The sequence below is a fragment of the Zingiber officinale genome, chromosome 2B (genome assembly GCF_018446385.1).
Source record: "Zingiber officinale cultivar Zhangliang chromosome 2B, Zo_v1.1, whole genome shotgun sequence".
NCBI classification, from domain to species: Eukaryota; Viridiplantae; Streptophyta; class Magnoliopsida; order Zingiberales; family Zingiberaceae; genus Zingiber; species Zingiber officinale.
The window spans coordinates 151,417,967-151,490,055 of record NC_055989.1 but is presented as its reverse complement, the minus strand read 5'-3'; the positions used below and the strand labels follow the sequence as shown (position 1 = coordinate 151,490,055).

The following is a 72,089-nucleotide window of genomic DNA, read 5'->3' as shown; positions in this document are numbered from 1 at the left end:
TTATCAATAATAATTCATTCCACTAGAGAACTATTATTGAACTACCGCACCAATCCCAAATTACATTTTTGGGCTCCTTCTTATTATGAGTTTGTTTGTCTCCCTATGTTTAAGATGTCGAATGTCCACTAATTAAGTGAGTTACTGACAACTCATTTAATCAATATCTTAATCCAAGAATAGTACCACTCAACCTTATCGTCATGTCGGACTAAGTCCACTTGCAGGGTTTAACATGACAATCCTTATGAGCTCATCTTAGGGACATTATCAACCTAGATTACTAGGACACAGTTTCCTTCTATAATCAACAACACACACTATAAGTGATATCATTTCCCAACTTATCGGGCTTATTGATTCATCGAACTAAATCTCACCCATTGATAAATTAAAGAAATAAATATCAAATATATGTGCTTATTATTATATTAGGATTAAGAGCACACACTTCCATAATAACCAAGGTATTTGTTCCTTTATAAAGTCAGTATAAAAGAAACAACCTCAAATGGTCCTACTCAATACACTCTAAGTGTACTAGTGTAATTATATAGTCAAGATAAACTAATTCCTAATTACACTATGACCTTCCAATGGTTTGTTCCTTTCCATTTTGGTCATGAGCTACTGTTTATAATTTATAAGGTATTGATAACATCATCTTCTGTATGTGGCTCCACATACTATGTTATCCACAATATAAATTAATTGAACAACTACAACTAAATATAGACAATTTAACCAAATGTGATTCTTTATTCAAAATAAATGTTTACAAAAGCTTAGGCTTTTAGTATACACTCCAACACTCGGCGTGTGAAGGACCCTGAGGGGGCGCGCCGCCTGAACTCCTTAAACTTTTTAGCTCCTCGTCCACCATGGCCAGACGATTGGAGGCAGCGATCTCCTCCACCCATCTGTAACATAAGCAAGATTGTTAATATCCAATCGGAAAGAATGCGGAAAGGACTTGAGAAAACACGCTTACCCCAGTGGCCTGCTGCATATGGCTATTGGCCAGATTGCTGAGTGGAATCATCGCGACACGTGCCCGAGCGTCGGCCCACATCTCCTCTAGTGGCCCCTTCATGGTGATCATGTGCTCGGGCGCGGTTGGCCGATCGGACTCGGGCATCAACTCTTCGGTGGGAAGATGCAGGGAGACCCTGATGGTACGGTGCCGATCGGGAGTCATCTGTACGGAAGCTGAGGAAGGATTGGAGGCCGGCGCAGAAAACTGGGACAAAATGGTCGAACGTTGGACTTGGCGGGGAGACGGCGGAAGGGCACTGACGGGTATGGCCTCGAGGGGGTCCGCGGACGCGTCCAGTTGGGAGGGGGTCCGATCGGATGAGACCGCCTCAACCGCTGGGGCTTTGCCACGAGAATCGGCGGTGGTCCGTTCGGATGGTTGGACCGCGGAAGTGGCCGATCGGAGTGGTGTCTCCGTCCGGCGCCTCTTTTGTCGAAGAGGGCGCTCTTCCTCCTGACCAGAACCTTCCTCCCGGACGGAAGGCCCTTGGCCAGAAGTTGCGCCAACCGCTGGCTCCGGGAGAGAAGCCCGAGCGGCCGACTCCTCGTGGGTCCCGCTCTCCCCTTCGTGTGAGCCGACCGACTCAATGCCAGGCGCCTCCATCTCCTTGGCAGCTGCGGCCTCGAGCGCCGCCGCTTTCCTCTTCAAAATTCCGGCCATCACGGACTCCATGACAATATCCACTGCAAAGGAAAAAGGAGAAAATCAGTTAGCAATCAAGGCGAATGCATAAGTAAAATTCTTACCGAAGCCGCTCGGGAGGGGAGTCCGGATCGAACTCAGGCTAAATATGTACATCACCCCTTCGGGTAAGAACTTGTTGATGTCGAACTTCAGACCGGCTAGCATGTTGGCAGCGTGAAGATAGTCCGGTCGGGTCTTGAACCTCTTTAGCTCAGGGGAGATTGGCGGTCTGACCTGCCACTGGGTCTGGAAAGAGGCCCGTTCGGGGAGACGGAGATAGAAGTAATACTCTTTCCAATGTTTATTGGAAGAGGGCAGTTTATTAAAGAAGACTAAACCAGGCTGAGCCTGGAACATGTAAGTACCCAGCTCGGACTGTTTAGGATAATAAAAATAATAGAAGACCTCCGGTCGGAGGGGAATGTTGTGGATTTTGAACAAGACAACAACGCTGCAAAGAAGGCGGAAAGTGTTAGGGACTAAGCTTCCGAGCGGAATGACGAAAAAATTACAAACTTCTACGATGAAGGGATGGATGGGAAAGCGCAGACCGGCTATGAACTGGTCGCGAAAAACATAAAAAGCTCCGCGTGGCGGTTTGTGTGGCCGAGCGGAGGGTGAGGGTAAGATAAGTTCAAAATCAAAGGGGATGTCAAAATTGTCCATCAGAATATCGACGTCGTGCCGATCGAAACGAGACTCCATGGTGGTATACCACGGGCCGAGGGCTGGGTCTTGCTGAGAAGAACTAGCCATTGTCCGAACGGACGAAACCACAAAAGGCGAAGAAAGGCAGATGATAGAAAGAAGAAGATGACAAACGAAACAGTGCCCAGAGGACCAAAACTCGGGAAAGAAACGCAAAGAAAACACAAGAACCAAAGATAGAAAAGAAGAAGAACCTTACAGAGAAGAATGAAGATTGACGAGGAACACGGGATCGCCGGAAGAAGCAGCAACAAGATCACCGGAGCAGGAACAGCAAAGAAAGCTTCTGGGCTCGCGAAAGCAAAATGCGGCAAGGAGGGGGAGAAGGCGAAGGCTTTATAGGGTTGAGCCCGAGCGGCCTCCACCGTCGGATGCAGGTCACGGGAACCGAAGCACGCATCGGGCCGTCCATTTTAAAACTGCCTCGGTCTCGTCGTCCGCAACGTCGCCGCCGTACGATGACGGCAGCAATGCCACGTGGCATTCGGCCACTGGAGTGCATTTAATGGGCGCCTTCACGAGGCATAGAGCGCGTGCCCGGCCTTAATGTCGAAGATTGGCACAAATTTCGAAGAGATCCGAGGAATGTTGGCGTTGACTGAGGTCATAGCTACCCCCGTGGCGGTCGAGCGGAGGATATATTCACAGAGACGCCGCTCGGCGTGACTGGCGGTCCAGTCAGTCGGACTAATCGCCTCCTTCGACTAGACTTGAAGGGAAGGCAAGTGATCCGGCAGTAAGGACGGGGGACCCCCTCTGGAGGGGAGTCAACGCCACATGGCGGTCAAAAGTCAAAAGGGTCAGCATGAGGTCCGGCCGATCAGAGAAGGGTTGGGTCGACCGGCCGAACGGGTCCGGGCGGAATCAAAGACAACCCGACGGGGAGTCGGGTTTTCGACGCTCATGGTGAACAAAGTCGTCGGGCCGAGCGGGTAGCCCGCTCGGCCGAGGCGTAAAACATCAATACCGTGAAGGGACGTTCTCAGTCGAGCACGCGATGGGATGAAGTCTTCCCGGTCGGACCGACATCTACGCCCGGTTGGACCGATGTCTGCCGAGCGGATGGACGCTCGGCTCGGGGAAAGAAGAGACAAGGGGACATTGGGGAACATCTTCTGACAACGGGTATGTTCGACGACCAAGCCATACACAGAATCGTACGACGGAAGATTCTGCTGTCCCATCAGAGAGGTGCTCAGACTATAGCAGTATGGTGTCAGGCATGCTCCTCTGGCAAGCTCATACTAAGGTATGGTACATGACACGTGTATACCTCGGTAGGTGTGCACAAGCCTCCCCACAGCTCTATATAAGAGCCCTCAGACTTCGCCGGAGGTACACGATCTCTGATCTTTGGAGCCACTTCATCATTTTCCTCTTGCCTGACTTGAGCGTCGGAGGTTCGTCGCCAGGAACCTCTTCCCGGCCCGACTTCCTTGCAAGTTCGCCGGAGATCCATACAGCCGGTCAGAGATCCACGTCATCAGTCGGAGATTCGTGTAGCCAGTCGAAGACAGCGGAGAGCGTCACGTCCCCAGCGTCCGTCGACTTAGCGTTCGGACAGGATCAGTATCATTTTAACATATGTTAGGTGTGACTCTTTTGCACAGGATTGGTATCTTGCGAACATACCTACTGCAAATAAAATATCGGGATGACTTGCAGTTAGGTAGAGTAGGCTACCTATTATACTTCTATAGTACTTTGGGTCTACTGGTTTTCCATCTGGGTCAGAATCAATGTTGCTATTTGTTTCCATTGGAGTATTTATAATTTTTGAGTTTTCCATGCCAATTTTTTTAATTAATTTTTTAGCATATTTGGTTTGGTAAATGTAGATTTCATCTTTGGTTTGTTTAATTTGTAAACCTAGAAAAAAATTGAGTTCCCCCACCAAACTCATCTCAAATTCATTTTTCCATTAAACTAACAAATTCTTTTAAAAGTTTAGTGTTGGTTGAGCCAAAAATTATGTCGTCAACATAGATTTGGGCAACAAAAATGTCTTTTTCTATGGTTTTGACAAATAGAGTCTGGTTTATTTGACCTTGGTTAAAGCCTTTGGATATTAGGTAATTAGATAACTGTTCATACCATGCCCTAGGTGCTTGTTTTAGTCCATATAAGGCCTTTATTAGTCTAAATACATGGTTTGGATGATCTAAATCCTCAAAACCTGGGGGTTGACCTACATATACCTTTTCTTTAATAAATCCATTCAAAAAGGCTGACTTGACATCCATTTGGTATAATCTAAATCCTTTATGTGCTGCATAAGCCAGCAGCATTCTAATGGATTCGAGTCTAGCTACTGGTGCATAGGTTTCGTCATAATCTAAACCTTCAACCTGACTGATGAAACCTTTGGCTACTAGTCTGGCCTTGTTTCTAACTATTTCACCCTGATAATCCAATTTGTTCCTAAATACCCATTTGGTGTCAATTATGGACTTATCTATGGGTTTAGGTACAAGTTCCCAGACTTGGTTTCTATCGAATTGTGCTAGCTCTTCCTGTATAGCAATGATCCAGTCTGGGTCAGGTAGGGTTTCTTCTATAGTCTTAGGCTCAATCTTAGAAATAAGGGCAATCTGACTCAGGTTTCTATAAGAGGATCTAGTTCTAACTCCTAGGTTTGGGCCACCCAAAATTTGGTTAGGTGGGTGAGAAATACCTATTCTGGTTGGTCTTATATGTTGGAGCAATCCCAATGGTCCGTGCGACCATGTGTTTTGGTGTTTGGGCAAAGGGTTTAAGTTAGGTTCACCCTTGTATTTGATATGTGTATGTGAGTGTGCAGGTATGCAGGATACACATGTGATTCAGGTTGATGGCTTCGGGGTCCAGTGAAGGATGGAGCATCCGAGGGACCGTGGACAAGGCAGCGAGGACAAGGGCTGAGGGAAGCGACTTCGAGGCATACATGAAGGATGGCATTGGGGACGAGCCGCGGGCTTGAATGCATCCGAGGGATGAGAGCCAAAGGAAGTAAGCTTGAAGGCAAGAGGTCAAGGATGCAAAGAAGCGTCAAGTGAGTCATAAGGGTGAGGGTACGAGTGCACGAGAGATTGTACTCGGAGTAAAATCCTAGTTTTAAGGTTTTACTGTAGCAGTACTGTAGCGTTATTGTAGCAGTAATGTAGCAGTCGACTGCATGTTTTAGCAGTCGACTAGGTGCGAACAGAATGGTTCTGTTTGTTCGATCAGTGCGGATCAGTCGACTGCATGTTTTAGCAGTCGACTGCACCAGTCGACTGCAAGTTTTAGCAGTCGACTGGTATCGAGCCGTTGGGATGTAACGGTCGAATTTCCACAGAGGGCAGTCGACTGCATGTTTTTTCAGTCCACTGGTAGGCGGGGTTTTCAACCTGCGGCCTATATAACCAAAGCTTGGAAGCTTGGTTATCCCTGATGAAATTAGTGGTGGTAACCCCTAATTAGTAGTCTACTAGTCTCAAGAGTCTTGGTTGGTGTTGTGGTGAGGTTTCTCCACCCACAAGGAGCTACTTGAGATAGCCGAAGTTTGTCGGGGGCTAATCCACCGACGGATTGGGATCGTCCACCTCAAGGACACGCCGTGGAGTAGGAGCCCTAATCTCCGAACCACGTTAAACGAATGTGTTAGCGATTTGCTTATTTTTCTTTCCTTTAGTGTTTAGCTTTCATATTTGTAGTTAGTTTGTATTTTCGCTGCGCATATTAACGAGTGTAGGAAGCAATCGATTTGGGGGTGCCGTCTATCCAACCCCCCTTCAAGCCGGCCACCGATCCCCTACATTATATTTGTGTTAGGAGTTAGTTCCTTTGGTTTACTAGTATTCAGTTGAATTTCATCGTCTTCTATAATTCTTGGGTTAATATCTGGATTTTTATCTATATCTGGTAGATTATTTTCTTCATCAAATATTATATTAGTTGTTTCTTCAATTTTTAGTGTATTTTGGTTATAGACTCTATAGGTCCTACTGGTTGTAGAGCATCCTAAAAAGATTCCTTGGTTTGATTTGAGTGTAAATTTTCCTAAGAAGTCTTTAGTATTTAAAATATGAACTTTACATCCAAATACTTTTAAGTAGTTTAAGTTGGGAATTTTATTATAATATATTTCATAAGGGGTTTTATTATAAAGTTTGTTAATTAGAATTTGATTTTGAATATAGTTTGCCGTATTTATTGCTCCATCCCAAAATTGATGATTTAGATTATATTCGTTTAGCACGGTTCTAGCGGCTTTTTGTAAGGTTTTATTTTTCCGTTCTACTAGCCCGTTCTGTTGGGGGGTTCTAGGGTATGAAAATTCGTGTTTGTATCTGTTGATTTTACAAAATTGGATAAACCTATGATTTTCAAATCCCCCCCCCATGATCACTTCTTATTCTTTTAATTTTAGTATCTTTTTCATTTTCTGTTAATTTACAAAAATTACTAAAGACTTCAAAGGTTTCGTCTTTTGTTTTTAGAAATTTTACCCAGGTGAACCTGGAGTAGTCATCAATTATAACTAAGCAATACTGGTTCTTGCTTAGTGACTTGGCTCCATGTGAATCAAATAGGTCTAGGTGAAGGAGCTCAAGTAAAGAGTTAGTTCTGTCTAGATTGGTTGACTTGTGGGTTGACTTGGTTTGTTTTCCTTGTTGATAGGGATGGAAAATTGTATTTTCTAGGTTTCTTAATTTGGGCAATCCTCTAACTAAGCCATTTTGACTCATTTTCGAAATGAGTTTAATATAAGTGTGACCCAGTCTTCTGTGCCACAAGTTGGTTTCCTCTTGTTGTGTCAAGAGACACTTTATTGAGGGTAGGTCAATTGTATAGATGTTATTTTTTCTAAGTCCCTTAAGCCTGATTTCGGGGTTGTTGCTGTTTTTAATTAAGCACCCAGATTTATCAAAGGTAACTAAGTAACCACTATCACACAATTGACTAATACTTAATAGATTAAAATTAAAATTTTCAACTAATAGAACTTTTCGAATGACAAAACTGGAGTTAAGTTCGATATTACCTCTTCCGATTACCTTAAGTTTATCGTCATTGCCGAACGCAACTGACCCTAGGTTCTTCAGTTTGAGCTTAGTGAACTTCAACCTATCTCCAGTCATATGTCTGGAGCATCCACTATCTATCATCCATTGATCCAGTTCCTACACATAAAGTAGTTGATTTCGATTCTTTTAATGGATTAAAAGATAGTTTAATTGAGCTCTCTATATTTTCAATTCACCCGTACTAGGTTTTCAATAGTTATTAGGTTAGTTAATTTGAAAAATATTTTAAGTTGATAATTTTAGAAAAAATAATTTAAGTTAATTAATTAAAAATAATAATTTTAAATTAATTCAATTTTTTTTTGAAAAATATTTTAAGTTAATTAAATTTTAGAAAAATAATTTAAGTTAATTAATTTTTAGAAAAATAATTTAAGTTAATTAATTTTAGAAAAATAATTTAAGGTAATTAATTTTAGAAAAATAATTTAAGTTAATTAATTTTTAGAAAAATAATTTAAGTTAATTAATTTTTAGAAAAAATAATTTAAGTTAATTAATTTTAGAAAAATCATTTAAGTTAATTTTTTTTTGAAAAATAATTTAAGTTAATTAATTTTAGAAAAATAATTTAAGTTAATTAATTTTTAGAAAAATAATTTAAGTTAATTAATTTTAAATTTGAATTAATTTTAATTACGAATTTAATTTTGAATTTTAATTTTAATTACAAATTTAATTTTGAATTTGAATTTTAATTAATGTTAATTTCTATTCCTTAGTCATCTCACCCGATCTAAATTTTCAATCAGGGAATCCTATAATTTTTGTGAGATGAATTAGATTCAATTTTAGGATTTTGTTTAACTTTGTGTTAGATTCAGGTTTAGCTTTGGGTTCAACAAGTAGGCATTTTTCGGATAAACTTCTGGGCTATGGTGAGTCACAAGGACCTCATTAAAGTAACCATGCCTTCGAGGTTTTCCAAATAGTCCTACCCATTGAACTTAGTACAAAACCTTTGTCTAACTGGTTAGGATCCATAAAGGGTAGCTTCGGTCAGTTCCACTTAGCCAAATGCACCAGCTCGAAGTCATATCTTCCTAAACATGCGATGACTAAGTTTCCCCAACGTACTATCATCCAATACTTCACCAGTACCATAGGTCAAGTTAAACCTAGCCCATTTTAATCTATTCTTAATTACCCTGCCGGGTGGTCTACTTTTGGTTACCCTTATCGGGTAGATTAAGTTCGGAGGTGCTAGCTATTATGGAGCCTTCCTTTGGATTTTAATTTGATTTTGATTTAATTTAATTTGAATTTAACTTGATTTTAATTTAATTTGAATTTTAAGTTTATTTAATTTAATTTAATTTTAATTTAATTTGAATTTGAATTTGAATTTAATTAATTTAGTTTTATTTTTATCGTTTTTCTTCTATCTCCCCCTGGATCATAGCCTCGATATGGTCTATCGAGGTAGTGTATTTGATCCTTAGGGACCCAATATTGACCAAGTCCAACTTGATTAACCAGGTTGGACTTGGGTACCCATGCTTGGACTCTTTTTCTATTTGTTCTTTGTATAAGTGATAAATATGACTTATATTTCTTTTTCGATTTGAATCCTAGTCCAGTTCTATTGTAGATTGACCTTTGTGTTTCAAGAATTAGGTCAAGGTTCTTGGAACCCAAAGAGAATCGTTCTAATGTTTTCTCCAGATCCTTGACCTGAGTTTTCAGGCTGGAATTCTCTTCCTCAAGTTTTTGGGCTTGAGTCGAGTTTCCAGTCTGACTTGGTTCAGTCAAAGATTCGGAGTTAGTCACTTCTTTAAGGACAGCTACTTCCTTTAGAAGTGACTTAATTCTAAGATTAGACTTAGCTAATTTTCGTAACAAGTAATTGACTAGATTGTTTAGTCGAGGGATACTTACAGAGGGATTGGGCCCTTCGGAAACGGATACGGATCCGTGGCTTCTTTCCGATTCTGCTTCCGACTCGCTCTCGCTCTCGGACACATCGATCTAGTCTCGAGCCATCAGGGCAAGAAGGCTCGTCTGTTCGAGCTCGTCGTCGGTATCCTCTTCTGAAGATTCTTCAAAGGTTGCTTTTAGCACCTTCTTCTTCCTCTGCTTCTTTACATCCTTCTAATTGGGGCAGTTGGCCTTAATGTGCCCCTTCTAGTTGCACCCATAACAGATCACCTCAAACTTGACCTTTGAGCTGGGTTGAACCTCCTTTGATTGTACGGCTTTCTTTAGGTCTCTCTTGTTGAATCTCTTCTTCTTCTTATAGAGCTTCTTCACAAGATTCATGAGTTTGGAGGTTAATTCGTCGTCTTCATCGTCTGAGTCGGGTTCGACTTTTGATTCAAGTTCAGTTCTTCGTCGTGATCTTGGTTCGCGTGTTCGATTGGTACCTACAACCAAAGCAATACCTTTCTCGATTGGCTGTGTATTAGTTTGTTCATGCAATTCAAATTCTGAGAACAATTCATCTAGTCTAATGGAAGTTAAATCCTTGGAGACTTTGTAGGCATCTACCATCGATGCCCACAATGTGCTCCTCGGAAAAGCATTAAGTGCGTACCTTATAATGTCCCTGTTCTCAACCTTTTGCCCGATAGCGTGGAGGGAGTTGAGGATGTCTTGAATCCGTGCATGGAGTTGACTTGCTGTCTCTCCTTCCTGCATTTTTAGATTATATAATTTATTGAACAAAAGATCTTGTTGGTGCAACATCCCTCAGGTCAAGGTTGACCTGGTTGACCAAGCTGAGTCTTGGTTTGAGTTTAGATGTTTGACAATAAGATATTGATTGAAGAAGAGTCAAGTAGGTCAAGGGAGTGACCGGATACTTGACTGGGAAGTCCTAGTGAGTGAAGCTAGGCAGATGGAAAGTCCTAGTGAGTGAAGCTAGGCAGATGGAAAGTCCTAGTGAGTGAAGCTAGGCAGATGGAAAACCCTAGTGAGTGAAACTAGGTGAAAGTCCTGGTGAGTGAAGCCAAGCAAGGGAAAATTCAGATGGATCAAGGATGATCGGACATCTGGTGTTGGGAAGTCCAAGTAGGTCAAAGGATTGATTGGATACTTGGCATGAGGAAATCCAGATGAGTCAAGGTTGACCAGACATCTGGTGGAAGTCCAAGTAGGTCAAGGGAGTGACCGGATACTTGGCACGACTAGAAAAGTCCAAGTGGGTCAAAGGGATTGACCAGACACTTGGTGGGAAGTCCTAGCAGGTCAAAGGAGTGACCAGATGCTAGGCATGATGTACCAACGGGTCAAGGTTGACCGGGTGTTGGTTTGGTAGGCTTGGGACTTGGTTTTGGGCAAAACCAATCTTGGATCGATCGGTGGATCGATCCAAGCCTTTCCTAGCGACAGAGCCTCGGATCGATCCGTGGATCGATTCAGATGTCCCAATCGATCGGATCGATTGGGACGCTGCTGTCGCGATAAGCGCCGGATCGATCCATGGATCGATCCGGCGCTTCTCGCGTGCAGCACTCGATCGATCCGTGAATCGATCCAAAGCCTCCCGATCGATTGGGAACATTCGAATCGATCGGGATCCGACCGTCGCGTCGATAAGAGCGCAGGCGATTCCTTCGCTGCCGCACCGATTCACTCCGGATCTTTCGCCAACTTCTCCACAGCTCTAAGATCAGATCGCCGATTCTTGAAGGATCTTGGAAGCTTTCCAAGTCAAGAGGCGGATCAAAGGCAAGAAGAGAAGCTAGGGTTAGGGTTTTCTGTACTCATTGTAAGCTTTGCGCTTGTATTTTGTTTCCCTTTCCTTTCTTCTTGTACTGAGAGTCTTGTAGGGCTTCTCCGCCCTCGGTAGTTACCGAAAAGGAGTGTTTTTATAGTGGAGGGTGCGTGCGTGGTGTGGATCCTTGGATTAGTCACCTCTTGTGAGGTGGATACCAAGTAAACCAACATTGTTAGCGTTGTGTGTTTGTTTCTGTTATTTTCCGCTGCATATCCTTGAAGAAACAAGCCACGCCGAGCGACGAGCACGCGACGAGCTATTCACCCCCCCCTCTAGCTACTTTTGGTCCTAACAAGTGGTATCAGAGCGAGGTTGCTCTTCACCGGAATCATCGCCGGAAGGGTCAAGCAAAACAAGAAGAGCTAGAGGGTGAAGAAGTTGAAGCAAAATTGTCAAAGTCAAAGAAATTCAAGAAGCTCAACTTCAAGATGCAATTCCAAGATGGGCTTGGATTTGACACAAGGGTGGCTCCACCATACACATCGGCAAGCTTCGATTCTTGGAGATCAAGAATCGAAAATTTCCTTATGATGGAGATAGAGCAATGGTTTGCTCTAATGGAAGGCTTCGAGGCTCCAAGAAATTCCAAGGGCAAGCTTCTCAAGAAGAGCAAATGGAGCTCGGAGCAAATCCAAAGGTGCGAGGCCAATGACAAAGTGACCAAGCTTTTGGTCAATTTATTGCCAAGCACCATCCTTTGTAAAATTGGAGAATTTGAAGATGCAAAGGAATTATGGAGCAAATTAGCCAAGCTTCATGAAGAGATCCCCTCCACTGTACAAGAGCAAGAAGAATCTAGAGAGGGTGACTCTTTGGAGCAAGACCAAGAGGAGGACTCCGAGGTTGAGAGATGCTCAACCTCCGAAGAAGAGGAAATCCAAGAAGCTTCATCCTCAAGGGAATGCATCGAAGGGAACAAGGAGGGAGCATACTCCTTGTTTCATGTTCAAGATGATGAAGCCTCCACCTCTAGGATTGAGGGGGAGCAATCTTTGGTGACGCCGGATCAAGAAGAAGGAGAAGCTTCTACATCCAGGTCAAGTGAAGAAGAAGAAAATGGTGCCACCTCCGAAATTCAAGAAATAGCAAATGGAGGAGCAAGTGCCATCCCTACACAAGAAGGTATAAATGTTTCTGATTCGGTTGTAAGAATGGGGGACCCCCATCTGGTGGAGTCGACGCCACGTGGAAGTCAAAGTGGCAGGTGTCCGGCCGGAGAAGGGTGGGTCCGACCGGCCTGCCGGTGTCGTATCGGTGCTCAAAGGCGCCCTGACGGGAGTCAGGGTTTCGACGCTCAGTAGACAGATTGCAAGGCCGAGCGGACGTCACGCTCGGCCAAAGACATTAGGAAACATACTGCTACCGGTCTCCACAGAACACGCTACCAAGAGTCTCCAAGTAAATTATCGTATGCGGCCGGCTGGACGTTGATGAGGCCGGCCGACCGGACGACAGATCAGGAGCAGGGGAAAAGGACAAGAGACGTCTCTCTGACAATGGTCATGTTCAGGCCATACTCCAAATCTTATGACCAGGGGTTCCGATGTCCCATCGAGGACATACTGGTGCTGTAGCAGTATGGGTCAGGTAAGCTCGCTGACAAGCCCATACCGGGATATGGGTTGAGGACACGTGTGTGCCTCGATCAGTGTACTCACGCTCCTTCCTAGCTCTATATAAGAGCCCTCATACCTTCACCGAAAAGGTGGTTTTTCAGGTATTCTACGATTCTCGGATCCACTTTCTTGCTGTGAGCTTTGCCTGACTTGAGCGTCGGAGGGTCGCCGCCGGGAACCTCCCCGGCCCGACTTTTGTGCAGGATCGCCGGAGCTTCGTTCGACTAGCCGGGAGTTCACTCCAACGATTAGGAGCGTGCCACGTGCCCAGTGTCCCTTGGTTCAGCGATTCGGACAGGATCAAATTGGCGCCGTCTGTGGGAACGCTCCTGCATCCGAACGGAAACAATGGACGAGGCTGGACGACAACACACGGTGACACTTTCTACGGAGGAACTCGACGCTCTGGTCGAAATTAGGGCCGCCAAGCTTATGGAACAAAAACAGAAAGCAGTAGCCGAGTGGCCGGAGCAGCAAGCAACGTCTGCATCTGGTGGCCGAGCGGAAGCACCGCAAGCCACCGTTGCATTTCCACGGGCTCTATTCCGCACTCCTGCAACCGTACCAGCTCATAGGGATAGGGGATCCTCTTCGGATGAAACGCCTAGACGAGACGAGAGAAAAGGGAAAGCCCCCCGAGCGGACTCATCTCCCGAGCGGACCAATCGCCAATTCTCGGAGGCTATTCTACGAGACCCTCTACCCAAGCACTACGTGCCTCCGACGATAGGCGAGTACAATGGAACAACGGACCCGGATGACCATCTGGGTAAGTTTGACAACACAGCCACGCTCCATCAATACACCGATGGAGTGAAATGCCGCGTCTTTCTTACCACTCTCTCGGGATCTGCTCAACGGTGGTTCCGGAGGTTGCCGGACGGATCCATCACGAGCTTCAAGGAATTCCGAACGGCCTTCCTCCACCACTTCGCCAGTAGTCGGCGGTATCAAAAGACAAGTGTCAGCTTGTTCGCCATCAAGCAAGAGCCGAGAGAATCGCTTCGAGCTTACATTCAGCGATTCAACCAAGTGGCGATGGACATCCCAACGGCCACTTCGGAGACGATGATGAACGCCTTCACACAAGGCCTTGCGGATGGGGACTTCTTCCGGTCGCTCATCCGAAAGCCGCCCCGAGATTATGATCACATGCTACATCGAGCCAACGAATATATAAATGTGGAAGAAGCGCAAGCCGCTCGGAAAAAGGAAGCTCCATCCGAGCGAGCATCTACTCATGCCGAGCGGAAACAGCACACCGCTTAACAGCCCCCTAGAGGACCGAGGGCTGATGCCATCCGATCCCCCCATGCCAGATCTCACGTACAAGAGGTGGCTGCCGCTCGGCCCAAGCCAAAGAAGAGGTGGACCCCTATGTTCTGCACCCTCCATCAGACGGATACGCACAACACGAGGGATTGCCGAAGCCTTCCCTTTGTATCCAATCCTGTTCCCAGGAAAGCCGAACGACGATCTCCTCCCATCGACAGGAGACATAGGACCCATGAAACGGACCGGACCCGCACCGAGGGACGACATCAGCAGACACCCGAGCGGCATCGATCTCCAAGGCAGGAGAATCGCCGGGCGTCCAGAGAACGGTCACGACCGTCCGCTCGGGAAGAGGAAAACCGGAACAATACTTCCCGGGGCGAAATATTGCGGCGGACCGACCGAGGAGACTCAATCGAGCCGAAGGCGGCGTCCGACACCGCAGATCCACGCGGTCAGAGCCAAGAGAGGGCAAGTGGACCGGAAATCACTTTCGGCCCGAGACTTAGAAGGAGTAGAAGTGCCCCACTGCTCATTAAAGCGGTAATAGCAAATTACACCATCCATCGCATATTGACACATGGAGCTCGGTCAACATCATATTCAAGAAGGCGTTCGATCGCCGCAAATTGATCGAGCCGAGCTCCCATGACGACCCCGCCCACGGGTTTACGGTAACGGTTCTGACAGATCCGGCCACCTCGCAGGAGAAGAGCCGCCAGAGGACCAGACAATAAACTTGTGGTGGTCGACTCCCCTCATCCTACAACGTCATTTTGGGACGGCCGGCGCTCGGCGAATTCCGAGCGGTTGTCTCAACCTTCCACCAGAAGATAAAGTTCCCCGTGGCGGACAAAGTAGGAGAAGTGCGTGGAGATCAGCTAGCAGCTCGGCGGTGTTATATAGAGATGATCCGAGCAGAAGCTTGCTCCGCTCGGAAGGCGCCCCGAATTGAGGTACACGCCATAACCGAGAAACCTCCTGCTTTAATTTATGATGAAAAGGAGGAAGTTCAAATCCATCCGACCCGATCGGAAGCCACGACTTTTATCGCCTCTGATCTGGAGGAAGAACAGAAGGAGAAGCTGATCCAATGCCTCCAACGAAATCATGATGTCTTCGTCTGGTCGACACATGAGTTACCCGGAATTTCGCCAAGCCTGGCGCAGCATGAGTTGCATGTCCAACCGGACGCTCGGCCAGTAAAACAGAGGAAAAGAGATTTCAGTGTCGAACAAAATGTCATCATCCGGGCGGAGGTAGAAAAACTTCTGAAGGCCGGCCACATACGCGAGGTGCAGTTCCCGAGCTGGCTGGCCAACGTAGTATTGGTCTCCAAGCCGGGCGGCAAGTGGAGGGTCTGCATCGACTTTCGAGACCTAAACAAAGCATGCCCCAAGGATTTCTATCCTCTGCCCCGGATAGATCAGCTGGTGGACTCTACAGCCGGCTGCGAATTAATTTGCATGCTTGACGCCTACCAAGGATATCATCAAGTGCCGCTCGCCCGGGAAGATCAAGAAAAAGTAACGGCCGACGGCACATATTGCTACAATGTGATGCCATTCGGATTGAAGAATGCCGGGGCCACATATCAACGCTTGATGAACAAGGTGTTTAAGGAGCAGATCGGGCGGAATCTGAAAGTTTATGTGGACGACATTCTTATCAAATCCGTCCGAGCGGCCGATCTTTTCAAGGACATGGAAGAAACCTTCCGAACACTGCGCAAATATGGAGTCAAGTTAAATCCCCAGAAGTGTTTATTTGGGACGAAAGGAGGACGTTTTCTGGGTACATAGTGACCGAGCGGGGAATCGAAGCAAATCCCAGCAAGGTGAAGGCTCTACAAGACATGCCGCCTCCAAGAAATACAAGGGAAGTGCAGCGTCTGACCGGTCGGATAACTGCACTGTCCAGATTTATCTCTAAAACCGCCGACCGGAGCCTACCATTCTTCAAGATACTGCGCAAGGCTACTAAGTTCCAGTGGGATGAAGAATGCGACCGAGCGTTCGAAGAATTGAAGACATATCTTAATTCTCTACCTGTACTTGCCAAGCCGGTCGGGGGTGAGTCACTCTATATTTATCTGTCTTCAACTGAGCATGCTGTAGGCTCAGCACTTGTGAGGTCGAGCGGTGAAGAGCAGCCGGTGTATTTCCTGAGCCACATTTTAAAAGACGCTGAATCTCGTTATACCGGCCTCGAAAAGCTAGCTTTCGCTCTGGTTCTCGCCGCTCGGCGACTTCGTCCATACTTCCTGGCGCACACAATCGTGGTCAAAACCAATAGCCCGCTCGGACGTGTGCTATTAAATCCAGAGGCATCAGGACGGCTCATCAAATGGACGACGGAGCTGAGTGAATTTGATATCCAATATCAGACCCGCTCGGCGATCAAAGCACAATCCTTGGCCGATTTTGTGACTGAGGTGCAAAGGTCGGAGCCAGAAGCCATGTGGAGGATATTTGTGGACGGATCGTCCACTCGGCTCGGGAGCGGTATTGGTGTGATACTGCTATCTCCGCAAGAAGAAAAGATGCACCTATCCGTCAGGCTGGATTACAAAGCTACTAACAATGAAGCAGAGTATGAGGCCCTCGTAGCCGGATTGCAGGCAGCACGGCATGTGGGAGCCGGTCGGGTAACACTCTACTCTGATTCACAGTTGGCCGCTCAGCAACTTTCCGGCACCTTTGAAATCAACTGTGTTCGGCTCAAGCTCTACGCTGAGGCCTTTGCAAAACTCAAAGCTACTTTCCGAGAGGTGCTTATTCAGAAGATTCCCCGAACAGAGAACCAGGCGGCCGATGAGTTAGCCAAACTCGCGAGCTCAATAACGCCGGTCGCCATGCAGCAACCAATTGAAAAAACGCTGCTGGTGACACATGTCGACCGGATGCAAGGCCTCACGTTTCCAAGTGATTGGAGGACACCTGTTATAGAATTCCACACCATCCGATGAATATGCAGCCCGGCTCCTCCGAAGAAGAGCCGGTCGGTTTACACTCATCGGAGATCAGCTTTACAAGAAAGCTTTCTCGCGCCCGTTGCTGAAATGTGTAAGCTCGGAGGACTCAGCTTACATCCTCCAGGAAGTACATCAGGGATCATGCGGGGGTCATCCGGGCGGGCGCTCATTGGCCAAGAAGATCCTCTTGGCCGGATACTTTTGGCCAACTTTACAAACAGATGCCGCTCGGACAGTATCTACCTGCCTTTCATGCCAGAAGTATCACAACTTCTCCCACCGACCGGCTGAAGAAATGAAGGCGTTAAGCGTCTCATGCCCGTTCGACCAATGGGGAATGGATATTGTAGGTCCATTTCCGATGGCAACCGGGCAGAGGAAATTCTTATTAGTGGCGGTAGACTACTTCTCCAAGTGGGTGGAGGCCGAGCCGCTGGCAAAGATCACCGAACAAATGGTTAAAAAATTCATCTGGCAACACATCATCTGTCGGTTCGGCATCCCGCGGCGACTTGTGTCCGACAACGGGCGGCAATTCACAGGGAAGTTGCTTGAAGATTGGTGCAATAGCTATGGGATTGAGCAACACTTCACATCCGTGGCTTATCCCCAGAGCAACGGTCAAGCCGAGGTGACCAACCGGGAAATTCTCCGCATTCTGCGCACTCGGCTCGACAATCTCGGAGGAAGCTGGCCAGATGAGGTACCGGGCGTCTTGTGGGCCATCCGAACGGCTCCAAAGGAAGGAACAGGCGTCACCCCTTTCCACCTGGTATATGGTGGCGAAGCGGTCATTCCTGTTGAAGTCGGGGTCGAATCTGCTCGGATTCAAAGCTATGATGAGGATAACGCCGAGCGGAGAAACATGGAGCTGGATTTGGTCGACGAAGAGCGTGCCAAGGCATCCGTTCGGCTGATGGCATACCGTCAGCGGATGAAGCAAAACTACAACCGGCGCGTCATTCCCAGATCATTCCAGGTCGGGGACCTTGTCTGGAAGAAAGTCAAGCCGGTCGGCGACGTCGGCAAGCTTGAAGCCCCATGGGCAGGTCCCTTCAAAATCATTGAAAAGCTCCGCTCGGGCGCGTATTACTTGGAGGAAGAGGACGGTCGGCAGCTAGACAGACCGTGGAGCGCGAACCACCTCCAGCCTTACCGGGCGGGGTGAAAGGTGTATCACTGTAAATCACCCTGTGTACTTCATTTTTCGACTGAATGTTTGAAATGCAGAAATGAAAAGTCAAAGGAGCAAATACAAGGCATTATCATCGTAAATCGAAGGCCCCGTACCGTTCGGACGGAGGTAAATTATCTGAGCCAAAATGTTCGACGAAGCGGACCCTTAGCCGTCCGGCCAGAAGTACGTGCTCCACGCTGGGTAAGAGGTGCGCTAAATATAAATTTAGGTATTTTTTGGTCGCCTATATGCTTGCGATGCAGGAAGCACAAAGATAAAAATACATTGAGCATTCTCCGCTGAACGGTTCACCGTTCGGCCAGGGCATATTTATTGTCCGATCCAGTGGTTCGACATCGAAGACCCCGAGCTGTTCGGCCGGGCTGCATACTATTATGGCAGGATGGGAAACCTAAACCCTGCGCCGGTCAGGATGATAGAGGGAGGTTATTCCCAGATAACGAAGGCCTGAGCCGCTCGGCCAGGTACATTTTAGCCGAGACTACCTCGAGGAGAATTATATACGAGAGCCGCGCCGACCGGCTATAAATATCCGCGCCGACGAGCTCCGTCGTTAAAGATCAAGAGCCGCGCCGACCGGCTATAAAAACCGAGCCGTCGAGCTCCGACGATAAATATCAAGAGACGAGCCGGCGTCTATAAATAATCCGAGCGGATGAACCGACGAGCACCGTCGTTAAAAATCGAGAGCCGCGCCGACCGGCTATAAATATCCGCGCCGACGAGCTCCGTCGTTAAAGATCAAGAGCCGCGCCGACCGGCTATAAAAACCGAGCCGTCGAGCTCCGACGATAAATATCAAGAGACGAGCCGGCGTCTATAAATAATCCGAGCGGATGAACCGACGAGCTCCGTCGTTAAAAATCGAGAGCCGCGCCGACCGGCTATAAATATCCGCGCCGACGAGCTCCGTCGTTAAAGATCAAGAGCCGCGCCGACCGGCTATAAAAACCGAGCCGTCGAGCTCCGACGATAAATATCAAGAGACGAGCCGGCGTCTATAAATAATCCGAGCGGATGAACCGACGAGCACCGTCGTTAAAAATCGAGAGCCGCGCCGACCGGCTATAAATATCCGCGCCGACGAGCTCCGTCGTTAAAGATCAAGAGCCGCCGATCATAAACGAGCCGTCGAGCTCCGACGATAAATATCAAGAGACGAGCGCCTATAAATAATCCGAAGGATGAACCGACGAGCACCGTCGTTAAAAATCGAGAGCCGCGCCGACCGGCTATAAATATCCGCGCCGACGAGCTCCGTCGTTAAAAATCAAGAGCCGCGCCGACCGGCTATAAAAACTGAGCCGTCGAGCTCCGACGATAAATATCAAGAGACGAGCCGGCGTCTATAAATAATCCGAGCGGATGAACCGACGAGCTCCGTCGTTAAAGATCAAGAGCCGCGCCGACCGGCTATAAATATCCACGCCGACGAGCTCCGTCGTTAAAGATCAAGAGCCGCGTCGACCGGCTATAAATACGCCGACTAATGTCCGAGAAGTTCGCCATCAATATTGCCCGAACAACTCTATGTTCCGCTCGGTTCAATGCCCAAAAGTGCTGGTCGACTTACGGCAAGAGATCCTTGCTAGCAAAACGTAACGTTACGCATCCGGAATATTTGCCCGAGCGGAAGAGCATGGCAACACAATAACAAAATGACATTGCAAAAAGGTTGAGTACACGAAAGGAAATCATTGCATTAAAAATAAAAACTTAGGCCGGGCAGCCTAAGTACAAAAGGGAGCCGAGTGGCCCAATTACATAAATTACTCGATATAATCGTAAAGGGTCTTGGGGATGTCATCTAAGAGCGCCACCTGATCGCTGGCTGGAATATTGGTGGACTCCGGAAGAAGGCCCTTCGACTTCAGATAGGTCATAGTGGCGGCCATGGCCAAGTCAAAGGCTGAGTACATCCGCTCGCAAATTTTCTCCGAAAATTCGGGCGATCGGATGTAGCCCTGCTGCAGAGCAGCGACTCGGCTCGGCTCGGCATCCTGATATTCTTTGAAAGCCGCCTGAGAGCCTGTGAGGGCTTCGTTCAGATTCTTAAGTTTTTCAGCGTCGATCAGACGGGCCGCCTTCTCCTCACCGAGCTGCTCCATCAGCTCCTTTATTTTCTGCTCTAGGCCCCGAGCCTCAACGTTCTTTTTCTCCAGATCGGAGATGGCCGTGTTTTTCCGATTGGTGGCCAAGGTTATCTTTGTTTCGAGCGACTTGACCTGTCGCTCGTACTCGGCCAGATGGTGAGCCTGGTCGGCTGTTTTCTTCCGCTCGGACGCCAGCAAGGATTGAGCATTCTTCAACTCCTTCTGCTGCTCGGCATACGAAGGGCCATGCGAGCCGGACGGACCACCTGCCGCCTTCAGTTGCCTTATCTCCTCTTCTGCCATAGCCAGGCGGTTGGCGACGGCTATCTCTTCCACCCACCGCTGATGCCAAGGCAAATTGTTAAAGGCCGAACGGAAAAATGCAAGTGAAACTTCAGAGATACACACTTACCCCCGTGGATGCCTGCATGTGGCTATTCGCCAAGTTCCCGAGGGGGATCAGTGCCATGCGTGCCCGAGCGTCGGCCCACATCTCGGCCAGAGGCCCTTTTAGGGTGATGGTGTGCTCTGGCACGGTCGGCCGGTCGGCTTCTAGAAGCAATTCTTCAGTCGGGAGATGAAGGGTGACCCGAACTGTGCGGCCGTGACCAGGGACCGTCCTACCGGGATCAGAAGCCGGCGCGGAATATTGAGAATGGATGGTCGAACGCTGGACTGATCGACGAGCGGGGGGACGGGTGCTGATTGGAACAGCTTCAGTGGGGGCTTCCGGCTCGTCCCAATCAGAGGGAGTCCGGTCGGATGAAATGGCTTCCGCCACTGGCGCTTTTCCCCGAGTGGTTGCAGTGGCCCGCTCGGATGGTTGTATCGCTGATGTAGCCGAGCGAAGGGGAGTCGCCGCTCGGCGCCTCTTTTGCGGAGGCTGCTCTTCCTCCCGAGCGGAACCTTCCTCGGGGGCGATTTGTTCTCCAGTGGGGGTGGCTCCGCTGGCCCCGATTGGCTGAGAAGCTCGAGTGGCCGACTCAGCATGAGTCCCGCTCTCTCCCTCGTGGGATCCGACCGGCTGGATCCCCAGAGCCTCCATCTCCTTTGCTGCCGCGGCTTCGAGCGTCGCCGCCTTTTTCTTCAGGATACCAGCCATCACCGATTCCATGACGATGTTGGCTGCAAAGGAAAAATGAAAAAATCAGTTAGCAATCAAAGTGAGTGGACGAGTAAAATTCTTACCGAAGCCGGTCGGAAGAGGAGTTCGCATGGGGCTCAAGCCGAAAATATACATCACTCCCTCATGAAGAAGTTTATTGATGTCAAGCCGCAGACCGGCCAGCATATTTGCCGCCTGGAGGTATTCCGGTCGGGTCTTGAATTTCTTCAGCTCGGGAGTGGGAGGTAGGCTGACCTGCCATTGGGTCGGAAAGTTTGCCCGATCGGGCATGCGGATGTAAAAAAAGTAATCCTTCCAATGTTTATTGGAAGTAGGAAGTTTGTTGAAGAAGACCAAGCCGGGTCGAGCTTGGAACATGAAAGTGCCCGGCTCAGCTTGCTTTGGATAGTAGAAATAAAAGAAGACCTCCGGCCGGAGGGGGATGTTGTGAATCTTGAACAAAACAACAACCCCACAGAGAAGACGGAAGGTATTGGGTACTAAACTACCGAGCGGCACACCGAAGTAATTACAGACCTCTATGATAAAAGGATGTAGAGGAAAGCGCAGACCGGCGGTAAATTGGTCGCGAAAAACACAGAAGGCTTCACGCGGCAGCCTGTGCGGCCGAGCGGAAGGACCGGCTAAACGAATTTCAAAATCCTCTGGGATTTCAAAATTGTCTGTCAGAGTATCAAAATCTCGCTGGACGAATCGCGACTGCATGGTGGTGTACCATGGGCCGAGCGACTGGTCTTCGGGATGGGAAGAGCTAGCCATGGGCCGCTCGGAAGGAATCAAAAGGTAAAAAAGCAGGAGAAAAACAACAGCAAACGAAAGGAGGGTTCAAGGATCGAAACTGGGAAAAAAAAAAAAGGCGGAGGAAACACCGGACAGAAGGAAGAAAAGATATAGAACCTTACTGCGGGGAAAGGGATCGAGAAAGAGGTGCCGGAGAGCGTTGAGGAGAAGAAACAGGATCGCCGGAGCTCCAAGGCGCTGGGGCAGTGGTCGAAATCGTGGAGGCAAAAGAGGAGGAGAAGGAAACGAAGCATTTATAGGGTGAAGGCCGGGCGGCCTCCACCGTGCGATCCAGGTCACAGGAATCGAAGCGTCCATCGGGCCGTCCATTTCGAATCGCTTCGATCACATCAAAACACCCTACCACCGCCTTCGTATGATGACGACATTGCGCCACGTGGCATCCGACCATTCGGAGCATTTAATAAAAGCATGCTCAACCTTAATGGCGAAGATTGGCGCAGAACCCGGGGAGATCCGGCGAATGCCATTGTTGATTCACTCAAGGCCATCTTTGCGGTAAGCCGATCGAAGGATACTTTCACGAAGGAGCCAGTCGGCTAGACTCACAGTCCAGTCAGTCGGACAAGTCGCCTCCTTCGACTAGACTTGAAGGGGAGGCAAGTGATCCGGTTGTAAGAATGGGGGACCCCCATCTGGTGGAGTCGACGCCACGTGGAAGTCAAAGTGGCAGGTGTCTGGCCGGAGAAGGGTGGGTCCGACCGGCCTGCCGGTGTCGTATCGGTGGTCAAAGGCGCCCTGAGGGGAGTCAGGGTTTCGACGCTCAGTAGACAGATTGCAAGGCCGAGCGGACGTCACGCTCGGCCAAAGACATTAGGAAACATACTGCTACCGGTCTCCACAGAACACGCTACCAAGAGTCTCCAAGTAAATTATCGTATGCGGCCGGCTGGACGTTGATGAGGCCGGCCGACCGGACGACAGATCAGGAGCAGGGGAAAAGGACAAGAGACGTCTCTCTGACAATGGTCATGTTCAGGCCATACTCCAAATCTTATGACCAGGGGTTCCGATGTCCCATCGAGGACATACTGGTGCTGTAGCAGTATGGGTCAGGTAAGCTCGCTGACAAGCCCATACCGGGATATGGGCTGAGGACACGTGTGTGCCTCGATCAGTGTACTCACGCTCCTTCCTAGCTCTATATAAGAGCCCTCATACCTTCACCGAAAAGGTGGTTTTTCAGGTATTCTACGATTCTCGGATCCACTTTCTTGCTGTGAGCTTTGCCTGACTTGAGCGTCGGAGGGTCGCCGCCGGGAACCTCCCCGGCCCGACTTTTGTGCAGGATCGCCGGAGCTTCGTTCGACTAGCCGGGAGTTCACTCCAACGATTAGGAGCGTGCCACGTGCCCAGTGTCCCTTGGTTCAGCGATTCGGACAGGATCAGTTTCAATTAAAAATAAAAATCATATAATATGTTTTGAGTGTAGGGAAAGTGGGCACTACAAGAGCAAGTGTCCCAACTTGGCCAAGAAGAAGGGTCAAGTGACGCAAAAGGGCAAGGAGAAGCCCGAGGAGACCATTCCCGGAACAAAGAAGAGTAAGGAGCATATCATATGCTTCTCTTGCAATCAAAAGGGGCATTACCGGAGTCAATGCCTCAAGGGGAAGAAGATGGTCAAGGCTCAAGGAGGCATTAGTCAAGGGGGAGCCTCCAAGGTAAAGAAGAAGGTAAAATTTATTGAGCCTACTCCTTTACATTATGGTAAAAAGCATGATAGTTCTAATTTTTATCATTTTAATGCGATTTACCATAAGAATAGGAAGCATGAGGGCTTTAAGGAAAAGCATGTGGCCCTACATGCCAAAACTACTACACCTAAGGCTAGGAATGTAGGTAAAAGTCTAGGCAAGAACTCTAAGGATTTTAGCTACAAGCCTAGAAACAAAAATGCTCATGGACTTAATGGAAAACCAAAAACTAAGGACTTAGTGATGGAAAATCAAGTCTTGAGGTCAAGACTTGACAAACTAGAAAAAACCCTAAAAAGGATGGAAAATATCCTTAAAGGGCAAAATGAGCAAAATCTAGGTTTAGGACAACAAGGGTCATCCAAGGGCCATAGAGGTTTGGGATACAAACCAAAAGCTAAGAAGGATGTGCCTCTTACCATAGAGTTTCATATAGTTATGGAACAAACCCTAGGTCTAGTGGTCAAGCCAAAATACTAGGAAGTCATCCCTAAGAGTATTTTTGCAATAAATGTGACTAAGGCTTCTAAGAAGTCTAAGAAAGTCACAAACAAGGTCACAAGGGAGGCTATCCCTAGAGTTGACCTAGAAAGTGTGACCAAGGCCTCCAAGAAGCCAAACAAGGTCACTAGGAAGGTATCTAGGGAAGTTATCCCTAGTGAATACCTAGAGCATCCAAGGAGCACCAATAGGTGTTGGGTTCCTAGGAGCATCTTCTCTACCCCATAGATGGGTTAGAGAGTGTCAACTCCGATTAGAAGGGTAGTTAACCCAACTTTGAGGAAATTGACACTCAAGGAGCATTTTCAAGGTTTTTGTTAACCTTTGAAAATGAAATGGAATCATTATTTACTCCTTGAAAGAGTAAAATGTGCCTAATGGTGGAAGAATTGATTTTAATCTTAAATGGCACATATTGGGAAATTCATAAGAACTACCAAGTTGGGATTTTGGTATGTTCTTAGGAAATTTAAGGCAATCCGGGCCTTAATTTAAAAGTGCTACACTTGTGAAAAATGAAATATGTCAACATTTGAGGATATGCTTAATTTCAACTGGCATAAATAAATCAAGGGAATTAGAAATGCCAATTTAGGCTTTGGCATTTTCATGAAGCACTTTAGGGCAATCTAGGTTTAAGTTGTAAGTTTAGCTAAGTTTTTAAGGATACTTAGATAGTTGATCTAGGTATATTTTATTTATGTTAAATCTTGCCATGATTGTTTGCCCATCATATGCCATGACATCATGTTTATTTTTGCATTCATGTTTTATTATGCAAAATCCAAAAATACCATGTCATGACTTTCATACATCATGTAGTTATAGGAATCTTTCTTTTGAAAGTTATTTTATTTTGATGTATGCCATAACATTATCATGCATTAGTTTAATTCCTAGTAATTAAGGACAAATGGCATTTAACAACACTTATCAACAAGTGACATCTTATGTGGATGTCTAATATCTTTAAAATGCCTAGATAGATATGCATGATCCCTAGATTAGGGCAAAACCAAAATCTACATCTCACAAAGACTATAAGGTGACTTGTATGTGCTTTAGTGCACGTTAGATACTAGTGAGATGTTAGGATGATGAATAAAGCTCAAGATGTTGATTTAGTGCATTCTTTTGAGTTTTTAAGTTCATCAAAACACATAGTTATGTGTTTTCCCATCATTGGGAAAGCTAATGTACAAGTCATGTGCATTAAGCCCAAGGAACATGATGGGATATTGGTTTTGAAAATGTTTTTAAAATGATTTTGGAAAACCTTGGTGAAGGCTATCTTTTGATAGTAATCACCATTGAATAGTTAGACACAAACTTGAAGAAAACGCTAAAGTTTTTGCAAGTTTTCAAGTTTGTATCAATCTTTGAAAATATAAAGTATTTTCATAGAAAGCTATTTTTCCATGATTAAGTATGCCCTAAATAATATCTACACGAAATTTCATGATTTTTGGATTTTTGTAGAATTTTCTAGGGGTTTCTGAAGTTGACTGAAATGGAATTTCAGCAACTATCAGAACTCCGATCGATCCATGGATCGATTGGAGTTCCTGAATCGATCCGTGGATCGATTCAGAAGGTAAATCTCGTGAGCAGAAGCTCGCTGGATCGATCAGTGGATCGATCCACACATACTGAATCGATCAGTGGATCGATTCGGTTGGTTCAATCGATTGGATCCCAACTCCAATCGATCCAGTTGCTGATTTTGGCTGGGAAGGCCTAACTTCAGCATCTTTGAACCATGGTTAGTCTATGTAACCATTCCAAACCCTTAAAATATATTTGTATACATAAAAAGGGTGTTTTCGAGTTGAAAACAAGGATGGAATGGCTAAGGAAGACTTCGTTGAAGTTTAGGTTGAGGTTTGTTTCAAATTTTGAATATTTGAACCTCAAAACTTCTAAATTTGGGTTTCCTAAAGGTTTAGGGATTCCAAGTCATTGTTGGTGCAATGACAGAAGTTACCACCATGTCTTTAGGGGGAGGGACTCTTTAAAGGCATGAAAATTATTTTTCATGAACCTTGGAAGGTGGTTAACCTTCTTTTAAGGAAAATGCTCATGTATGAGTTTTTGAACTTGAAATGGGGAGTGGATATCCTCATTAGTTCAAGTGGGAACTCACGTGGTTAGAAAATGCTCAGGGTTGAGTATTTGTCTACAATGAGGGAGAAGTTAAGGATGAATGAAGGGTATGGGACCTTCTTTATCGTGTTGATCACAACGAGTGATGTTGTGAACAACGATGAGCAACTCTTCAGGGGGAGAGTTGTCAACAAATGGATTTGTTGATATATACCCAAAATTGGGGCATGGGTTGATGTGTGCCCAAAGATGGGTTGATGTGTTTTATCAGTAGGGGGTTTGATGTGTGCCAATAGGGGGAGAATGAAAGGACTTGTGAATGGGAGTAAGTTAGGCTTTCTTTACCTAGAGGGAGTTTGCCCTCTTAGGGGGAGAATGAAGAGTCTAACTTATGTGTTCATTACCTAGTGGCATGAAGAATGAGGCTATGGGATTAGCTTAACTTACATGTGGTATTGTAAGTGTTATTGTGGTATTGTCAAACATCAAAAAGGGGGAGATTGTTGGTGCAACATCCCTCAGGTCAAGGTTGACCTGGTTGACCAAGCTGAGTCTTGGTTTGAGTTTAGATGTTTGACAATAAGATATTGATTGAAGAAGAGTCAAGTAGGTCAAGGGAGTGACCGGATACTTGACTGGGAAGTCCTAGTGAGTGAAGCTAGGCAGATGGAAAGTCCTAGTGAGTGAAGCTAGGCAGATGGAAAGTCCTAGTGAGTGAAGCTAGGCAGATGGAAAGTCCTTGTGAGTGAAGCTAGGCAGATGGAAAGTCCTAGTGAGTGAAGCTAGGCAGATGGAAAGTCCTGGTGAGTGAAGCCAGGTGAAAGTCCTAGTGAGTGAAGCTAGGCAGATGGAAAACCCTAGTGAGTGAAGCTAGGTGAAAGTCCTGGTGAGTGAAGCCAGGCAAGGGAAAATCCAGATGGATCAAGGATGATCGGACATCTGGTGTTGGGAAGTCCAAGTAGGTCAAAGGATTGACTGGATACTTGGCATGAGGAAATCCAGATGGGTCAAGGGATTGACCGGACATCTGGTGGAAGTCCAAGTAGGTCAAGGGAGTGACCGGATACTTGGCATGAATAGAAAAGTCCAAGTGGGTCAAAGGGATTGACCAGACACTTGGTGGGAAGTCCTAGCAGGTCAAAGGAGTGACCAGATGCTAGGCATGGTGTACCAACAGGTCAAGGTTGACCGGGTGTTGGTTTGGTAGGCTTGGGACTTGGTTTTGGGCAAAAACCAAGTACTGGATCGATCCAAGCCTTTCCTAGCGAACAGAGAGCCTCTGGATCGATCCGTGGATCGATCCAGATGTCCCAATCGATCAGTGGATCGATTGGGAAGCGGCTGCTTCGCGCGATAAGCGCTGGATCGATCCATGGATCGATCCGGGCATTTTTCCCAGAGCACAGAGGCGCTCTGGATCGATCCGTGAATCGATCCAAAGCCTCCCCGATCGATTGGGAACATTCGAATCGATCGGGATCCGACCGTTGGCGTCGATAAAGGCCGCAGGCGCACGATTCCTTCGGCATCGCTTCACCGATTCACTCCAGATCTTTCGCCAACTTCTCCACAGCGCTCTCAAAGATCAGATCGCCAGTTATTGAAGGATCTTGGAAGCTTTCCAAGTCAAGAGGCGGATCAAAGGCAAGAAGAGAAGCTAGGGTTAGGGTTTTCTGTACTCATTGTAAGCTTTGCGCTTGTATTTTGTTTCCCTTTCCTTTCTTCTTGTACTGAGAGTCTTGTAGGGCTTCTCCGCCCTCGGTAGTTACCGAAAAGGAGTGTTTTCATAGTGGAGGGTGCGTGCGTGGTGTGGATCCTTGGATTAGTCACCTCTTGTGAGGTGGATACCAAGTAAACCAACATTGTTAGCGTTGTGTGTTTGTTTCTGTTATTTTCCGCTGCATATCCTTGAAGAAACAAGCCACGCCGAGCGACGAGCACGCGACGAGCTATTCACCCCCCCCCCTCTAGCTACTTTTGGTCCTAACAGATCTCTCTTGCTTACCTTAGTGTCGAAGGTGCCCTCGTGGAGTTCGATCAGCTTCTCCCAAAGCTCTTTTGCGCTGGAGAACGGTCCAACTCTGTTGAGTTCCTCCTCGGTCAGTCCGCACTGGAGGCTGCAGGTCGCTCTGGCATTAGCTTCCACCTTCTTGATTAGGGTCGGTTCCCATTTTTCGCAGGGTGTCGGCTTGCCATCTTCGTCGGTTGGCAGTTGTATTCCAGTCTTGATAATCATCCATGTGTCGAACTGTGTCTTGAGAAAGGTTTCCATTCGCCCGTTCCAATTTCCGAAGTCTTCTCCGGAGAAAAGTGGGGGGCGAACGGTGCTGAAACCTTCTTGTTGGGTCATTAGCGATATGCAAAAATAACGACAAAATAGAAATGTTCCAAGACTAGGTCTTGGATTAGCAGTGCGGGAAATAAAGTTAAGAAATAGCGAACTCGAGTGGTGTTGCACCAGTCTCGAGCAAAAACCGATTCGAAAAAAATAATTAGAATATAGCTAATAAGCTAATTCTAATTAACTCCGTAAAACTGAAAATACCACGAAAAATTGCGTGATTGGTGGTTGCACCAGATCAACGCGACCACGCTCTGATACCAATTGTTGGATCGAAAGCGCTAGAGGGGGTGGGGGTGAATAGCGCTCGTGGCTATTTCGTTCGATTCAGAAATCTTACGAGTAACGCAGTGGAAATAAAGCTAAAGCAAACACACAAGAACACGATCGTTTACTTGGTTCGGAGCCTGTGGCGACTCCTACTCCAAGGCCCGCGGTCGTTGACCGCTTTCAGTGGGCAACAACTATAAGCTCGAAAAGATTGTTACAAGATTATTACAATTAGAACTATGAAAGAAAATAATACCGACAGTAAGAATATCAAAATCTAGAGTTCAGGGTCGTCGGTATGTCATCACAGCACTTCGAGATGACCTCGTTAGCAGTTGAACGCAGAAGGATCGCTCGTGAATTTTTTGTTCTAAGCTGCTGCTCGAAGTCCCCTTTTAAACAGTGCTGGAGGCGCCTCCAAGCCTGTCCGAGGCGCCTCCAGGCCGCCGAGTTGCACGCGTGGATCAACTCTGATCTGGTCGCACCTTATCCCACTGAAGGCGCCTCCAAGCTGCTCCAAGGCGCCTCCAACGCCTGGTCCAAGGTGCCTCCAGTGACCTCCGAGGTGCCTCCAGCGTCTCTGGACAGCTGGCTTCGGCTAGCACCCGAGGCGCCTCCAAACCCCATGGAGGCGCCTCGGCCACTGTTCATCCGAGGTCTAAGTTGCCCCTTTGTTCCTGCAAATTGCGTTAGTCTCAAACACATACCCTGCAAGACAAAGTTAGCACAGAAACAATAAGATAGATATACTTGACAGTCGTCGAACTGTCTGGGTCTGACTTCGGATTTCCAACCGGAAACCCTAGGTCGACCCGACGCCTACTGTTCCCTCTACGAGGAACGCGTCCTCACCTACTCCACTTAGGAGATTTACCTGATGCCAATGCGATCCTCCAGATCGATTAGACTTTTGCTCAGCGTTCGAAGCTTCCGAACTTTCTGCTGGACTTCCGCTTCCCGGCTAGTCCAGTCTTTCACCTGGTTCGCGACACCAGGACTTTCCACCTAGGGTTACCCCCCTAGGACTTTTGCCTGAAGCTCTCGACCCGCCAAGACTTTCCGCATAGGGTTACCACCCCCTATGACCTGGGGTTACCACCCCCTATGACCTAAGGTTACCACCCCCTAGGATTTTCCACCTGCTTAACCGCAGCTAGGACTTTCCTGAAACACTCAATTAAGTACGTTAGATCACAAAACAACTTAACTTTGGATACCTTTGCCATTATCAAAACAACGGTCGATCGTCGAATGCTTCCCGCACCAACAGTTGATTCCCCCTCCTCTTATAACGTCATCTTGGGAAGGCCCGCCCTGCATGAATTTAGGGCCGCTATTTCTACCTTTCATCAAAAAATCAAATTTCCCATTGGCGAGCAGGTCGGGGAAGTCAAGGGAGAGCAGAGGGTCTCTCATTGATGCTACATTGATATGGTACAAGTATAGGCCAGTAAAAATCAAAGGATGCAAGCAAGAAGAACCTTTGCCTATGGCTGAAGAACCCATCCCCTGGGAGGAGGTGCAACTGTACGCTGAATGACCTAAAAGTCTAACTCGCTTGGCAACCGACCTCCCTTCTCCTCTCAAGGAAGAGTTAGTCCAATGCTTGATCCGTAACCAGGATGTCTTCACCTGGTCTACAGAGGAGTTACCTGGGGTCAAGCCTGAGGTAGCAGAGCATAAGTTACTGTTGGACCCCGTGATAGTTTTGATATGATCAACCAAGTTGGTTAGGTCCTGCGTTTTGTCTGACCCCTGTGTCTGAGTGTGAAGGAACTTAAGAGCACAGGAAGTCGAGCGGAAGACGCAGCTAGCGAGAAGGACGGCACGGGAAGGAAGCCGACGGGCTCGGTGCATCCGAAGGACGAGAGAGCTGCGGAAGAGTACTCCGGTGGAGCGAGAAGAACGTGCACGGCGTTCGAGGGACCAGAAGTCGGACGGAAGCTTGCTCGAGGAGAAGGCCGGGAATTGGGTTCGGGTGAGCCCTATTCCGGTGGGCCGCAATCACCCAAGGAGCCGAACCGGAGCAAGTCAACTGGAGTTGACTTGTCAACGATTCGGTCGACCGAACCCCATGATCGGTCGATCGAACCCCAATCCTCAGAAGACCAACCGCTGGTGACACGTCAGAAGCCACGTCAGCAAGTCAGCCGTTGGGGAACTGATTGGTCGACCGAACCCCTTGATCGGTCGACCGACCCAACGTTTATCCAGAGACTCAGTCGAGCGTTTTGATCGGGCCAGCGCAGAGGAAGACCGTTGGCCGATCGGTCGACCGAACACAATGATCGGTCGGCCGAACCTGAGCTCGATCCACAGAGACTGTACCTGGACGGAAAGATGGGCAGGTACAGCAGGTTCGGTCGACCTAACCTAGGGATCGGTCGACCGATCCCTCTCTAGTCAAACCTGATCCCGAAGATCAGGTTAACAGATAGACTCTAGAACCCCTATATAAAGAGGGTCTCGAGGGATCGGTCGACCGATCCCTCTCTAGTCAAACCTGATCCCGAAGATCAGGTTAACAGATAGACTCTAGAACCCCTATATAAAGAGGGTCCCTATATCCCGAGGAAGACCGTTGGCCGATCGGTCGACCGAACCCCATGATCGGTCGACCGAACCCCAATCCTCAGAAGACCAACCGCTGGTGACACGTCAGAAGCCACGTCAGCAAGTCAGCCGTTGGGGAACTGATTGGTCGACCGAACCCCTTGATCGGTCGACCGACCCAACGTTTATCCAGAGACTCAGTCGAGCGTTTTGATCGGGCCAGCGCAGAGGAAGACCGTTGGCCGATCGGTCAACCGAACACAATGATCGGTCGGCCGAACCTGAGCTCGATCCACAGAGACTATACCTGGACGGAAAGATGGGCAGGTACAGCAGGTTCGGTCGACCGAACGTAGGGATCGGTTGACCGATCCCTCTCTAGTCAAACCTGATCCCCGAAGATCAGGTTAACAGATAGACTCTAGAACCCCTATATAAAGAGGGTCTCGAGTAGCTATTGGAGATCATCAAATACGAACGAATAGCAACTCTAGTAATCTCTGTTTAAGCAACTACTGTGCTGTCAAAGTGTAAAAGGCTTCTCCGCCTTCTGAGAAGGAGTTTTTCTTACTGCCCTGGATTAACAACCCTCTTGGTTGTAACCAGGTTAATTTCTGCCTCCTTTTATTTCTGTAGTTGATTTAATATTGTTGTTTCATTTTAAGAGTTGGAAAGCTTGGAGGAGAGTATAATTTTTGTCTGCAGGCAATTCACCCCCCCCCCCCTCTTGCCGGTCTCCGCTGCACCAACAAGTGGTATCAGAGCCCAACAGCCTCAGAGGGACTAACCGCCATCTGAAGCACAAAGATCTGAACAATGGCCGGCGCGAACATCCATCCCCCGAAGTTCGACGGAGATTTCGCTACATGGAAGCGAAAAATGGAGGTATTCTTTAAAACAGACTTTGATATTTTAATTACTATGAAATATGGTTTTGCAGCGCCGAAAGATAAAGAAGAAAACACATGGAGCAAGAGGGAGCAAGCCGACTTCGTCGCCAACGGAAAGGCTGAGTTCCATCTACTCAGTGTACTACTACCTCAGGAGGTAAATCGGATCGGAAGTTACGACTCCGCGAAAGATCTCTGGGAGAAATTCCTGGAGCTCCACGAAGGTACCTCCGAAGCGAAGCTAGCGAGGCGCGACATCCTCCGAAACCAGTTGACGAACCTCCGGATGAACCAAGGTGAGAAGGTAGCGCAGCTCCAAGCAAGGATCAAAGAGATGATCACGCAACTAACCAATCTTGGAGAAGAGGTAACGAACCGTGACTCTATCTGGTATGCGCTCAACGCTTTCTCTAGAACTCCAGAGTGGGCCTCCTTAGTAGATGCGTACTACATCTCTAAGGACCTCGAGGTAAGTACTTTAGAACAATTATTTTCCACTTTTGAAATTCACGAATCTCGAGTTTCAGAGCTTAATGGAGTAGAGAAGACCAGTCAGAACATTGCCTTAAAGGTAAAAATGAACAGTTCTGACTCCGAAGCCTCGGTCGACGAATCAGAAGCGGCACTATTGGTAAGACGCTTCAATAAATTTTTTAAATCTAACAAATTTAGATCGCAGAGGCATGAGAGAAAAAGAAGAACGATTCATTGCTACAACTGCAACGAAGAAGGGCACATCAAGGATGACTGCCTGAAATTGAAGAGCAAGCAAAAGGAGAAGGCCAAGTACAAGAAACCAGCATCCTCCAAGCACAAGAACCTAAAGGCCATGTGGGATGACTTGTCATCCTCCGAATCGGAAGTCGAATAATTCTCGGGACTAGCGCTGATGGCCAACCATCAGCAAGAAGAAATGTCAAGCTCAGAAATGAGCATCGATGAAGGGGGAGGATCATCAAAAGAAGAAAGCAACAGTGAAGGGGGAGCGTCACCAGAACAAGTAAGTAAGGTACGCAATCTAACCCCAACTCAATCTTTTAAAGTTATCAAGTCTCTTTCTAGAGAGTTAGATCATTTAGAAAAAGAGAATGCTGAACTAAAGTTGAACCTAGCAAGAGCATGCCCGTTAGAAATGTATGATCATCTAAAATCAGAGAATGATAAATTAAAATTAGAAATTGAAAAATTGAAAACTGATGCATGCTTAAATAGATTTCCAAAATCAAAAGTTAGAATTTATGGAAAATTGAATTGGTACATTAAACAACATCAGGGTCAACTTAGGAAAATTCCTAAAAGTTATATACCCCCTATGTTTTTAAAGAATCCTGTAGGAAGGAACCTTTACTGGGTTCCAAAATCTGTACTTGATTAATTTTTCTCAAAAATTAAAAAGCTTACAGTGAGAAAATTAAACTTTGAGTTTCTTTATGGAAGCTTTGTCTAAGGAAGTGGTTGTTGCTCCAATAACCAAGAAGGCCTAGTGTCTCGCCACGACTTGGAAGCTGAAATATCGAAATAAAAATGTTTAAATTTCTGATAAAAGCATTAATATTTGAATTAAACAATGCTTTAAAAAGATTTTAAACATTTCCTGAAATATTCTTTAAAACTTTTTCTAGAAAAATTGTTTCATGAAACTTTAACTTAGAAATTTTTTCAAAACTTAGAAATTTTCGAAATTAAACCTAACTCAATTTAGGTAATTTGTTTGCACCCCGTTTTTGTTGTGATCAAAGGGGGAGAATAAAGAAAAATACAGTTAGGGGGAGTTAGTTAAATTTTTTTTTTAAATATAAAAATATAAACTTTCTTAGTGCAATGTATTTTAAAGTTGCAAATTCATGCCTGAACTGTTAGTTTAGTAATTTTCTTAAATTACTATCTGTTTGTGAACCCTAACTTGAACTTGGGTTGATGCACATCAAAAAGGGGGAGATTGTTGGACCCCGTGATAGTTTTGATGTGATCAACCAAGTTGGTTAGGTCCTGCGTTTTGTCTGACCCCTGTGTCTGAGTGTGCAGGAACTTAGGAGCACAAGAAGTCGAGCGGAAGACGCAGCTAGCGAGAAGGACGGCACGGGAAGGAAGCCGACGGGCTCGGTGCGTCCGAAGGATGAGAGAGCTACGGAAGAGTACTCAGGTGGAGCGAGAAGAACGTGCGCGGCGTTCGAGGGACGAGAAGCCGGACGGAAGCCTGCTCGAGGAGAAGGCCGGGAATTGGGTTCGGGTGAGCCCTATTCCGGTGGGCCGCAATCACCCAAGGAGCCGAACCGGAGCAAGTCAACTGGAGTTGACTTGTCAACGGTTCGGTCGATCGAACCCCATGATCGGTCGACCGAACCCCAATCCTCAGAAGACCAGCCGCTGGTGACACGTCAGAAGCCACGTCAGCAAGTCAGCAGTTGGGGGACTGATTGGTCGACCGAATCCCTTGATCGGTCGACCGAACCAACGTTTATCCAGAGACTCAGTCGAGCGTTTTGATCGGGCCAGTGTAGAGGAAGACCGTTGGTCGATTGGTCGACCGAACACAATGATCGGTCGACCGAACCTGAGCTCGATCCACAGAGACTGTACCTGGACGGAAAGATGGGCAGGTACAGCAGGTTCGGTCGACCGAACCTAGGGATCGGTCGATCGATCCCTCTCTAGTCAAACCTGATCTCGAAGATCAGGTTAACAGATAGACTCTAGAACCCCTATATAAAGAGGGCCTCGAGTAGCTATTGGAGATCATCGAATACGAACGAATAGCAACTCTAGTAATCTCTGTTTAAGCAACTACTATGCTGTCAAAGTGTAAAAGGCTTCTCCGCCTTCTGAGAAGGAGTTTTTCTTACTGCGCTTTTCTTACTGCCCTGGATTAACAACCCTCTTGGTTGTAACCAGGTTAATTTCTGTCTCCTTTTATTTGTGTAGTTGATTTAATATTGTTGCTTCATTTTAAGAGTTGGAAAGCATTGAGGAGGGTATAATTTTTGTCTGCAGGCAATTCACCCCCTCTTGCCGGTCTCCGCTGCACCAACAGTTACATCTACTGCCGGACTCCCGACCAGTCAAGTAAAAGAAAAGAAACTTCTCGGCCGACCAGAACAAAATAATCAGAGCCGAGGTGGATCAGCTCAGGAAGGCAGGCCACGTTCGAGAAGTGCAGTTCCCGTCCTGGCTCTCTAATGTGGTTTTAGTAAAGAAGCCCAACAATAAGTGGAGGGTATGCATAGATTTCCGAGATCTCAACCGAGCTAGTCCCAAGGATTGCTATCCTCTGCCCCTGATCGATCAGATGGTGGATTCCACTGCTGGCTGCGAGAGGATCTGCATGCTGGATGCATACCAAGGGTATCATCAGATACCTTTAGCGGTTGACCAAGAAAAGGTTATCTTCATTACGGCTGATGATACCTTCTGTTATACTGTCATGCCCTTCGGTCTCAGAAACGCAGGAGCCACATACTAAAGAATGATGGACAAAATCTTCCGGGAGCAGATCGGGCGCAATGTGGAGGTTTATGTGGATGATATACTCATCAAGTCCCCTTTAGCCGTGAACCTGATCAAGGATGTAGAAGAAACATGCAAGACTCTCCAGCAATATGAGCTGAAGCTGAACCCCTTGAAATGTTTGTTTGGGGCTAAAGGAGGAAAATTCTTGGGCTACTTGGTGACCGAGCGGGGAATAGAAGCTAATCTAGAAAAGGTTCGGGCATTACGCGATATGCAGGCTCCCCAGAATTTAAAGGAAACGCAGAAGCTGGTCGGCAGAATAACAGCCCTGTCAAGATTCATTTCCAGATCTGCAGACCGGGCTGCTCCTTTCTTCAAAGTGCTCAGGAAGGTCTCCAAGGTCCAATGGGATGAAGAATGTACCCGAGCTTTTAAGGAGCTGAAGAAGTATTTGGAGGCTCTGCCATCTCTATTCAAGCCAGTTGTTGGAGAACCATTATGGGTCTACTTATCTGCCACCCCCGAGACCGTAGGGGATGTGCTTGTTAAAGAATATGAAAATGTACAACGGCCAGTGTATTTCTTCAGTCATCTATTAAAAGGGGCCGAGTCTCGATACACGACCCTCGAAAAGTTAGTTTACGGATTGGTTCTTATGGCTCGGCGGTTAAGACCTTATTTCTTAGCACATCCTATCACGGTTCTGATCAATAGCACCATGGGAAGAGCCCTGACTAATGTAGAAGTTGCAGGCCGGCTTATCAAATGGGCGACAGAGTTAGGGGAATATGACATACAATACCAGCCGTGCACAGCCATTAAGGCACAGGCTTTGGCAGACTTCTTAACAGAAATTCATCAGACCAACTCTGAAGAAACCTGGAAGGTCTATGTGGATGGATCGGCCACTCATCAAGGAAGCGGGGTCGGGATCTTATTGATATCTCCCCAAGGGGATATACTCCAATTGGTTGTCCGATTGAATTTCTGAGCCACCAATAATGAGGCAGAATATGAGACTTTGTTGGCAGGACTGCAAGCAGCCTGGCATGTAGGGCAGCCCGGGTAATCATTTATTCAGATTCCCAGCTAGTAACTCAGCAAGTAGCCGACAACTTTATGATAAATTGTGATAAATTACAAGTATATCGGGAAGCTTATGAGAAGATGAAAGAGGAATTTGCAGAAGTCACAGTAACCAAGATCCCCAGGGCGGAGAATGAGAAGGCAGATGAGCTAGCAAAGATGACCAGTTCCTTAACCACTTGGGTGTTGGACCGGTCAACGACACAAACCTTCCTTATAGCTCAGATAGATTTGCAAAATAATAGGGAGGAAACTATTGATTGGCGGGCACTCATGATCAACTATCTTAGGCAGGGTATCTTACCGGCTGACCCAGAAGAATCACGGTTGGTAAGGAAGCAAGCACATGCTTATGTCATGATCGGGGATCAGCTCTACAAAAGGTCCTTCTCTAGACCCTTACTCAAATGCTTGGGTATGGAGGAGGCCGACCAGGCCTTGCGAGAAATACATCTGGGATGCTGTGGCAGTCATGTAGGCGGTCGGACATTATCTCGCAAGATACTCCTGGCTGGGTATTTCTGGCCTACTTTACAGAAGGATGCTCATAAGCTGGTAAATACTTGCCTGTCCTGCCAAAAACATCAAATTTTAACACATCGACCGACGGCTCTGCTAAGAACATCTATAGTCTCGTGTCCTTTTGATCAATGGGGTATGGATATTGTGAGACCATTTCCGATGGCCCCGTGTCCGAGACGTTTCTTATTGGTGGTGGTGGATTATTTCTCCAAGTGGGTGGAAGCAGATGCCCTGGCCAAGATCACAGAAGATGTCGTCATCCAATTTCTATGGAAGAACATTTTTTGCAGGTTCGGTATTCCGCACAAACTGGTGTCAGACAACGGAAGGCAATTTCAAGGGCAAAAAATCCAGGCCTGGTGTAAAGGATTTGACATAACGTAAGCCTTCACTTCAGTGACATACCCGCAAAGCAATGGCCAGACCGAAGTGGTTAATCGAGAAATAGTACGAGGTCTGAAGGTTAAGCTGGATTATGTGGGAGATAACTGGGTGGAAGAGCTCTCAAGCATCCTATGGGCCTACCATACAACACCCCGAGAAAGTACTGGTTTGACACCATTCCATCTGGTTTATAGCAACGAAGCGGTAGTACCCATAGAAATTGGAGTGCCATCAGTCAGGAGGATATTATATGATAAAGGAAACGCAGAGCGGCGGTTGGATGAACTGGATCTCATTAGTGAAACCCGTGATAGGACGGCAGCTCGGCTGGAGGCCTATCGACAAAGAATGAGGCAAAATTATAACAGAAGAGTGATTCCTCGATTCTTTGGGGAAGGAGATCTGGTCTGGAAGCAAATTAAGCCTGTGGGAGATGTGGCCAAGTTAGCACCGCAGTGGGATGGGCCTTACAAAGTTATCAAGAAATTGTCGTCCGGAGCTTATTATTTGCAGGATAATCAAGGCAAGAAGTTAGATAGACCGTGGAGTGCTAACTACTTGCGGCCTTATCGAGTTTAAAGAAGCATATAAAGGGGAATAGGCCGGGCTGTCATATGTTTGACAGGTCGGGATAAAGGTCGGGGCTAGAAGTAGACCAGATAGTGCGGTAAGAGGATATGTCAAAGCGAAAACTGTACATCTTAATATTTCTTTCAACAGACTAAGAAACTTTAGCAAAGTAGACCTCAAAGTGCAAATGGATGTGCGTTAAGAAAAAAAATAAAGTTTCATAGGAAGTCTTTAAGTTACATTATGTACAGGCGTTGAATAAGAATCATTTGAAAGGAGCAAAAATGTCATCCGGGATCTCTTTAAGGATCCGGTCAAGATCCAAGAACTCAGCGGGAGGAGCTGATTTTAAGTAGCCCTGTTCGTAAAGTTGTCGCAGAGCCCCAGCCGCGCCAGATACAACAGATGTGGAGAAATGATGTCCTGCTTGTGTACAAAACTCTGGAGAACGCAGATACAGGCCGCGGCTCTATTTGCATCGATCATTCTCCCCTTCCTTATAAACAATCAGGGCTGTAGATACTCCTTCAGCAGTAGCCCGGGCTTGAGCCAGTTCAGTCCGAGCTGTCAGAAGTTCTGCCACTTGAGACGTTAATTGAGCCGCTTGAGATTTTAGTTTCTTGTCTTGCTCCTGTGCTAAGGTTTCGGCGGCCCGCAGCTTCTGGGTCAATTGGTCAATAGCTCGCTGATGCACCAAAGCTTGCTGATCCATGCGTTGCTGGTGCACGACATTGACCTGGCTTTTTTCTTCTTTAAGGCCTTTTAGCTTGTGGTTAGCCCGCGCCAAGGATACTTCCAGATAAGTCTTCCTTTTGGTCAGATCCATTATTTCGGCTCTCAAGGCATGACTAGCCTGTGCAGGGTCTTTCAATTGAAGTTCCAATTCTGTTACCATGTCTCACAACACCTTATTTTGATGATGAACAGTATGGAAGGACTAGTTTATTATCAAGGACTTTGCACAGGCCTGAGACATGAAGGAAATATGTGATAAGAATGGGGAGGATAATAGCTGTGGTACTCATGGAAGCTTACCTTGATATATAGCTCAGAGAATCTATCTATCTGGGCAGGGGCGGCAAGAGTTCTATCTGATGCATACTTTCTTCCCACAAAGTGGCCAAACGACCTTTCATTGTTAAGGAGCTGGTGGGAACATCTTGCCGTGACTTTAACTCAGCCTCAGAAGGAGCAGTGGTGCGATAATAGAGAGGAACAGATGGTGGTGGTTGGGAAGGCCCAGCAGCGGAGCTAGAAGGCCCAGCAGCTGACCCAGAAGGAGCTGAGGGGGGCACCTGAGAAGGTTTTGGAGGTGAAGTTGCTGGTGAAGGGCAATGCGAGGGGCCACCCTCAGTGCTCTGATGTTGTTGCGAAGTTGAAGGTTGAGCTAATGGAGGCTCGACCTGAACCTTGGGCGGAGCAGGGGAAGCATCTGCCTGGCTCGGGATAGGAGTCGGGGTTGCAATAGGAGGCGAAGGAGGAGTGGTGGTTGCAACAGGAGGCGGAGGAACAGCGGAAGAACCTGAATCTTGTCTAGGATTGAGGGCCCTGCGGCGAAGTCTCTGAGCCAGAGGCTATTCATCCGAGTCAGAATCTTCGGAGGGTAGCCGAACCCTACGCCGAGAGGAAGAAGGGGCATCACGATTCAAGCGGTCGTTTACAGAATGTGCATGACGAGCTGCTTGAGAAGCTTCTCTGAAGGCAAGGCTGGCGTAAGGTACATTGGCTGATCTTCGACCGCGACCGCGACCAGGGCTGGAGGTTGGTTGGGAAGGATTAATTGATTGAAGAGACGTCGGGGTGAAGGGCCGGGCTGTAGAAGAATTTGCTCCTCCAGTTCGGTTCAGAAGGTTGCAGGGGTGAGAAAAAAGCAGTCCGAAGACGAGGCTGGAACCGGAACGTGCCTTCTTCATGCTACCAGAGGGTGAAGAAACAGTGGAACAAAGGGGCGGACCAGGAGAGCTTGCATACGTCACAGAGCACTACAAATCCACAGAGAATCCTTATGGAATTCGGCGTCAGTTGTCCCAGTGGAATTTTGAAGTGGCGGCACACGTCAGAAAAGAAGGGGTGAAGAGGAAGACGAAGGCCGACCACAAATTGTTCTTTAAAGAAGGTGCAATATCCATCAGGAGGAGCAAAAAATTGGTGTATGCCGGTGGGAATGATCACATGCGCGTTATCCCCAACTCCGTAGGTATATCGCAGGTCATCTCGATCTAGTTCGTCGAAAGTGGATGAGCCAAGAAAATATGTTGCCACCAGAGAAGACAGAAGAGAGAAGGATGCCATGTGAAAATAAACAGAATGAGAAGAGATCAAGCGAGAAGCTATCGACGCAAAAACATGGATTCAGGAGTAGTAAGGGATTCAAGCGGGAAGAAGAAGAAGACATGAAAGTCTGGAGGCAAAAGCGAGAAGAGATTATTTATAGCCGCTGGGCGGAGGGGTAGTTTGGTCAGTCATTATCTACTGGTCCACAACAAATGGCGAGAGCAAAGAGGGCCAATGGATCTTCTTTGAAAATAACGCCCAAGGGTATATCCGGAAAAGTATCGACACGAAGTACGAGGAGATAGATTGCGGGAAAAGATGCAACCATCTTAAAGTGTTCTATGATTCCCGGTCTGGTATTAACCCTTGATTCCCGCTCTGGAATTATCCTGACTTGGATTACGGTGGAAAGAACAGACCAGGGGGTGTGGCTGAGCCATAACGGTCAGCAAAAAAAGGTAAGTTAAACAGGTCGGGATATAAACGCAGACCAGGGTGGTTTGCTAATCCAAGTTGAGAAGTTAGCAGAAAAAGACAAGTTAAACAGGTCGGGATATAAACGCTGAATAGAGTGGTTTGCTAAGCCAAGTTGAGCGGCCAGCAGAAAAAGGCAAGTTAAACAGGTCGGGATATAAACGCATACCAGGGTGATTCGCTAAGCCAAGTTGAGTGGTGAGTAGAAAAAGGCAAGGAAAACAGGTCGGGGTAAAAAAGGGAATCCCGACCGGGGCTAGATAAAATTTGAACCAGAGAAAAAAGGGAATCCCGATCGGGGCCAGATAAAACTTGAACTAGAGGGTCGAAGTACACCTCCATATTGCCATGGTTCATATAGGTCGGGAAGCATACAAGACAACTGATAAGAAGCTAACGAGCTAAGGGAAGATCGAAGACAAGCAGTCATGTCATATCATAATAAGGTCAACATATTATAAGAAGGTTAAATAGTCCAAGGCAAAGACAAATCCGCAATTACAAAGCAAATAGTTTGAGCGAAAGTTTGGCAGTTTCATTTTTACATTAAAGTTCAGAATACAGTGCCACATCAAGGCTCAGTATCAGTAGGAGGCTCAGGAAGGAGAAATAAGTCGTCGTCATCTTTAAAGGAAGGAAGTGACCCGGTCGGAAGCTCATTCATCAGGCGAGCGGTATCCAAGAAGTCTTCTGAATGGGCGGAGCGAAGCAGATCCTGCTCAAACATTTGACGAACCCCGCCAGCCACGCCACAGCATAGCATAAGGTTTATCAAACCTCCAATCTTCCTCAGGAAAAAAGGAGATGAGACGTAGGATAACCTATATGCTCTTACACGATCAACTTCTCCTGCTTGATAATTGGCCAGCTCTGTCCGGGCCTTCTTAGCATCAGCTCAGGCCAAAGTCAAATCTTTTTGACTTTGGGAAACATTCTCTTGAGCTTTCAAAAGATCGGCTTGCATTGATTGGAGGGTTGCTTGGCTGGCTTCCCAGCGACTTTGGAGGGCTCTCTCCCGATCGGCACTAGAAGCTAACTGACCTTGGACATCTGTTAAACTTTTCTGAAGAGCCTCTTGGGTTTCTTGTAGACTCTTCAGATCAGAGGATAGGGTGGTCAACCGGGCGTCCTTTTCATCCAACTCAACCACCAGCAAGCGACGTCTCTCCGACTCAGAAGCCACTTTGAACTCACTGGTCTGCAGAGACGCCTCCAGGGTCTTTATTTTGTCAAAAGTCGCATGGGAGATGTTTCGGACGGACTTTGCAGACTCCCCAATCAAGCGTAGATACCCCGCCAGGTCCCCAGGGGTCGGGTTTAGTGGATCACGAGGTGTGAGCGACAGCTCCAACTCCTGAAGACGAGCCTTCAACACTTCATTCTCCCTCTATAAGTGGGCGGCGTGTTGAATCGCACTTAGGCTAGCAGAAGAGGCCTGCATGTAGCATATAAGGAAGAATTATAAGAAATTCCCAAGGAAGAGCCCTGATAAGAGAAAACTCACAGAAACTATCTGGCGGGAAGCTTGGTCCATCCCTTCCAATGGCGGATTGTTCCAAAATTTCTGATTGCCTGCCCTCCAGGACGTGGCTAACTCGCCCTGTAACTGAACCAGGCCGACAACAGAAGGAGCATCTTCTGTAGCTTCTTCGGCGTCATCAGGCTCAGTGGAGGAGGGCAGGTGCCAGGAGGCGGTGAAGGCATATTTTTTGGAAATCTTCCCCCTGGGTCGAGAAGTGGAGGCCGGAGCAGCTACCGGAAGCGAGGCCGATAAAGTGGCAGAACTCCCGGGTTGTTCGATTATAGGAAAACGGATCTGCCCAGGAGAGAAGGCTTGAGCGGGAAGAGTGGCTTGTTCGGGAGATAGATCCCGACCGGGTGTCAGGGCGGATATTCGGGGCGACAGGATGGGAACCTCTGGCTCCAAGGCAATCTCCCGGTCGGGAGTAACAGCCCTGGCTTTTGAAGATTGAGAGGCCGCGAATGAGCGCTGGCTTTTGAAGATTCCTTTTACATTGAAGGCATAGGCGTTTAGCAGGCGGAGGAGAAGCAGCTCGCTCTTCCTCGGCCTGTTCCGAGGTGGCAAGGTCTTCCGCAAGAGCAGCATCCAGGGGAAGAGTTGGGGAAGCTTCCTCCAGAGCCGGCGCAGGTGGGGCAGATTGTGAGGCAGAAGGGGCAGATTGTGATGAAGCAGCCAAGCCCTGTTTCAACTCCGCACTCAAGGCTTTCAAAACGACAAGAGATTGGTGTTTTGTGTTTGAGGAGTAGGCACGGAGCATAGCGGCCTCTACAAAGTAAAAGAAAAATACCTCAGTTAGCGAAGAACAGCAAGAAGGAAAACGAGGTCTTACCTAACGGAGCCCCTATCTCTGCCTGAACGGGGCTGAGCCCGAAAGAATACAAAAAGTCTTCCAACAGTATTATAGACAAGCTAACGCTCACGCCTTGAAGTTTTTCTGAAGTGGCGTCATAGGAAGGCTGATGTTGGTGTACAGGGAGGTTAGAAGGAATGTTAGAGCGCCATTGGGTCGGCTCGACCAAGGGTTCAGGTGATTTAATAAAGAGGAAACAAGATTTCCACCCTTTGTTGGAAGAGGGTATGTCAGAAAAGAACTTATAACCAGGCCTAGCCTGTACCATGTATACGCTGGTTCCGAGCGTTTGAAAGAATAAAAATGATGGAATAGCTGAACGGTCAAGGGGATTTGGTATATGCGACATAGAATGATAGTGCCACATACAGCTCTGAAGAAGTTGGGAGCAAATTGAGAGGGGCAGATACCAAAGTAGCGGCTCAGAGAGGAGATAAAGGGATGCATGGGAAAATGAAGGCCTCCCAGAAGTTGATCTTTGAAAACAGTCATGAAACCTTCAGGAGGGGATGATGGATGTTCGCTAGGTGTGGGAACTCGAAGCTCGTAATCCTCACTAAGTCTCAAGTTAGACTGAATCACGGACAGGTCATGATCATCTATGTCAGATATGTAGCACGAATACCAAAAGGAGGCCTTACCGTCCGTCATTATCAAGGTTAGGAAGGTCGAAGAAGAGGTCAGTCGAAAGGAGGAAGAGCACCAGATGTGAGGAGTCAAGAAGGGGAAGGGCTGAGACACCAGAGACAGCGAAGCAACTAGAAGATGAGGGTAGTTGAAACGCTCAAGGCAACGACGGCAGACTGCCTTTAGGGCTTATAAAGGGGGTTTCCTAGGGAATATCGAAAGATAAGTCGAGTATATTTTTGGGTAAAGCGTCCAATGTCGTCCGATCACAGAATGACATACTCTTATAGGAAGTCATGTACAAAAAGGAGTGAAGTCGGCGGTGTCATACGGCGTAAGCAAGAAAGGCATGGGACAGGTGTCATTACTCTAGGAAGCGTATTAATGATAGACGTGATAAGGAAATCATGAGAGGAAGCGGGCGTACGGAAAACGTCTGCTAGGCAATCTCCTTGGGAAACGACGAAGAAGATGGGCGGGAAAGAAATTCGAATGTGGCGAGGCCACAAGACATCCTTTTTCCAGGGGCTAGGTAAGATTGTAATATTTTTATCTTCACAATACATCTGATACTGTATATCTTTTTGCCTGTAGACGAGGTCGTAGCAGTCTCTTCAAGCAATCCCTGGTCGGAAAATTACCCCCAGGTCGGCAACATCTATCCTGGTCGGGAAATCACTCACAGATCGGCAACATCTATCCTGGTCGGGAAATCACCCCCAGGTCGGCAACATCTATCCTGGTCGGGAAATCACCCCTAGGTTGGCAACCTCTATTTTCCGAACGGGTTTTCATAAGAATTCCCGGTCGGCTGTCCCAGACTCTCGCTTTAGTGCGAGTTATAAGTGAGTCAGGCTCTCACACCCAACGACCTTCCCGGTCGGCTGTCCTAGACTCTCGCCCCAGTGCGAGTTATAAGTGAGCAAGGCTCACACGCCCAACGACCTTACTAGTCGGCTGTCCCAAACTCTCGCCCCAGTGCGAGTTATAAGTGAGCAAGGCTCTCATGCCCAATGACCTTACCGGTCGGCTGTCCCAGACTCTCGCCTTAGTGCGAGTTATAAGTGAGCAAGGCTCTCACGCCCAACGACCTTCCGGGTCGGCTGTCCCAGACTCTCGCCCCAGTGCGAGTTATAAGTGAGCAAAGCTCTCACGCCCAACGACCTTCCTGGTCGGCTGTCCCTTCCTGATCGGGTGTCCCAGACTCTCGCCCCAGTGCGAGTTATAAGTGAGCAAGGCTCTCACGCCCAACGACCTTCTTGGTCGGATGTCCCAAACTCTCGCCCTAGTGCGAGTTATAAATGAGCAAGGCTCTCACGCCCAACGACCATCCAAGTCGGGTCCCAGACTCTCACCCCAGTGTGAGTTATAAGTGAGCAATGCTCTCACGCCCAACGACCTTCCTGGTCGGTTGTCCCAGACTCTCGCCCTAGTGCGAGTTATAAGTGAGCAAGGCACTCACGCCCAACGACCTTCCCGGTCGGTTGTCCCAGACTCTCACCCCAGTACGAGTTATAAGTGAGCAAGGCTCTCATGCCCAACGACCTTCCCGGTCGGGTCCCACACTCTCGCCCTAGTGCGAGTTATAAGTGAGCAAGGCTCTCACGCCCAACGACCGTCCAGGTCGGGTCCCAAACTCTCACCCTAGTGCGAGTTATAAGTGAGCAAGGCTCTCACGCCCAATGACCTTCCTGGTCGGCTGTCCCAGACTCTTGCCCCAGTGCGAGTTATAAGTGAGCAAGGCTCTCACGCCCAACGACCTTCCCGGTCGGGCCCTAGACTCTGGCCCAGTGCGAGTTATAAGTGAGCAAGGCTCTCAAGCCCAACGACCTTCCTGGCCGACTGTCCCAGACTCTCGCCCCAGTGCGAGTTATAAGTAAGCAAGGCTCTCACGCCCAACGACCTTCCCGGTCGGATGTCCCAGACTCTCGCCCCAGTGCGAGTTATAAGTGAGCAAGGCTCTCACGCTCAACTACCTTCCTGGTCGGATGTCCCAGACTCTCGCCCTAGTGCGAGTTATAAGTGAGCAAGGCTCTCACGCCCAACGGCCGTCCAAGTCGGGTCCCAGACTCTAGCTCCAGTGCGAGTTATAAGTGAGCAAGACTCTCACGCCCAACGACCTTCCAGGTTGGCTGTCCCAGACTCTCGCCCCAGCTCTCACGCCCAACGACCTTCCAGGTTGGCTGTCCCAGACTCTCGCCCCAGTGCGAGTTATAAGTGAGCAAGGCTCTCACGCCCAACGACCTTCCCGGTCGGCTGTCCCAGACTCTCGCCGCAGTGCGAGTTATAAGTGAGCAAGGCTCTCACGCCCAACGACCTTCCCGGTCGGGTCCCAGACTCTCGCCCTAGTGCGAGTTATAAGTGAGCAAGGCTCTCACGCCCAACGACCTTCCTGGTCGACTGTCCCAGACTCTCGCCCCAGTGCGAGTTATAAGTGAGCAAGGCTCTCACGCCCAACGACCTTCCCGGACGGCTGTCCCAGACTCTCGCCCTAATGAGAATTATAAGTAAGCAAGGCTCTCACGCCCAACGACCTTCTTGGTCGGATGTCCCAGACTCTCGCCCTAGTGCGAGTTATAAGTGAGCAAGGCTCTCACGCCCAACGACCGTCCAGGTCGGGTCCCAGACTCTCACCCCAGTGTGAGTTATAAGTGAGCAAGGCTCTCACGCCCAACGACCTTCCTGGTCGGCTGTCCCAGACTCTCGCCCCAGTGCGAGTTATAAGTGAGCAAGGCTCTCACGCCCAACAACCTTTCTAGTCGGTTGTCCCAAACTCTCGTCCCAGTACGAGTTATAAGTGAGCAAGGCTCTCACGCCCAACGACCTTCCCGGTCGGGTCCCAGACTCTCGCCCCAGTGCGAGTTATAAGTGAGCAAGGCTCTCACGCCCAACGACCATCCAGGTCGGGTCCCAGACTCTCGCCCTAGTGCGAGTTATAAGTGAGCAAGGCTCTCATGCCAAACGACCTTCCTGGTCGGCTGTCCCAGACTCTCGCCCCAGTGCGAGTTATAAGTGAGCAAGGCTCTCACGCCCAACGACCTTCCCAGTCGGTTGTCCCAGACTCTCGCCCCAGTGCGAGTTATAAGTGAGCAAGGCTCTCACGCCCAACGACCTTCCCGGTCGGGCCCCAAACTCTCGTCCCAGTGCGAGTTATAAGTGAGCAAGGCTCTCAATCCCAACGACATTCCTGGCCGACTGTCCCAGACTCTCGCCCCAGTGCGAGTTATAAGTGAGCAAGGTTCTCACGCCTAACGACCTTCCCGGTCGAATGTCCCTGACTCTCGCCCCAGTGCGAGTTATAAGTGAGCAAGGCTCTCACGCCCAACGACCTTCCTGGTCGGATGTCCCAGACTCTCGCCCTAGTGCGAGTTATAAGTGAGCAAGGCTCTCACGCCCAACGACCGTCCAGGTCGGGTCCCAGACTCTTGCCCCAGTGCGAGTTATAAGTGAGCAAGGCTCTCACGCCCAACGACCTTCCTGGTTGGCTGTCCCAAACTCTCACCCCAGTGTGAGTTATAAGTGAGCAAGGCTCTCATGCCCAACGACCTTCCCGGTCGGTGCTATGATTTTCTTGGTCAGTACTCCTTATATTCGCCGAAGCAAAATGCAGCAAGTCAAGTTCTCGTGCCTGACTGGTCAGTAAGCCATATTTCAAGGTTTCTTGCTAAATATGAAATTTCGCCGGCACATTCTCAGGTCGTAGGCACATTCTCAAGTGTTTCATTTGCTCTGGCCGGGGGCTCATGTGTTATGAGGTAAGAGGAAGAGGGGGTAAGCAAGTTATCTTTATTATTTTTGCTATTTTTGCTAGAAATATTAGAGAAACGTAGGTGTTCTATAGAAACATAATGATACCCGAGCAATAGGGTGTGGGGCGGCACCATGAGTGGAATCCAAGAAACAGGTTTTATTTTGTTAATCAGGGGTACATTTTTTATGGGTTTACATTGCTACCAGATCCAGAAGCTTGATCCTTTCTAGCCAGATGAGCATGAGCTCTAGTTAGATCTTCCTTTATAAGATCGATGGCGCGCTTTAGTTGCCCAATGATCTCATCTTTGATCTGTCCTTCCTCTTTCAGGAGAGTCACCTCATCCTCGTGTTTCATTTTTAAATAGATAATATAGTGAACTTGGCTCTGGAAGTCCAATTGAGCTTTCAGCTTGAGGGTAACTTCGGCCCGAGTTATGGATTTGGCGGCCAGCCTGAGGCTTTCCATTTCATGAATAAGGGACGCTTGAAGATCTCTGCTCGCAGTCATCTCCAGCAAGGCTTCTTCTATTTGAGCCAGCAACTCTGTCAGATGGGCAATTTGTTGAAGCAAGGCCTCCTCTTTCTGAGCCAATAACTCCCTCAGATGGGTAATTTGCTGAAGCAAAGAAGCAAGTTCGATAGGTTCAATTGTAGGTTCCATGGAGACGAGATACTTTATTAACAAGAGGATAACTCAAGGCATTAGATGCTCGGACCTTTTATAAGTAAGAAGAAGGTGAAGGGATTTCCTCGGAATTTGAGTTGATGCTTGGAGAACCGTGTGACATTTATGGAAAAGAGTACGCTCGGAAGTGTTAGACCCCGTGGTAGTTTTGATGTGATCAACCAAGTTGGTTAAGTCCTGCTTTGTGTTTGATCCCTGTGTCTGAGTGTGCAGGAGCTTAGGAGCGCAGGAAGTCGAGCGGAAGACGCAGCTAGCGAGAAGGACGGCACGGGAAGGGAGCCGACGGGCTCAGTGCGTCCGAAGGACGAGAGAGCTATGGAAGAGTACTACGGTGGGCGTGAAGAGCGTGCACAGCGTTCGAGGGACGTTAAGCCGGGACGGAAGGCTGCTCAAGGAGAAGGCCGAAAATTGAGTTCGGGTGAGCCCTATTTCGGTTGGCCGCAATCATCCAAAAGTTCAGAGCATCAGAAGCCAAAGCCGGAAAGAAGCAGTGTTGGAATCACTGCTCAAGGCGCCTTCAACAAGGTTGAAGGCGCCTCCAGCTTGAAGGCGCCTCAAGCTGGTTGAAGGCGCCTTCAGCCTTGTTTAAAGCGCCTTCAACCTGGTCAAATAGACCGTTCGTGAGCAGATAAAATTTTATCCGCTGACCCAGCTTGGAGGTGCCTTAGACCCTCAATAGAGGCGCCTTGGAGCTTCAGGATAGAATTTCCAGGGGCTATAAAAGGACCCCTGAAGCTAGGAATTAATAACAACTTTTACATTCAACTCTATAAGCATTTCCTAACAGTAGTTCTGAGCCATTAGAGTATAAAAGGCTTCTCCACCTTCAGCAAAGGAGAATTTTCTTAGTGTGCTTTCTTACTGCCCTGGATTAACAACCCTCTTGGTTATAACCAGGTTAAATTCGGTTTCTGCTTTTATTTTTGCCTTTATTTTATTTACTATTGCATTAATTGAGTTGAAAGAACGAGGAGGGTAGTTTTATTTTTGTTTACAGCAATTCACTCCCCCTCTTGCCGGCCTCCACTGCACCTACAATTAGTATCAAAGCCTGATCGTCTCAGAAGGACTAACCGCCAACTGAAGCACTACGATCAAGACGATGGCCGGAGCGAACATCCATCCCCCGAAGTTTGATGGAGATTTCGCTACATGGAAACGAAAAATGGAGGTATTCTTTAAAACAGACTTTAATATTTTAATTACTATGAAATATGGTTTTGCAGCTCCTAAAGACAAAGAAGAAAACACGTGGAGCAAGAAGGAGCAAGTCGATTTCGTCGCCAACGGAAAAGATGAATTCCACCTCCTCAGCGTTCTGCCACCTCAGGAGGTAAGTCGGATCGGAAGCTACGACTCGGCGAAAGATCTCTGGGAGAAATTCCTGGAGCTTCACGAAGGTACCTCTGAAGCGAAGCTGGCGCGACGTGACATCCTCTGGACACAACTAACAAACCTCCGGATGAACAACGGCGAGAAGGTAGCGCAACTCCAAGCGAGAATCAAGGAGCTGATAACGCAACTAATGAACCTTGGAGAAGTAGTAACCAACCGGGATTCCATCCGATACGCGCTCAATGCCTTCCCAAGGACTTCAGAATGGGCGTCCTTAGTAGATGCTTACTACATCTCTAAGGACTTTGAGGTAAGTAGTTTAGAAAACTTGTTTTCAACTTTCGAACTTCACGAGTCTCGACTTGCAGAAAAACCAGTAGAGAAGTCGAACTTCAACGTTGCCCTACGAGCTGAAAAGGACGATCCTGACTCCGAAGCATCAATCGACGAAAATGAAGCTGCGTTAATGGTAAGACATTTTAATAAGTTTTTTAAATCTAACAAGTTTAGATCGAGTCAAGTAAACGTCATCAAAAAGGAAGGACAGTCCGGTGCTACAATTGCAACGAAGAAGGGCACATCAAGGATGATTGCCCAAAATTGAAGAGCAAACAGAAAGATAAGGAAAGAAGCAAGAAGCTAGCTCGACCCAAGCACAAAAACCTGAAGGCGACATGGGACGACTCTTCATCCTCCGAGTCAGAAGTCGAAGAATTCTCAGGATTAGCTCTACTAGCTAACCATCAGCTAGAAGAAACGTCTAGCTCAAAGATGAGCATCGATGAAGGGGGAGGAACATCAGAAGAATAAAGCAGCAGTGAAAGGGGAGCGTCACCAGATCAGGTAAGTAAGGTACGCAATCTAACCCCGTCTCAGTTTTTTCGATTTATTAAATCGATTTCTAAAGACTTATTCGAATTAGAAAAAGAAAATAAAGAATTGAAAATTAAATTAGCAAAAGCATGTCCACTTGAGATGTACGATAGTATAAAATCAGAAAATGATAAATTAAAATTAGAAATTGAAAAAATGAAATCTGATGCATGCTTAAATAAATTTCCTAAATCAAAATTAAGAACTTATGGAAAATTAAATTGGTACATTAGAAAACACCAGGGTCAACTTAGAAAAGTGCCCAAAAATCATGTACCCCCTAAGTTTTTGACCAACCCTGTAGGAAGGAACCTTTATTGGGTTCCAAAATCTTTATTAGTTTAAATTTCACTTTTAGTTAAAAGCTTACAGTGAGAAAATTAAACATTGAAATTCTTTATGAAGGCTTTGTCTAAGGAAGTGGTTGTTGCTTCAATAACCAAGAAGGTCAAGTGCCTCGCCACGACCTGGAAGCTGAAATATTGAAATAAAATGTTTAATTAATTTTCTGAAAAAGCATTAAAAACTAGAATTAAATAATGCTTTGAAAGTTTATCAAACATTTTTTAAATAAAAAAAAATTTCTTTTACTTAGAAATTTTTCTTGAAAATTCTAACTTAAAATTTTTTTTTTAGTTAGAAATTCTTTCCTAGAAAAATTCTAAAAAACTTCATTTGGTTTAGAAATTTTTTTTGGGAACATTTAAAAATTTAGTTTACTTAGAATTTTTTTTAATTCATTTTTGCTTAGAAAATTTTTCTGAAAATTCAATTTAACTTAGAATTTTTTTTTGCTACCTTAATAATTTGCTTAATATTCTCTTATTGGTACCCCATTTTTGCTGTGATCAAAGGGGGAGAGAAAGGTACAAGTTTAGGGGGAGTGAGGAAAATTAAAAATTAAAATTTTTTTACATTTTTTTACTAAAGTGTGTTGCAATTCTATTTATTGCAAATTTATGCTTAAATATGTTAGTTTAGTAATTTCCTTTAAAATTACTATTTATGTCTATTTTAACCCTAACTTGAACTTGGGTTGATGCACATCAAAAAGGGGGAGATTGTTAGACCCCGGGGTAGTTTTGATGTGATCAACCAAGTTGGTTAGGTCCTGCTTTGTGTTTGATTCCTGTGTCTGAGTGTGCAGGAGCTTAGGAGCGCAGGAAGTCGAGCGGAAGACGCAGCTAGCGAGAAGGACGGCACGGGAAGGGAGCTGACGGGCTCGGTGCATCCGAAGGACGAGAGAGCTGCGGAAGATTACTCTGGTGGGCGTGAAGAGTGTTGGAGTGTATACTGAAAGCCTAAGTTTTTGTAAACATTTATTTTGAATAAAGAATCACATTTGGTCAAATTGTCTACATTTAGTTGTAGTTGTTCAATTAATTTATATTTTAGATAACATAGTATGTGGTGCTACATACAGAAGATGATATTATAAGTACCTTATAAATTATAAACAGTAGCTCATGAACAAAATGGAAAGGAACAAACCATTGGAAGGTCGTAGTGTAATTAGGAATTAGTTTATCTTGATTATATAATTACACTAGTACACTTAGAGTGTATTGAGTAGGACCATTTGAGGTTGTTTCTTTTATACTGATTTTATAAAGGAACAAATGCCTCAGTTATTATGGAAGTGTGTGCTCTTAATCCTAATATAATAACAAGCACATATATTTAATAGTTATTTCTTTAATTTATCAATGGGTGATATTTAGTTCGATAAATCAATAAGCTCGATAAGTTGGGAAATGATATTACTTATAGTGTGTGTTGTTGATTATAGAAGGAAACTGTGTCCTAGAGATACTAGGTTGATAATGTCCCAAAGAGGAGCTCATAAGGATTGTCATGTTAAACCCTGCAGGTGGACTTAGTCCGACATGACGATAAGGTTGAGTGGTACTACTCTTGGACTAAGATATTAATTAAATGAGTTGTCAGTAACTCTCTTAATTAGTGGACATTCGATATCTTAAACACAGGGAGACTAACACACTCATAATAAGAAGGAGCCCAAAAATGTAATTTGGGATTGGTGCGGTAGTTCAATAATAGTTCTCTAGTGGAATGAATTATTATTGATAAAATTAAGTTGTGTGTTCGGGGCGAACACGGGATGCTTAATTTTATCGGGAGACCAAAACCAATTCCTCCTCTCGGTCCCTATCGTAGCCTCTTATTTATAGAGTACTATACCCACCTATACCCACCTTCTATACCCACCTAAAGGGGGCCGGCCAAGCTAGCTTGGGAACCAAGCTAGGGCCGGCCTAAGCATGGTTTAGGGTGGCCGGCCCTAGCTTGAACCCAAGCTAGAGGGGGCCGGCCATATTAAATTAAAAAGAATTTTAATTTTAATTTTTATTATGTGGAAGATATAATTTATTAAAGGGAATTAAAATTAAAATATCTCTCTTGTAAAGGATCTACAAAAGATTAAAGAAAGAGATTAGATCTCTTTAGATTGGTGAGATATTTTATTTTCTCTTTAAAAATTATTCACATGTTGAAAAATTAAAATTATAGAAATTTCTTTTTATCAACTATGAAGATATTTTTGAAGAGAAATTTTATTTTAAAAATTTCTGGAAACAAATTAGGAAGTTTTAATTTGTTGATTAAAACTTGTCTAATTTATTCCTTCATGATGTGGCCGGCCATTATGTTTTTAATTGGGAAATTTTATTTTATTTTTCTCAATTAAATCATGTCAAGGAAATTAAGGAAATTTTATTATAATTAAATTTCCTAATTTGCCAAGGGCAAGGAATATAAAAGAAGGGGTGAGGGTGCCTTCATGGGAACAACCTCTATTATTTTCTCTTCCTCTTTTCCTTGGTGTTGTGGCCGGCCATCATCCTCTCCCTCTCTTCCTCTTGTGGTGGCCGAATCCTTCATCTCCCTTGGAGCTCTTGCGGTGGCCGGATACTACTTGAAGAAGAAGAAGGAGGAGGAGAGAAAGCTTGCATCTCTTGGAGTTTGGTTGGTGTTTTGTTCTTCATCCTTGGTAAAGCTTCCTTGTTGTGGCCGAACCTAGCTAGGAGGAGAAGAAGGTGGTTGGTGGTTTCTCATCTCGGAAGATCATTGCCCACACAACGTCCGAGGTTAGAAGAGGAATACGGTAGAAGATCAAGAGGTCTTTCTAGAAGGTATAACTAGTAATTTTTCCTTTCCGCATCATACTAGTTATTTATGGAAATAATACCAAATACAAGAGGCTTACGATTCTAGTATTTCGAATATATTTTTCGATGTTGTGTTCTTTTGTTTTATTTTTCCTTGTGATTTGATTGTTCTTTTCGGTTAACCTAAAGTTATTTTAGGAAATTAAATATTATCTTTCCATAAAAGATTTTGTCTAGTCGGTGGTGGTTGCTCCCATATCCAAGAAGGCCATGTGTCTCGCCACGTCAGTACTGGGAACCAATTATGGAAATTAATATTTAATGGAATTAATAACTTAAGGTGATTTGGGTCGAACGTGTTAAGTTCCGCAGGAGATCCAAGTCAAAACCTAAAAGAACAAATAAATTAAGTTTTGGATCAAACGTGTTAAGTTCCGCAGGCGATCCAATATTTAATTTAAAAGAACACATGGTAGCTAGGAAAAGGTTCAGACCTTTGTACAAAATTTTTGTACAGTGGAACCTCTAGGTTTTCCGAGTAACAACCAACAATTGGTATCAGAGCTAGGGTTTTGCCTCTGTGTATTTGGTATTAGTTTAATTATGCACATGTCATACATAATTTAGGCAGGTTAATAGTAGGATGTGCTAACTTTATGGATGCAGGATCCAACTATTATGACTTTTAGTATTATGTGTGTGATTGGACCCTTGGACATGTCAAGGGCATTTATATGTGTGTGCATGATTGTATTATAAAATACAGCAGGAGTTGTATTTAGTTTTATTAGGATTTTATTTTGATCTAGTTACATGTACATTCCTTTTATGGAATATAGGATTGATGGATGTAAATTTTTATTTTATGTTCGATCTAGTTTACATGTACATTCCTTCGAGGAATATAGGATCAAAATTGTAAAATTCTATTTATGTCGCGGATCGAATCTTGCAAAGCGTGGAACCTTCTGAGTTCCAGAGGCGCAGCGGAACAAGGAGCAAGATGGATGCGACAGCTAGACCCGGTGGCGATGGCCAAATATGGCAGCAGCTTGGGATGAGAACACACGGAGGACAATCATAGATAAAAGTCATAATAGTTGAAAATTAGATTTTCTATTTATTGCTTTTATATTGTGCTGTGTGTGCATGTTAGTATACATGTCTAGTAGGCTAGCATAGTTAAAATTCCTCATTTATAAATAACTAAGTGGGAGAGGGATTTTAAATAAATTCCACGGTCTCCATTACTGGTTTGTAAGTGATGCAAACAAGCTTGCGCGTTGGCTCTGAGTGCCTTCCTCCATATCGGATGAGCTTGTTTGTGAATCACTAGAACAAACTTCTATTTTGGATGACTATAGGAAGTTAATTAAGAGCGTGTGATCTTCCCCATCAGAAGGGGCACAATCTTATTAATGGACTTAGTGTCAAGTAATGGTATACACTTAGGCACGTCTAATAGTATCCTCCCCATCGGAGTCACTGCTATTATTCGTGTGACCAAAGGATACCAACTGTTAATTTTATTTGTCAAAAAGTTAGGTTGACAAGATAGTAAAATTAATGGGTTAAACCCTCCTTTTACAAATGCTGAATTTGTATACGTCCACACTATCGTGGCATACAACATTCGCAGTGTTTTAAGGTGTTGGTTAATTTAAAATAGTATTGTTTGAGGAATCAATATTATTCTAAATTTAGAGTTCTGACCAAAAGTTATTTGTGATTCTTAGGATGACTTTCAACCCACTGTCCATCATACTACAACAAAATAGACTTACTGGTCCTAACTACATAGATTGGAAAAGGAACCTGGACATTGTTCTTACTGCTGAAAGCTATAAGTTTGTACTGACTGAATCTTGTCCTGATGCACCCACTGGTGAATCTACCCAAGAGGAGATTGAATATCATAAGAGATGGGTAAAGGCATATGAGATGGCGCGGTGTTACATTTTGGCTTCAATGTCAAATGTATTGCAACATCAGCATCAAGATTTACCAACAGCTTATGATATTATGAACAATCTCAGGGAACTCTTTGGTCATCAGGATCGGGCTTCTAGACAAGAAGCCATGAGAAAGATAATGACAGCCACCATGCAAGAGGGTACTCCTGTGAGGGATCATATCCTAATGATGATGGCTTATCTGAACGAGATACATATCCTTGGAGGAGAAATTGATGGGGAAACCCAGATCGATATGATCCTCCAAACACTACCTAGAAGTTTTGAGCAATTCCGCCTGAATTACAATATGAACAAAAGGGTATATTCATTGGCGGAACTACTGACAGAACTTCAGGCAGCAGAAGGTTTGTTTCGTCACAATTCTCATATTCACTATGCTGAAAATGGTTCTACTTCTAAACTAAAAGGAAAGAAGAAGAAGAAATAAGTTGGTTCAGCAAAGAAAGTGAATAAATCTCAGAGTACGGGACCTAAAGCTGGAATGAAGAAGCCAAAGGGCAAGTGCTTCATCTGCAAGCAGTCAGGGCATTGGAAGGCGGACTATCCTCGTAGGAATCAAAACAACAAAGGTATATCTCATGCTCTAGTTGTTGAAACATGTTTAGCGGTGTTATCTACCAGCACCTGGTGTGTAGATACGGGAGCCACTGATCATGTCTGCAATTCCTTGCAGGGGTTCCAGCAAACCCGACGACTATCTGAAGGAGATATTACCGTCTACATGGGAAATGCTACTAAGGTGGCGGCTGTTGCAGTGGGAGACGTCTACTTATCTTTTAATAGAAATAGAAATTTGATTTTAAGAAATTGTCTTTATGTACCCAGTTTTAGAAAGAATTTAATTTCAGTTTCTAAACTATTTTTGGATGGATATTCAGTTTTTTTAGTAATGATGTAATTATTAAAAGAAATAAAGTGATTATCTGTTCTGGTACATTAGTTGGCAATTTGTATATTTTAAATCCAAATTCTCCAACAAAGCAAAACATGGAAATTTATAACTCATCTTCTAACTCTAATAAAAGAAAAGAACCTTCAGAAATGAACCAAGCATATCTTTGGCATCTAAGGCTTGGTCATATTAACTTAAGTAGGATTCAGAGGCTTATGGCCGATGGACTTTTGGGTTCATTAGAGTTGGAAAATTTTTCAACTTGTGAATCTTGCTTGGAAGGTAAAATGACCAAGAGGCCTTTTAAGGCCAAGGGGTATAAAGCCAAAGAAGTGTTAGAATTGGTTCACTCTGATTTGTGTGGTCCTATGTCTGTCCAGGCAAGAGGAGGTTTTGAATATTTTGTCTCTTTCATAGACGATTATTCAAGATACGGATATATTTACCTAATGCACCGCAAGTCCGAGTGCTTTGATAAGTTCAAAGAGTACAAGGCTGATGTGGAGAAACGACTAGGTAAAAGTATCAAGACACTGCGATCTGATCGTGGTGGCGAATACCTCTTAGGAGAGTTTAGGAATTACTTATCAGAGGTCGGGATTTAATCCCAACTGTCCGCACCTGGTACACCCCAACAGAATGGTGTGGCAGAACGAAGGAATAGGACTCTTATGGAGATGGTTAGATCGATGATGAGTTACTCGGAATTACCAAATTCGTTTTGGGGATACGCTCTGGAAACAGCAGTGTATATTCTGAACTTAGTACCTTCTAAATCAGTTTCTTCTACTCCCACAGAATTGTGGAATGGGCGAAAGCCCAGTCTAAGACATATTCGGATATGGGGTAGTCCAGCACATGTGCTGAAACCATATGCTGATAAGTTAGAATCTCGTACAGAAGTTCGCGTGTTTGTGGGGTATCCCAAAGGAACGAAAGGTTGTTTATTTTATAGTCCTAAAGACCAGAAGGTCATTGTTAGCACCAATGCCCAGTTTTTAGAAGAAGACTATATAATGGATCACAAGCCCAGTAGTAAAGTTGTTTTAGAAGAACTTAGAGAGGACACGTCTACTTCAGTACCAACAGTACAAGATGAAGTACCACAAGAGACTGCAACACGTGTCACATTTGATACACAACCACAGACAGTGCCTCGTCGTAGTGGGAGGGTTATAAGGCAGCCTGAAATATTCATGTTTTTGGGAGAGTCTTTGGACTTGATCCCGGGTAAACATGAACCTGATCCACGAACATATGACGAAGCACTCCAAGATATAGATGCAGCATCTTGGCAAAAGGCAATGAATTCTGAAATAGAGTCTATGTACTCTAATAAAGTCTGGGAGCTTGTAGAACCACCTGATGGTGTAAAAGTCATTGGATGCAAGTGGATCTACAAAAGGAAAAGAGGGACAGACGGGAAGGTAGAAACCTTCAAAGCTAGGCTTGTTGCGAAAGGGTACACTCAGAAAGAGGGAATCGATTATGAGGAGACCTTTTCACCGATAGCCATGCTTAAGTCTATCCGGATACTCTTATCCATTGCTGCTCATATGGATTATGAGATTTGGCAAATGGATGTCAAGACAGCTTTCCTTAATGGAAGTCTTAAAGAGAACATCCATATGAAGTAACCAGAAGGATACATTGAAAAAGGCAAAGAGCATCTAGTATGCAAGCTCAATCGGTCCATTTATGGACTAAAGCAAGATTCAAGGTCTTGGAACATCCGGTTTAATGAAGTAATCCAGTCATATGGATTTATTCAGTGTCCGGATGAGTCTTGTGTATACAAGAAGTGTAATGGAAATGTGGTGGTATTTCTTGTATTATACGTAGATGATATTTTGTTAATTGGCAACAATGTCAAGGTATTATCAGACGTAAGGGTATGGTTGTCCAAACAATTTGATATGAAGGACTTAGGAGATTGTGCACACATTCTTGGGATCAAAGTTATAAGGGATCGTAAGAAAAGAATGTTGTGTCTGTCCCAAGCTTCATATATAGATACAATCTTTGCTCGTTTTATCATGCAGGATTCCAAGAAAGGTTTCTTACCTTTTAGGCATGGAGTAGCTCTATCTAAAGAGATGTCTCCGAAGACATCAAAGGAGATAGAGGACATGAAAGCAGTTCCTTATGCTTCGGCTGTAGGAAGCTTAATGTATGCAATGCTATGTACGAGACCTGATATTTGTTTTGCTATGGGCATGTTAGCAGATATCAGAGTAACCCTGGGCAAGGACATTGGACTGCGGTAAAGCATATATTGAAGTACCTGAGAAGGACTAGAGATTATATGCTAGTTTATCAAGCAGACGATTTGCTCCCTGTGGGTTACACGGATTCAGATTTCCAATCAGATAGGGACAACAGTAAGTCTACATCAGGCTATGTGTTTACTTTAGGAGGTGGAGCCATTACATGGAGTAGTGTTAAGCATAAATGTGTTTCGGACTCAACCATGGAAGCTGAGTATGTAGCAGCCTCTGAGGCAGCTAAAGAAGCAGTATGGCTCAGGAACTTTCTAATGGACTTAGATGTGATTCCTGGTTTGCCCAAAATCATCATAATTTATTGTGATAATAGTGGTGCAGTTGCAAACTCAAAGGAACCACGAGCCCATAAGGCAAGCAAACATATAGAGCACAAGTACCACCTAATATGAGATATCGTGAAGCGAGGAGAAGTTGTCATCGCCAAGATTGCATCAGCAGATAACCTGGCAGATCCTTTCACTAAGGCCCTTCCGGCGAAAGCTTTCGATCGGCATGTGGAGGGAATGGGAATCAGATGTATGGTAGAAGATATGGCAGCTTAGTCATTAGTATAAGTGGGAGATTGTTGGAGTGTATACTGAAAGCCTAAGCTTTTGTAAACATTTATTTTGAATAAAGAATCACATTTGGTCAAATTGTCTACATTTAGTTGTAGTTGTTCAATTAATTTATATTGTAGATAACATAGTATGTGGTGCTACATACAGAAGATGATGTTATCAGTACCTTATAAATTATAAACAGTAGTTCACGACCAAAATGGAAAGGAACAAACCATTGGAAGGTCGTAGTGTAATTAGGAATTAGTTTATCTTGACTATATAATTACACTAGTACACATAGAGTATATTGAGTAGGACCATTTGAGGTTGTTTCTTTTATACTGATTTTATAAAGGAACAAATACCTCAGTTATTATGGAAGTGTGTGCTCTTAATCCTAATATAATAACAAGCACATATATTTAATAGTTATTTCTTTAATTTATCAATGGGTGAGATTTAGTTCGATAAATCAATAAGCTCGATAAGTTGGGAAATGATATTACTTATAGTGTGTGTTGTTGATTATAGAAGGAAACTGTATCCTAGAGATACTAGGTTGATAATGTCCCCAAGAGAAGCTCATAAGGATTGTCATGTTAAACCCTACAGGTGGACTTAGTCCGACATGACGATAAGGTTGAGTGGTACTACTCTTGAACTAAGATATTAATTAAATGAGTTGTCAGTAACTCTCTTTATTAGTGGACATTCGATATCTTAAACACAGGGAGACTAACATACTCATAATAAGAAGGAGCCCAAAAATGTAATTTGGGATTGGTGCGGTAGTTCAATAATAGTTCTCTAGTGGAATGAATTATTATTGATAAAATTAAGTTGTGTGTTCGGGGCGAACACGGGATGCTTAATTTTATCGGGAGACCAAAACCAATTCCTCCTCTCGGTCCCTATCGTAGCCTCTTATTTATATAGTACTATACCCACCTATACCCACCTTCTATACACACCTAAAGGGGGTCGGCCAAGCTAGCTTGGGAACCAAGCTAGGGAGGGTGGCCGGCCCTAGCTTGAACCCAAGCTAGAGGGGGCCGGCCATATTAAATTAAAAAGAATTTTAATTTTAATTTTTATTATGTGGAAGATATAATTTATTAAAGGGAATTAAAATTAAAATATCTCTCTTGTAAAGGATCTACAAAAGATTAAAGAAAGAGATTAGATCTCTTTCCTTATTTGTAGATTGGTAAGATATTTTATTTTCTCTTTAAAAAATTTTCACATGTTGAAAAATTAAAATTATAGAAATTTATTTTTATCAACTATGAAGAGATTTTTGAAGAGAAATTTTATTTTAAAAATTTCTGGAAACAAATTAGGAAGTTTTAATTTGTTGATTAAAACTTGTCTAATTTATTCCTTCATGATGTGGTCGTCCATTATGTTTTTAATTGGGAAATTTTATTTTATTTTTCTCAATTAAATCATGTCAAGGAAATTAAGGAAATTTTATTGTAATTAAATTTCCTAATTTGCCAAGGCCAAGGAATATAAAAGAAGGGGTGAGGGTGCCTTCATGGGAACAACCTCTATTATTTTCTCTTCCTCTTTTCCTTGGTGTTGTGGCCGGCCATCATCCTCTCCCTCTCTTCCTCTTGTGGTGGCCGAATCCTTCATCTCCCTTGGAGCTCTTGCGGTGGCCGGATACTACTTGAAGAAGAAGAAGGAGGAGGAGAGAAAGCTTGCATCTCTTGGAGTTTGGTTGGTGTTTTGTTCTTCATCCTTGGTAAAGCTTCCTTGTTGTGGCCGAACCTAGCTAGGAGGAGAAGAAGGTGGTTGGTGGTTTCTCATCTCGGAAGATCATTGCCCACACAACGTCCGAGGTTAGAAGAGGAATACGGTAGAAGATCAAGAGGTCTTTCTAGAAGGTATAACTAGTAATTTTTCCTTTCCGCATCATACTAGTTATTTATGGAAATAATACCAAATACAAGAGGCTTACGATTCTAGTATTTCGAATATGTTTTTCGATGTTGTGTTCTTTTGTTTTATTTTTCCTTGTGATTTGATTGTTCTTTTCGGTTAACCTAAAGTTATTTTAGGAAATTAAATATTAGCTTTCCATAAAAGATTTTGTCTAGTCGGTGGTGGTTGCTCCCATATCCAAGAAGGTCATGTGCCTCGCCACGTCAGTACTGGGAACCAATTATGGAAATTAATATTTAATGGAATTAATAACTTAAGGTGATTTGGGTCGAACGTGTTAAGTTCCGCAGGAGATCCAAGTCAAAATCTAAAAGAACAAATAAATTAAGTTTTGGATCAAACGTGTTAAGTTCCGCAGGCGATCCAATATTTAATTTAAAAGAACACATGGTAGCTAGGAAAAGGTTCAGACCTTTGTACAAAATTTTTGTACAGTGGAACCTCTAGGTTTTCCGAGTAGCAACCAACAAAGAGAGTGTGCGGCATTCGAGGGGGAGGCTTGTGATACAGTGCATGATCGTGGGATCAGTAAGATGATGTGGTTAGGAGTCAAGACCACAGGATGGTCAGAAGTCCAGCCTTCGTGGCTGGTCAGAAATCCAACTTACGTGGCTGGTCAGAAGTCCAGCTTACGTAGAGGTCAGAAATAAAGCTTACGCAAAGGTCAGAAGTCCAGCCTTCGTGGCTGGTTAGAAGTCCAGCTTACGTGGCTGGTCAGAAGTCCAGCTTACATGGAGGTCAGAAGTTAAGCTTGCGTGGCCAGGGTCAAAGTCTCAGCTGACAAGGCGGTCAAAGGATAGGATTATAAGTCGGACAAGAGCCAGCCCTGATAGCGATCAAGGACCCGGACCACGGGCCAGGTACAGCTGAGGACTGAGCCCACAAGCCAGGTAAAGGTAAAGGAAAGAAGGCCCCTGGCGTAAGAACAAACTGGGCGTACAGGTTGGGACGTACAAGCCATGGATAACAGTAGACAGAGGTAGGTCGGGAAACAGACCTGGCGTACAGGTCGGAATGTACAAGTCATGGATAACAGTAGACAGAGACAGGTTGGGAAACAGACCTGGCGTACAGGTCAGAACGCACAGGCCATGGATAACAATAGACAGATGCAGGTCGGGATACAGACCTGGCGTACAGGTTGGAACGCACAAGCCATGGTTAACAGTAGATGAATGCATGTTGGTAAACAGACCTGACGTACAAGTCGGGACGTACAAGCCATGGATAACAGTAGATGAATGTAGGTCGGGAAACAGACCTGGCGTACAGGTCGGGACGTTCAAGCCATGGATAACAGTAGATAGAGGCAGGTCAGGAAACAAACCTGGTGTACAGGTCGGAACGTACAAGCCATGGATAACAGTAGACGAATGTAGGTCAGGAAACAGACTTGGTGTACAGGTCGGAACGTACAAGCCATGGATAACAGTAGACGAATGCAGGTCGGGAAACAGACCTGGTGTACAGGTCAGGATGTACAGGCCATGGATAACAGTAGACAGAGGTAGGTCGGGAAACAAACCTGGCTTACAGGTCGGGACGTACAAGCCATGGATAATAGTAGACAGAGGCAGGTCGGGAAACAGACCAGGCGTACAGGTCGGGACGTACAAGCCACGAATAATAGTAGACAGGTGCGGGTCGGGATACCGACCAAGCGTATAGGTCGGGACGTACATGCCATGGATAACAGCGGACAGAAGTCGGTCGGGATACAGATCTGTCGTACAGGTCAGAACATACAAGCCATGGATAACAACAGAGGCAGGTCGGGATACAAACTTGACGTACAGATCAGAACGTACAGGCCATAGATAACGGCGGACAGAAGCAGGTCAAGATACAGACCTAGCGTACAGGTCGGGGCATACAAACCATGGATAACATCATACAGAAGTAGGTCGGAGTATAGACCGCGGAATGCAGACCTGACATCCATGCACTACAGGACAAACAAGCCAGGGAATAGTAACTGCCTGTCAGAGAATAATCTGTGTGTCAGGGAATATGCTAACAGTCGAGGCTCACTACTCCTTTGGTTATGTCGCCAGCTAATGAGGAGGTGCCGCATGTCATTCACCGCCAGAAAAAGCCTGGCAGCCGACATTCCCTGACATCCGCCAGACCTCAGAAACATCCGTTGCAGTATAAAAAGGGATGTTTTGTCCCATATGCAGGTACGCTTACTTGTCATTTCTCACTAGTCTTTACTTTTCATCCTTTTTCTGTGCTTTCTGGGGAAAAAGTACCTGACTTGAGCGTCGGAGGGCCTGACCCGAGGACTTTTTCCTTGGTTTCTGGTCTCTAACGACTCGTGGGTTCGTCTGAGTGTGCGCAGAGCCGTAGTGTCATCGTCCCGGTCATCTTCCTTCGACATCCGTCCGTGCGCACCTTTCCGAGGGGTGCCAGGTAGATCCGATGCCGCAGCGACTTTCTGTCAACTGCCAGTACATCAAGGTCCGCCTTCATCCGACTCAGCTTTCAGACGGGATCAGTCGCAATAATGAAATTTGCAGTAAAAAAAATTTGTCCCTAAATTAATAGCAAAACAATTTCATCACAATATTTGTCCCTTAAAAAAATTTATCACAAAAATCATCGCCAATTGGTGGCAAATTCAGGATTCGTCCCTAATTTGGTGATGAATCCTAGATTTGCCAATAACTTTGTGATGAATCAAGAATTCATAGTGAAATTAGGGACGAATCCAGGATTCATTGCCAATTTTAAAGATCTTCGACAGTGAAATTCTTTAAATTTAGTGATGAATTTTAGATTTGTTGCTAAATTAGGGACGAATTCTATATTCGTCTGTAATTTAGTGACGAATCCAGAATTTGTCATAAATTTTTGAGACAAATCCAGAATTCATCGCTAATTCGATCACACAAATCAATTAGAAGCTCTTTGTATTGTTGCGAAAAGTGGCGAAATCACATTAATTGGCGATGAATTGAGTTCTCGTCTCCAAATTAGCGATGAATTATGGATTCGTCCCAAATTTGACCACGAATCAAGAATTTGTCACCAATTTGGGGATGAATACTCAATTTGTCACAAATTTGATTAGCTAATTGATCAAAAACCTTTCTATATTATTGCGAAAAGTTGCAGGTTTGCCCCCAATTGATTGCCTAAGCCAATTGATTGTCCAATCAATTTCAGACCGTTATGTGATTTCGAATAAGACCTACTAATCAATTGCCCTAATCGATTGGTTTGTGCCTATTGGCGACGAATTCTAGATTCATCGTCAAATTTAAAGATCCAAATTTGGTGACAAATTCTGGAAGAATTTATCACCAAATTGGCAACCAATGCAGAATTCCTCGCTAAATTGAGGACAAATTAGTTGTTTTGTCATCAAATTGGTAACAAATTTAGGGTTCATTGCTAATTGGTGACTGATCCTGTCTGAGACCTGGAGAGATGACGCGCTAGATATAATAGATGAATGATTGACCAACAGAAGACCTTTCTCTTTCCATCGAAGCTTCTTCTTTAAACCTGCGCACAAGGAGATGAGACAACAAAATGTTAGCGCTCAGGAACTAAGGGGAGTTCCTGGCAAAGGGCCTCCGACGCTCAAGTCAGTCGCTGTCTGAACAAGTGGATGAAGAACAGTAAGAATGTGTTGGATCGAGACCGCGCTAGAGGAGGGGTGAATAGCGCTCGTGACTTTCACGCGTTTCAGATTCGGAAAAACTATCGAGTAAAGCAGCGGAATAATAAAAACAAACACAAGCACAAGGGGCACCAAGTATTTACTTGGTTCGGAGCCTTGGGCGACTCCTACTCCAAGGCCCGCGATCGTTGATCGATTTCGGTGGGTAACAACTATAATATCGTGTAAAGTTTACAGAAATGTGATACAAATAAAACAACAAGTAATCTTATATCGACAACAGAAAAATAGTAATCTGAGGCTCCTGGTTGTCGAGGCGTTGTTACAGCACTTCTGAGTCATCTTGTTAGCAGCAAGCAGTAGAAGAATAACTTCAGAGTTGATGATCTGAGCTGCTGGTCGAGAGGTCGTTTTATTGGACGTTGAGGGCGCCTCCATGGACTCACTAAGGTGCCTTAAAGGTGAAGTCCTATCCCTCTTCCTGCGCTGCGATAAGCCTCCACTATCTGCTACTTATCTTGCCTGGAGGCGCCTTCATTGCTCCATGGAGGCGCCTCAAGCCTAGCATCCAAAGCGCCTCAGCCTCCCTCGAGGGCGCCTCTAAGCTTGCTGCGCAGACTTCTTGTGCCTTGCACCTGAGGCACCTCAAGCTCTATGAGGGCGCCTTGGGTACTGTTCATTGAGGCATGATGTGCATTTTAGTCCCTGCAAAATATGTTAGTCTACAAATCACACACATACCCTCCAGACCGACTGGGCTTTCCGCCTAGGGTTACCACCCCCTAGGACCTAGGATTACCACCCCCTAGGGTTTTTCGCCACGTAGAATTACCTCTCCCTAGGACCTAAGATTACCCCCCCTTAGGATTTTACATCACCTAGGGTTACCACTCCCTAGGACCTAAGGTTACCACCCCTTAGGATTTTCCACCTACCTAACCGCAGTTAGGACTTTCCTAAAACCTCATTTTAGCTCGTTAGATAACAATTAACCTTAACTTTGAATCTCTTTTGCCATTATCAAAACTAAGGTTTGATCGTCTGATGCTTCCCACACCAACAATCTCTCCCTTTTTGATTATGACAACTAAAATTCAAAGTTAAGTAGAAAGATATAATAAAGAAATGTTACTAGCATGCAAAAATTTAGCACAAATATAAATTTGATAAGCACAAATAAAGCTCCCCCTTAATAGATGCTTACAAAAACTCCCCGTTAATAAAAGCTCCCCTTAAAATTTAAAAATTTCAAACTTTCTTTTCTTTAACTTTCTTTGAATTTCTTTATACTCTTCCCCTTTGCCATATATCAAAAATAACTAAGGGAGCAAAAGAAAGAAAAAAACGATAAATTGCCTTAGATAGTTTTGAGAAACCTTAACTCTTTAGAAATAATTTTTATCTTATTTTTCAAAAATAGGGCGTCAAATAAACCCTTAGCTTTTAAAGAGAGAATGAAAAATTTAAGAAACATAAAGGCTTTTAAATAAAGGATTAAACATACTTTGATAAACACTTAATTTTCTTGGAAAACTTTTAGCTAAGTGAAGTATTTTGACTTTGAAAAGTAACTTAGCTAATTTTTGAGAAGCTTTTAAACACCAAAAAAACTTAGTCAAATTTGGAAAAAAAACTTTAGAAAATAATACTTAGATAATTTTTAAAAATGCTTAACTTAGCTTGAAAAACTTGTAAAATTTTAACTAAGGTTATTTTCACTTTGAAGAATAAAATAAGCAGAAAATATTCCTAAAGTCCAAGCATGAGTAACTGAAAGGTAATTACTTAAATTTCTTGACCACATGTCTAACCATTAGTTACTAGCTGATTACCTAGAGGGCAACAACTTTCACTTGGTTAGTCAAGTTAAGCTTAAAATTCCAGTTAGAAACTAAGACTAGATAACTTAACTTGATTAATGTATTTTAGTATTTATTATCCAGACTTACTACGATGCACAGAAATAAGTATTCTGAAATCTAGACTGTACTCTATACATCTCACCTCATTCTAAGTGTTTCAAACACAAACAAGTTATGCCTAGTGTGCTTGTGAGATGCTCTGGCTGAAATCTAACATGATTTCTAGGGTTAATGTCTAGGCTAAGTCCAAATTTTGAAAATCTAAGAAATTGAGATTTTGAAAATATTATTTTTTCTAGAGTTTTTTTTAAAAAAAACATTTTGGAGTAAAGAAGATTCTGAAAATCATAACAACAACTAAGTACTAAGTTTTAAAACAGAGGTACTATTAAGCATAAAGAATTTTGAAAGAGTAAGTTCGACTAATCAAATATCTAAGCAAACAAAGTACTAGTGAGATATCCAGGTCCAATATACAATGCATGGGAAGATAGAATCAGGTAGAAGGATCGTCAGCTGGAGGATCGTCAGCTAGTGGTGGGGGCTGCTTGTGTATATGCAACGCTTGACGAATCTCCTCTCGAAGAGAAGTAACCTCAATCCGTAGTGTCCGGAAGCCGTCCATGACCAGCTGATGTGTCAGCGTGGAGGTCTGCTCAAGATGAGCGAGTCTATCCTCAATGGATGAGAAAGTGGAAGGCTGTGCTGATGTCGAAGGCTGGGATGGATCGAGAGTCTCTCCAAATAACTGATCATGAGTGAACTCAAATAACTCCTCTCGTCCCTCAGGTGGCTGAACGAACTCATCTAAGGCTAGGCCACCTCCCTCGGCTGGAGCAACTGGCTCATCCTCAGCTGGATTGGCTGGCGAAGGCCCGCCTCCCCATGCTAGGACCCCCTAAGTAGTGATATCTATATGCGCTAATCTAAGATGACGCTGTCCAAACTCATCATAATGTGTAAGGGAAATAATCGTCCCCCGAGTCACATCTATGCCATCTATCGTCGAGAAGATGGAAATTAGCACATGGCAGTAGGGCATGTGGACTACTCGGGATGTGACGAGACTAGCCGCATGAACAATGTTATAGAACATATGCAATGCAATGTCTATATCTAGATGATAACATAATGCATATAAAAAAAAGAATGAGATGGACGTATTTTCGGGACGTCCAGAGATGTGATGGGTAGAATGCATGCAGTCAGGACTCTATACATGATGTAGTCCTGTACCCTAAGAGACATCGACTTGAAGTCAAAGACTCCAAGTGGTCTCTCCCCTCCTCCCCCCTCCCCCCAAAAAAAAAATACTCATAGAGTGTATCTAGAGTAATGTGGGAGTAGGGTTTGCCAAATGGCAGATCCCTACCAGGGTAGCACAGGAAAGGACAAGCTAACTGTCTAAACTCTAAACTGGTATGTAATAAGGAAGGAGTAAACTGGATGTCCTTTCCACCAACTCTGGTGGAATAGACTAAATCATCAACCCTCTCAAGATTGTTGTAAAACTGGGCACATAAATTTTAATTTACTGCATGACTGCAGTAAACCAGTCTATCAATCTGATCCATCTCATCCGATTCTAATTAATTAATCAGGGAACATTAAGTAACGCCCTCAATTATAACAATTGAAGATGAATTGGAGTTGTTTAAATAAATTATCATTAAGGCTCTTGTTGTAGTTTATATATTTATGGAATTATGGAGACAAGTTTGTATTTGTTTTTTAGGCTCTTATGGTAGTTTATATATTTGAATCTACAGTTTCAAACTGAATTAAATTAAATTTAAATTGAGGTTTTGATTTGGCTTGTCATTTAACGGAAACAATTCTGATTATTTTTTTGTTAAATTATAGATTGAATATGTCATCACTAATGATTCTTGATTGGAACTTGTGTTTCATTTTCTTTATTATAAATTGCATTTACACTTCAAGTGCCCTATTTTTAGCATTTGAATCACCTTCGCGCTCACCTTGGAACTTGCATATCTTCCCTTGGTGAGTTTGCATGGGGAGCTTGTAGATTTAATTAACCGCAAAGTTTCCTGGAAACAAGTAAAACCTGCACCTGAGGAATTCTTAAACCGACTCCACTACCGCATGTAGTGAACTCCAGATCTTAAAAAAAAAAAAAACTTTAAATTATTAACATGCTCGTGCATCAGCAGTCATATTAAAATACACTTTGATGCAGATCCATTATCAGTTAAATGATTTGTCATTATTGAAGCATGCACCAAGTGGTTCTTTTATAATTGGGTAATTTATTGTTTAATGCCTTGATTGCTCCTTATAATTGGATGAGCATTTATGTGATGTATCATATTGGACTCTCTCTCTCTCTTTCATTCATTCATTGCCTTTCTTTAGGTTTTTTTAATTAGTTTTAGTTTTTTTTATTTCTGTTTGTCATCTTGCACATTTAAGAAAAGTTCCTCGAGACCAGGAAGACTTGGCAGTGAGATTGAAGTGCAAGCAATGAAAGGCAGTGTTGTGCTTGGCAGTAACGGAGGGCGTTTGCAAAGGGTGGTCCCTTGCCCTTCACCTGACTGCATGTAACTAGCTGTTGAACGTAGGGAGTGTATTAAAGAAACGGAAGTCTACCTGATGACTGCCTGCCTTTTCTCTCTCTCTCTCTCTCTCTCTCTCTCTCTCTCTCTTCTGATGAAGAAATTTCCATATTCGGGATGTCTTTCATCACTTTACCTGGGGAAGGTGGTTTTCTAGTAACAGATATTGATCCGACAGTAAGGATGAGAGATCCTTTTTGAGGGAAATTAATGTCACGTGGAGGTCAAAGATTAAAAGGTCGGCCGGAAAAGGGGGGCTGACCGGCCGAACGAGGACTAAGCGGAAGCAAAGAACCCGATGGGGAATCGGGTCTCCGACGCTCATGGTGAACAGGGTCGCCGGGCCGAGCGGGTAGCCCGCTCGATCGAGGCATAAAGCAGTAATGCTGTGAACAGTTTCATCCGAGCACACGACCTGGAATCTCCCGAGCGGATCAGTATCTACGTCCGGTCAGACGTGATGGGACTGCCGAGCGGCCGGATGCTCGGCGCGGGAATAGAAGGGACAAAAGGCCAAGGGAAACATCTTCTGACAACAAGCGTGTCTAACGACCAAGTCACAAGTCATACGCTAACTTGAACCTTACGACAGAAGGTTCTGCCGTCCCATCAGAGAGGTGCTCGGACTGTAGCAGTATGGTGTCAGGCAAGCTCCTCTGACAAGCTCATACTGAGGTATGGTTAGAGGGCACGTATTCGCCTCGGTATGTGTGCATGAGCCTCTTCACAGCTCTATATAAGGGTCCTCACACTTCGCCGGATGTACGCATTCTCCGATATTCGAAGTCACTTCATAGTTTCCTCTTGCCCGACTTGAGCGTCGGAGGGTCGTCGCCGGGAACCCCTTCCCTGCCCGACTTCCTTGCAGGTTCGCCGGAGACCCCTACGACCGACCGGAGATCCACGTCATCAGTTAGGAGAGCGCCACGTGCCCAGCGTACGTTGATTCAGCATTCGGACAGGATCAAATTGGCGCCGTCTGTGGGAACGCACTTGCATCCGAGGGGAAGAGATGGACGAAGCTGGACGACCTCACACCGTGATGCTCTCCCAGGAGGAGCTCGACGCTCTAATCGAGGCAAGAGCAGCTAAGCTCGTGGAGCAACAGAAACAAAAGGCGCAAGCCGAGCACCTAGAGCAACAGGCGACATCAGCATCAGCAGGCCGACCGGAGAATATCTCAACATGGGGCCGAGATAAAGGTCCGGTCGGCATTCAGGGGGAAGCACCACTTGCCCCGATCCCTTTTCACCGAGCTGGGTGAAAGGTGCGCCGATGTAATTCATTTTATGTATGTCTTGATCGCCTGTGTCCTTTTAATGCAGGAAGCAAAGTGATAAAACGCATTTGGCAATCTTCGCCGAACGACAATGTTGAAATTAGCCTTACGGAAGACCGTCGAGCTCCGACGTTAAATATCGAGTCGCGCCGGCGACTATAAACCCTCCGGCCGGAAGACCGTCGAGCTCCGACGTTAAATATCGAGAGTCGCGCCGACGACTATAAACCCTCCGGCCGGAAGACCGTCGAGCCCCGACGTTAAATATCGAGAGTCGCGCCGGCGACTATAAACCCTCCGGCCGGAAGACCGTCGAGCTCCGACGTTAAATATCGAGAGTCGCGCCGGCGACTATAAACCCTCCGGCCGGAAGACCGTCGAGCTCCGACGTTAAATATCGAGAGTCGCACCGGCGACTATAAACCCTCCGGCCGGAAGAAGACAATAAAGAGGTCAACTCTTAAGTCGTTTGGCCGATCGTCCAATTAACCAAAAGTACTTCGTGAACATCTGGAGAAAATCCTGTTTGCGAAACAGGATATATTCCGCCGAGCGGACTAGCTACGCAAAATACTTCGTAAAAACCCCTTTCGAGCACAAGAAAGGTGGGATGAGAGGCAAATAACGAGGAGAAGTAAAGGAACATGAACAACGGTAGTTGGCGAGCCGAGCGGACAACACTCATATTGATTAGCAAAAGAAAAAGAAAAAGCAAATAAAAGGATGGCATTCAAGAAATTAAGGCCGAGTGGCAGAATTACAAAAATAGATAAGTGTTTGGCCGAGCGACCGAGTTACATAAAAACTTCCTATTCAAGGAAATTATAAATGTCCTGGGGGATGGTGCCGAGAAGCGCCGCTTGTTCTTGGGCCGGGATGAGGACGGAGTCGGCAAGATGACCCTTGGACTTCAAATAAGTTGTGGTGGCAGTCATAG

General features: G+C 45.4%; 1 protein-coding gene across 1 annotated transcript; it reads right to left on the bottom strand.

The window, feature by feature from the left end:
• Positions 1–39,699: 39,699 nt before the first annotated feature.
• LOC122048870 (actin cytoskeleton-regulatory complex protein pan-1-like) lies at positions 39,700–43,493 on the bottom strand. The gene is made up of 5 exons (XM_042610386.1): positions 42,891–43,493; positions 42,428–42,773; positions 40,733–40,968; positions 40,300–40,620; positions 39,700–40,200 (listed from the first exon to the last, which is right to left on the bottom strand). Exons 1-5 carry the CDS (start codon positions 43,491–43,493, stop codon positions 39,700–39,702), a joined length of 2,007 nt encoding a protein of 668 aa, XP_042466320.1.
• Positions 43,494–72,089: the final 28,596 nt, after the last annotated feature.

What these genes read in the sequence shown, in the direction of transcription:
- LOC122048870 (XM_042610386.1), bottom strand. Translation starts at nt 43,493, where the DNA reads ATGCTGCTCTTGCGGAAGACCTTGCCACCTCGGAACAGGCCGAGGAAG. An exon ending in AAGTTTAACAGATGTCCAAG is followed by an intron (nt 40,969 to 42,427) that starts GTCAGTTAGCTT and finishes TTGCGTCGATAG; the next exon opens with CTTCTCGCTTGATCTCTTCT. An exon ending in CAGCTCGTCATGCACATTCT is followed by an intron (nt 40,201 to 40,299) that starts GTAAACGACCGC and finishes CCTCTGGCTCAG; the next exon opens with AGACTTCGCCGCAGGGCCCT.